The following is a 72,089-nucleotide window of genomic DNA, read 5'->3' as shown; positions in this document are numbered from 1 at the left end:
GTCTAAGAATTAAATTGACATGAGACAGAATAACAGGAGAAAAATCAAACAAAGTTTAATAACACGTATACATGGGAGAAATCCGGGAAAACTGAGTAACTTGTCAGAATGGCCAAAGCTGCCACCTTAAACACCATTTTCAGCTAAACACAAAGGAGGATGTTGAGGGTAGTGGTTTGGGTCTTCAAAGGGGAGGAAAGCAATTTACATGGAGATGGAAATGCAAATGGACCAACTATAGACAATGTGACCTGAAAGACACATTTCACGTTACATGACAGTTATCTTATGGTATTAGCTCCTTCCTGGAACAGGCCTTCTATCTTAAATTCTTTTAGGCAGTTAGGGGGGAAGGCCAAAGTTTCTTTCACAGTCTTTTTGTCCTTAAAAATAATCAAGGCAAAGAGACACATTTTGGGGTGGCCAATTCAGATCCCCCACAAAAGCAAAGTGCCTGACACTTTAGGGATACCTAACACCTTTTTTGAAAATAATAAACAACCAAAAACCCAGATTACTGTGGGGGTGGGTCCCCGTGGTAGGCCAACTTGTTCTCCTCCCAGAATGCTTTGCAGGACAAGATTAGCTTAATGATTTTCCCATGGAACAGCCTCCTGCCCTTAGTCTTGGGGAGGCTGAAGCCTTATTTGTCAGCACACATCGAGTGAGCTGTCTCTCAGATGTAGATTTGTATTAACTCAACTCACAAAACTGATAAATAAAATCAGAGTGACAAATGATTTATTTTAGTGTAAAATCTACTTGATTCAGTTTCTCAACTGTAGCTGGCACAATATCTCCCTAGAGACAAAATATATGAGAAGTCCAATTATAATCAAAAGGTTCCTGAATGAGACTACAACTGAAAAATTGGATATTCATATAAAGCCACCATCTCCTGGTAAGGAGGGTCTAACAAAAGAGGCAGGAAGAGTCAAAATCATTGGCCAAAAGTCTTTTTCCACTCACCAGATTGTGCCACATGGATCTAGTCTCCATTTACCTCCCTAGCTCTCCTTTTTCTTTGTCCTGGAGGCTGTTAATGCTCTCTTTTGACAGATTCATTCATTTTTTTAAAAATCTGTGTGAGTATATTTCATTGGGTTACTATCAAGTCTTGCAGGCCTGGGACCCAGTCTGTCTCTTTGACTGTTTTGTGCATTTCTGAGCTCTGTTGACATTGAATTTTACTCTTAGAGCAAGGAGGGCAATTAGATTTTCCTCATTCCAAAGTTCCTAGGTGAAGCCCCACTGTATCATGATGTCATGACAACAATTCAATAAAAGAACAACTAATAAGGCAAAAGAGTGTTTCCCAGTGGACTTTACTGAGTAGAGTCAAACTCTCACAACATCAAGGGAAGCATAATTGCTGGTCAGCCTTGCCTGAGTCCTGGTGCTCTCCTGGCCTCACAGATGAGGCCAGTTGACCCCACCTGCAGTGTAGATCCAGCCCACCCAGGTCTGTGATCACAGGCAAAAGAGACCTAAGTTCTTGCCCTACATTCTGGGTTTCTGCATCCCTTGTTGTTCAGCTCTCTTTAAATCCTTACTAGAGTATGACCACTGGGCATCTCACATTGCCTAAAGACTGTCCCCATCATGTTTTCCAGTGTTAGACAGTCAGTGAGATGAGGGACACAGGCAGCCTGATGTGACCCTACAGAGAGAGGCCTCACTTTCCTCCTTCCCACTCTCTAACCTCCCTCTAATCTCCTGTCAGCCTCTTGGGGTAAAGAGCAAGGTGGAGAAGGATCCACAGGGCAAACAGGGGATGCCTGAAACAGTAGATAAAAATACGAACAAGCAGCAAGAATTTGATCCACTCCCTTTGCAGACTTCAATTTCCTTGGTTTTAGAATGGGAATAACAATGAGCTAGTTCATGGAAGAGGGTTTAGCAAACCATCTGGTACGTAGTAAGAGCTTTAAATACGCCAGCTATCATTGTTGCTGGTGTTATTACTGCAACCACCACCCCAATCCACTCCTGTGCCCCCATTCACTCCAAATGAATAATCCTGCCAGCTAAGCCCCATCTTCCTGAGGCTGGATTCCTGTTCATGAACCCTGGCTTGTAAGCAGTGCCTTGCTACCTGGTGATCCAGATGATCGATGGTGAATCCTTGCCTTCCTGCCTTCCAGATTCCCGATAATTAGGCTCCGCTGACCATTGTCACATCTTTGGCTTCCCTGATAAGAACTGTTTTACTGAACTACCCACTGATGAACAATGCTACACTTGCTGAATATATCAGCCTCTTACCATAACATTAAGAGTAGGATATGGTGAGTCCCAGGTTTGGGACTTTCTAACCCCTTGTCTTTGTTCTTAACTGGCTACAGTTGATGTAATCATATTCCAAGACATGGCAAGGACAAGAGTTTTATTTTTTAAATCCTTGGTGTTATTCAGAACCACATGCATTACTGCAGTGTTTAAGAGTGACATTTAGAGAATGAAAGGATGCACCATTAGGAATTATGGGTCTGTATACAAAAGAATACAAATGCAAACACAAAATGCCTTGGTCATTCCCTGTTTTCTTCCTGAGCCTATGGTTTATGGGTGAAAGCTTCATTGGCCACAGAAACCATTTTGGAAGGATCATTACCAGTTGCATAAAAGTTTGACAGTCTAAACATATTAGGTGATTGTTGGCCATAACTTACTGAAAATATGAGCATAAATGGAGCAAAGCTGAGACTTGAGGATTGTTCTGAGACTCTGAATACCAACAGCATATTTGAATTCAGTAATTTACTGTTGCCGACTTAGCACGGCTCTACAAAGCACTTTAAACTCTATTGCTGGCTGAAGTAGTCATTTGATGGGTGAGAGGTTTTTGTTTTATTTTCCAACAGGTTTATATGTTTTTCTTTTCTTGGCAGCAAGATCCTACTATTGCTTTTCTACCCTTACAGCCCTACTCTCCTCTGCTCATGTTGGGGTGTTAGGAAGTGATATGAAAAATGATTTTATCTTCACTCTAGGATTGCACCCCAAAATGAGGCAGAAAGGCTGGCTTTGTTTTCTCAAGAACCAGAATCCAATAGAAAGCTGAGATGCCATAGGGATGAGAAAGGGTGAACCTGAAGAGAGTAAGACATCCATCGCTTAAGCTGGCCGCCTATAAAGTGCCGGAATACATGTAATTTGTACTCCAGGATTTCCCATCTTGATTGAATTTTTTAATTTCTTGTGCTCTAAATGGCTGGCTTGGTGTGATATTCCCTATGGAAGGTAAAATTACAAGACTGTAACTGGTAGAACATAAATAGCCACCTCTGTAACAAAGGGTAATCGGAAGATGAGAAAGCCTCAGTCAGTGCTGCTGATTCCTAGCCGAGGCCCTTGCATGTATCTTTGCAAAACTTCAAATGTGGCTTGTGAAATAAACCAGAAACAAAGAATAATTATGAATTGTATTCATGCTGTGGCTAACAGTAAGATCACATCCTTTGAAAAATGTAAAATGGTGTTTAAAATGTCCCTAGTGTTATATAAACTACATGGAGGAAGAGATGAATTTGAGTATTCAAATCCGAAGGAAAATAGCTGTTTCAGACATTGGTCAGTAACTCAAACAAATTCTGTGGCTGTTCTTTGGTCTGTGATTGGAGGTGGTAAGTGGTGGAGTAATCACTTGCATCTCGTAAGATTCCCCCAGATGCATGGGGAGGCGCTGCTCACAGTGTTTTAACTAAACACAGAATCTAGGGGAAAAATGTTTTCCTAGACCATTACACTTGTCCCTCATAATGTGACGTGGCACCTAGACAGTAATTAGCTGTAAGATCTTGGACCATTCACTTAGCCTTATTCTTCAACTGTAAAATAAGAGACTTGGGTAAGATGATCTCATATTCCCTTACAACTATTAAATTATGGGATTCCAGGATACTCGTACCTGACTTCTTCTAGAGTGGCAGGACAGCTAAGGGAGTTGAAGTTTATTCTTAATCTCATGCAAACACAGTTCTAATTTTAACAATTATATGCTATACTTTTGGTGGACAGTTTGGTTGACAATTTCTTTAATACCGAAGTTTCTTCAAGAGATAAAAAAGATCCCTTCCTAGAAAGTTATATTTCTTGTTGTCAGTTTCAAATGAAACTTAAAAAGAGTGACAAGTATGAATTTTATATACTTTTCCCAAGACATTTGCTCCTCCTCCTCCTCTTAGTCATAATTTTTCTTTCATGTCACTCTTCATCAATTTCCTGGAATTGTCTACTCATTAATTCAATGCTCATAAATAAAATAAGTTGCTACTCCATAACCAAAGATGCTTGATTCCACTGCCTATCCAACCATGCTTTGGACCTTGTCACCCCAACACTTTTGTTATATTTGAAGAACCCCTAAACCAAAAGCACTCAACTCTGTAATGAATTAACAGCCTATGATATGTGTCCTAAACTTAAACATCTATTCATTGTAGGTGCTCTATGCAGGACCATGATTCTCTGTCCTGATTAGATCCTTTTTCCCGAGAAAGTTGTATACAAAGAATGGAGAGACTCAGAATATACAATAGCACGGAAGAAAGACACATGGAGAGTTTGCAATAAAGAGGAGCAAGGAACACTTATGAATATATATGCACCTAACCCAGGGACACCAAAGTACAGACAGCAACTATTAACAGACCTAAAGGGAGAAATTAATAGCAACACAATAATAGTAGGGGACTTCAACACCCCACTTACATCAATGGACAGATCATCCAAACAACAAATCAACAAGGAAACGGTAGATTTAAATGAAACACTTGATCAGATGGACTTAAGAGGAGCCATGAGACAGGTGAAACGGTGAGTAAATGGAAGCTGGGAGGTGGCCTGATCCCAGTCAACAGCAGAGACAGAAGTAGAGAAAGAATTACAGAGAGAGTGTGAAACTGAATTGGGGGAATAATTCATTACTAGAATTGTTGTTGCACCTCTAGAGCAGCTTGAATTCTCACTGAGTTCCCTTTTCCATGAAGCCTGATGATGTAACTGCTGAGACTTTGCTCAATGCTTCCTGACACCTCTGTGTGAACCCTGACCCAAAACTCAGATTACATAAAGAAACCTGCATATCTTTTTGGTTTTTGCAACCTGAATTAGACTAACATAGGTAAGTTTCAATAAAATCAACCTGTCGTATGTGGTCCAAAATGGGCTTAGCCTTGAATATGAAAAAGCCTAGAGTATCTCAGCAAGGGAAGGCAGAAGGGAGTGATGGTAAAGTTCACATTAGTCTATATTTCAGGTTTTAGTAGAGGGATAAGAGGTCAAGGAATCTAAACTAAAACTAAAAACTAAAAGGTTATATGAGTATCTATAAAACGCATTTATCCATCCGATCCCTGTTCATCCTTTGCAGGGATACCCGAGATTGAGGTGTAATGAGATTATTTTGTAAATAGAGCTTGGTTAATGTGATTATTGCTTTCATGAATCCCTGGTGTCAGCAATATGGTTTATCATTCCCTACCAGAGAATGTCAGAAGAATCGTATAAATTAGACCACAGAATGCTTCCTGTGTCTGCTAGTCGTTGAAGTATTTATCAGCATGCTAATTAGAGTACTGTTTACGAGGCTGAAAGAGCTCAGGGCCAATTTCTCACGTAGCTCCTGTTGGTGGGCATAGTTTCCAGAAAAGCGTGGTTACATCTGGTGTGTACCTTGTAGCTCGGCATTGATATTTTATTCATTTTATAGCTAGCAGCAGTTTTGCAGGCAATATCTTTCTAAAACAGTGGATTCAGTACAAATAGCAATGTAGCTATGATATGGTTGCTCTGTCCTATCAAGTGGAAAACTTGAAGAGAAAAACCTGTGTGATTTGAATATCCTTGTAAACCGTGTTTAACACACCTTTAAATGCAAGGAGAGGAGTTGATCACCGGAACAAAAGCACTCAATACATCCCTCACCCTGATGTGATGCAAAGCGAAACTCACGGATGTCAGGAGAATGAAAGCCATCCTCGTAGCACCATTTCAGATGCCAAGGAGCCCAGAACAACATTTTGACACATAGAGCAGGCAATGCTTTCTCCACTCCAATTTAGTTTCTCAGTCAATCAGCCAACATCAAACTTATTTGTCTTGCCCAACATTATGGCTAATTTGAGGATGACTATATTTTCTTTTTCCTTCAGTCCATCTATTCATATGTTTAAATTGGGATTCAAAACAAGAGGAATTAAGATCATGCATTCCTACAGTAAAAGATGACTAGTTTTCATTGTCCATAGGTCTGGGCAAGATGCAACTGTACCCACTGACGAATTTCATTCATTTATTTAGAAAGATAGATGCTTCTGGCCAGATTTAAAAATGTGTAAAAGGACAATGCTATTTATCCAGTTAATTACTCCATCAAAGGTAAGGCGTGACCTTATAACAGTATCTTGCCCACAGTCGTCAATACTGTGGTCCTCAAATGACTTTTCCTGTTGGATCTTCCACACAGTTCATAGTAGTGTCTTGTGATTTACATGAGGATGAAAGAAGATTTGAGAAGCCTGAAGCAATTCTTGCAATGTTACCTGATTGATAGATGTGGCAAACATTGATAATCCTGCAACTCGGTGGTGTTGAAGGCCAAGAAAGTATTTTCTAGCTTTGCCTTTCAATCTGCAACATCTCACCCAGAAAGGCAATTTAGAGCTAAAGAGAACCGTAAAATATTGGAGTAGAGATAGGATACAGAAAACGAGGAGAATGGCCATTGACGAAATGCCATTTTGTTCTGTGATGAATTTTCACTTTACTCTGAATACCAAACTGAACAGGTCAGGCTAATACAAGTTGTCACTAAATGGCAAAAAAAAAAAAAAAATTCAGGGAGTTTTGGATGTGCTTTTTTGTTGGTGGTGTATGACAGTGGGGATTTGTCATAGGTCTTAGTAAAATACTTCACAACAAAGACTTGAGTCCACAGTGGCACTTTTGGTTTTGGGGAAACCTTTGTTTCTCCCTCATCTTTTATCCACGACCTTCACCTAATATTTTTATCATTGTGAATTCTGGTTAAAATAAATATCAAAAGAATGTACAGCCTAAGAGGAGTCCATGAAAAAAGAGAACGGAGCATCAAAGGCAACCTCTGTCCTCTCTGGGCTTGGGGATTTTTTTTTCATCCAGTTGCTGCTCTATCTTTTGTTCCTCTATTTCTTTACTATAGCTCAGTGTTAGCAAATATACATGTAGAGAAAAAGACAGTATTTTTTCTTCTGATTTAGCGCCTACCTTGTGAATAATGTTCCACTAGATATTGTGGAGGGTTGAGGGAAAATGGCGACCCAGTCCTTGCCTTCCAGATTTCTCAGATTATGTTGTAAATGACAAACTAAGGTAGAGAGTGAATAAGAATAGAGCCTAGAAAATTGAGAACAGGTGAAGGAGAGGTTGATTCCCATCTGGAAGATCCGAGATGGCTAAATAAAAGAAAGAAAATTTTAAGTAGTGCCTTGGAGGATAGGAATTTGAATAGTGGAAAGAGAAATAAACCATTTGGTACAGAGAGAAGGTATATGAAAATTTTTTCAATCAATAATTATCCAATTAAACAGTTAACTATTTATATAAGGCAAACAGAGCAAATTTAGAGGAGGGCATCTTTCTGAAGTGCCAGAGAGCAAGGTGTAGGTGGGATATGAGAGGAAATATTGGAAGTTAAGGTTATAAAGAGACAATGACCCACTTCAGTAGAGTGTTGTCCACCATGCTGAGGGGTAGGGAAAGTACTGGAGGAAGGGAGTAACCTAAAAAGGCATGCTTTAAAACGTACCTCTGACGGCACTGTTAAGAATGGATTGGCATGTGTAGTGACTAGTGGCAAAGATACCAGTTAGTTAATTACTATACTTCTGGTAAGTTTCAATAAAATGTTAAAAATGTTAACATTATGTTAATGTGTTAAAATGTTAAAAATAACTAATATTCTATAGTATGTTAGAATTTACAAGGTTCTCTCACACACATTTTCTCCTTTGAATATGGCCTGAAATAGGGCAGAAGGGCAGGATTAAGAAGAACGCACTGATGTGAGATATTTTAGATATTGAAGGATCTGATTACTGCTTGAATATGGACAATGAGGAAGCTGTCACAGGACTTCAGTCTGAGTTGAGAGCTACTCATCGTCACCACCAACAACACACTGAGGACACACTAAGTGATAGGCCCTGTGCTGAGAATTTGTATCAGATCATAGTTAATCCTCACCACAACTCTATGTCATCACCCCATTTTACAGATGAGAAAACCACGGCTTAGGGGATATTAAGAAGTTTGCTCAGGATCATATAGCCAGCAAGTGGCAGAGCCAAGACTTGTCTGCATCCGAAGCATCAACCACTTCAGCATGAAGCACCTTCCATAGTACTGGTCAGTCACAGGCATAGGAGCAAACTCCTTGTTTATATCTGCATGTTTCATGAAAGATATACAGATCTTATAACAATTTAATTTGACTTTTTTAAGGTTATTATTTGACTCAAGGGTAAACAGTACTCTCTTTTAAAGTATGAGCCAGGAACCTGTCAGATTTGATTACAATGACAACAGATCCCATTTAAAGAAACTTCGCAATCTCTTGCCACACTAGATTTTGATTAAAATGATGTACAAATAATGAGAAACTCTTCTGCCAAGATGCTGTAGCGTCACGATAGAATCACCTTCACTCTAAGACATCGGTTACATCAAAAATCCTCAAGCCTCAAATGAAGAATATCATTTTCTTTTTACCACCTATTCACATACAACAATATTTGCATTCCCAAAGTTAGCACATGCAGTCACGAAGTCATTTCCAACATGCCTGACTTTTTGCACTTCTGTATAAACTATTGTGAGTTTCTTCTGGAGCCTAACTTAAATCTCTCTGGCCAGTGGGACCACTTAGAAGGTTACTGCTTCAGTGCACTAAGTGGGCCCTTGGTGGCATGAAGCAATTAACGGCTTGTCCGGAAATGCCTGGCAATAGCTTAAATCAAGAATAAGAATGAGGCTTTCTACTGCAGCATCTTCTACAACAAATTTTTATGTACGTGTAAATGTGTACATTTCAGATGGATTCTCTATGATTTTTATCTATGTTGTGCTTGAAATCACAGGCCATCCAGTGAGAATTTCTTTTTCTCTATGTCCTTTAATTAATTACACAATTATATTCTCTAGAGAGATGTTGTATTTGAAATGACCTATACGAAGAAAGATTTAAAGGTGAAGAGTCACACTATTACGAGCATTTAGGGTTCCTTGTTAAAATGACAAAGCCACTCAGTCACAAATGTTAAAGAAGTGATGAGCATCTTTTATCACAAAATAAATATTATCATGTTTCTCATCTTGTTTTTCCCTTGTATGGGTGTGTTACTTATTTTATTCATAAATAAAATAAATTTTTATTCATAAATAAAATATATTGACCCTGGAGTAAGAGAGGAAATAAACAACAGTCTGTGTTAAATGTATTTCTTTGCAAAGAAAGCACTGGAAGGGAGAAAACCTATTTAAAGAGTATTGTCTCTTTGGTTAAGCAGGAAATGAATTGGCTACAAAGGGTTGGAACCCGCTCTGATAGAAGTGAAGGTAATTAAAATCTAATGGTAGAATCTAACCATTTAAATTGCAATTTAAATTGGTCAAATAGGATTGAAATCAGAATACTTGACAACCTTAAAATGGGCCTGTAAGAGATTCACTGTGCGCATGTGAAATATTTGCTTACTCTGGATTGAAATGAATGTTACATGGGTGAAATGAAATAGTTTCTAAATTTATATGACTTTTCATTAGTATAAAAAGATGGTTGTGAGGATTTGCATCTTAGAATATTTAATGACAAAAAACAAAGAACTGGCATAAAATTAAAAGCTTTCAATAACAAACCAAACATAATTAGGTATTTGTTGTTTATAAGACCTTATTATTCCAGCACATGTAGTTGATTATATAAAGTTTGAAGACGGGAATTTTAATTTTCAAATTACATTTATTGCTGGCTTAACCTATGGCTACATGGTTAGGCTTAACGGTAATTCTCTCTCCAAGTATGGAAAAGTTAAAGTTACAATGCATATGTTTCCACATGTAATTATAATATTTTTATTAAAATGTTAATATATTAAAGTAGTTTGACACACGAAGTAGAAGAAACACTGTTTGCAACTGTTACAGGAAATTAATAAAGCACAACAATAAGGAATCTAATGGAAGTTTACAGACCGTATGATTTGCCAAAGTGAGCGTAGATCTCCCAACCTTTTGCTCAACATTCTAACATATCACTAATTTCTACTACTTTGCATGTTACCTACAGCCCTGGGTACAACTTATTCAGTTACCAACCACCAGGCATCCAGTGTTGTTGAGGAAGTGATCTACCACATTTACATCTGCCAGACTCCATCGTGTTCCAGATGACCAGGGAGAGGGCTTTAAGGCCTCATTGGCCTAATAAAATCTAGATCTCTGAACAAGGTTTTGAATTGAAATACACTGAGAGAAGAACAGTTAAAGTACTAACAATAAAAGACAGATGGGATAAAATCAATTTTTACTTTCTATTTCAGTAGCTTTCTTTTAAATTGAAACTGGTTTCTAATTAAGTATTTTTTTGGTTGTAATTCATTTATACATACAACGTACCCACCAACCCCTCCACACATTTGCATATACTTTTAAGAACTTCAGTTTCCTGAGAATTTTGTATCTCAAGGAAATGAGTGCTTCTTTCATAGTAAAAGACTCAACAGCTACGTAACATAACCACATAACCACAAGGGAAATCATCATCTGAGAAAAGAAACAGGGAGGAGAAAATTTCCAACAGACACAAGAAAACCTGGGTCTCCGTCCATTCACTTTATTGAAATTCTACACAGGCAGATGTTCATGAAAGACAACGTATGTACGTATATTCCAATAGAAAATACAATGTTAAAATTGAGGGCTGTGTTCTTGACAAGAGACTTGGCGTAAAAGTCAGGCTGGCTTAGGCCAACGATGTCATAAAAACAAGCATAAAATTCTTCCATATATTTAATAATAAAATTATGCTCAGTGTCCAATAAAATGAGCATAAATATCCTACACACATTGATTATACGAGAGGGCACTCTATGCTATAAAGTATACATGTGCACATAAATAAAATTGTGCTATACTATAAATTAAAACTACTTAAAATTAACATGCTAGCTATAATAAAGATTAAACATTTAATTAGCAATATTTTTGCTTGCCTTCTTAGAAATTTTATGATTTGGATGGCCTGGGTCTCTTAAATTGCTGTCTAGGGAAGTTGGAAATGACACTTTTTCTTTTCGGGAGATTCCCTCTTGACCCACATGATCCAGGCTGAAGGAGATTCTGAGACTGCTTGGCAGACTACAGCGTAAGAGAAGTAGGCTGAGAACAAGCACGGACAAGGATCCTTGTGCACTGATCCTCTGGGGGCGGCCAACCACCTAAAATTCAAAATCAAACTTCGGACAGACTCAGACATGATCTGGGCTGGTGTAAAATTCCAAGGGGGAGAGGTGATAGAAGAGACTCGAAGGAGGAATCTTCCAACACTGGTAAGACTTGTGTCAAGGAGCACTGCAGCTCATGATTCTAGATTCTAACAGGTCAGGACTTGGATGGCAACTGACAGGAATAGAGGCAGAGAAAAGGGCTATGCAGGTTGTCAGAAAAGTGGAGAACAAGTCAGGGATTAGAACTGAAGTCCAATCATGAGACATGACAAACAGGAAAGAGTGCAGCCGATGGACACACAGACGTCCAGAGAATTCCCAGAGGTCGAGTGGCAATGGGTCTTAGAAGCAGCAAGACAAATTAAGGCCCTATCATCACTCCTGATGGAGAAGGGGCCCCTCACTCTGCCAGGTTCATCTTCCTTGGCTCCAAACTGGATCTGTGGTAACCTGAGATCGGCAGCCTGGAGTGGATAGGGACCTGCACATCCCACAACACACAGGCACTCAAATGTCGTTCAGGGACCCTACCCTGATGCGCAAAAATCAAGTTCTTCTTTCTAGAGTTAAATCTTGGTGGTAGATAAGTGTTCTTTCCAACAAATAATCTTGGTCATGTACAACCCATTTAAAGCAGTATCTAGAGCTTTAGTTTAAGCTTTTAAAGAAGAGCAAAACCTTGTGAATTTGGTCCCTCTGCTTATGTATTTCTTACTTGTTAAATTGTTTGCTCTTTTCCATCATCTCATTCTTCTAAGAACACTCAGGCTACCAAAGAAAATACAGGAAGCTGGGGGCCGTGTTGGGGAGGAGGAGCAGGGGCTGTAAGGCCTCTTCCTTGATGCCAGGCCATCTGGGAGGCGTGTGTGGCTGGATTTTGTGTGTCTGGCCTGGAAGCTTTTCATTTCAGTTTTTGGAATCACATTTATTACCTCATCGTGTTTACAACTCTAACATAGATACAGAGGGTATTGTTATTATCTCCACTTTGCAGATTTTATAGATTAGGGAATGACCTTGGAGAAGTAGTGAGTGGTAAATGCAAATCTGTGCCTCAAAACCTAAGTCAGGACTCTGTACTCACGTACAGATCTGCTTTCACAAGCAGATCCTCAAAATTATTTGCTGAATGAATGAATTAAGAGATGATTTTTTTCCCACCAAAGTACCATGTTTTAGGGAACAAGCAGGATAAGGAAGAGAAGTCAGGTCGCAGCAGGGCTGAGGATAAAGATGATAGTAATAACTAACATTCGTCGTGGCCCTGCTGTATGTCAGGTGTTCCATATGCACCTGCTACTCATTTGTCCTGCGGAACTGCTTCGGAGGGTGAGTAGTAGTGGTTTTCACATGGTACACCTGAGGGGACCAGAGGATGTGCTTCAGACACAGGATTCAAACCCAGGTAGGCTGACCCACAGCCATGCGCTTAACCTGCCACCACCCGTCTAGAAGCAAATTCTGAAGTCAGAAGTCACAATAATGGGAACAAGCAGGTGCAACAGTAAGGGGGAAGTCAGGCAAGTGGGAAGGTCTAATGTCCACCAAGCGCCAGGCCCCTCACAGATCATCCCTAGTCCTCAAATCAACCCTGTTGAATTAACGAAAGAAGGAGACCATTAGACTGACGCGGCTCTAATGCCGTGGAGGCCTATGTAAGCAAACCAAAATCTGAGCCTCTAGATGCCGCAAGGTTAGGAAATCAAAACGCTAAGGAGAACCAGTCACAAACAGCCAACTAGGCTTTAAGCTACAGCCAATCCGACAGTTTCCTTTCTTTGCTTCCACACTTTCTCTATGTAAGTCTTTCCTGGCTCCTGTCAGCAGAGCGCTCCCAACCACTTAGTTTGGCACTGCCCAACTGGAATAGACTTTTGCCCAAATAAACTCTTGAAATTTTTAATATACCTCAGTTTATCTTTTAATACCCAAAAAGTTGATATGAGAATCTTCACTCCATAGATAAGGAAGTCAAAGTTCAAAAAAGCCAAATGACTTCCCCAAGGTCATGCAGCTAACAAATGACAGAACCATGATTTAAATCAGGTCTGTCTGATTCCCAAACTTGTTTTTTTCTATTATATGATATTGCCAGAGACCAAATCTCCACAATCTAGACAATAGAAATTTTCCATGTGCAGGAGCAGTCTTTGTCCCTCAGGAATGGGGTACAGAACAGCAGAGGAATTCCGGGATGTGTATGTCATTGATCAAAGAACAAATTAGAAAGTTCATCCCCTTTAACTAAGCATATAAATTCTGCCTCCAGAGAATAAAGAAGGAGCTATGAGGAGAAAATACACACCTGCCCAGCCAGGTCAGCTGAATCGGCCCTGGTGAGCAATACGTAAAAGTGTAATCAATTCGGTTAAAACGTTGTACACACTGGTTTCTAGAATTGCCTTCAATCGTATTCCAGAGTAGTGGTTCTCAAACTTTAGCATCCAGCAGAATCAACTGGAGGGCTTGCTAGATAGAAAGTATGGGGCTCCACCCCCAGAGTTTCTGATTGAGTAGGTCTGGACTGGGTTCTGAGAAATTCCATTTCTAACTAGTTCCCAGGTGAGTCTGATGGTGCTGTTCAGGGGACCGTACTTTAAGGACTATGGTTCCAAAGTTATTGCAAGTTTCCCGCTTATTTCTCTTTACTCCAGACCAATGTAGGCCCTAATGTGATGTCAGCTACCAGGAATGAGCAATCTGCTCTCAAGCAGAGTGTTCAATTCCTTGACTTCAAGGAAGGCCCCCAGGAGGCTCTAAAGACCTGTTTGCAGAGCTTATGCATTTCATAGTGAGTTCCACATTTTTCCTGAGCATAGAAAGCACAGATATAGATGACAACTAAAACAAAAGTTAAACACAGTAATGCCTAAACCTTTGCAATTTATGCATAGGTCCTCAAAACTCTATTTTGTCCTACATGGTTTAGGATCCTTGGGCTAGCCCTGCATAATCATTATAATCCAGAAAGTGTCACCTAATCAATATTGTAGAACTTGTTCATTTTTCTGCAAATAATCAGATAGAAATAAGGTTTTGCTCATGTTTTGCAAATTATTTTTTTTTAAATAATTTTCAGAGCTTCACTGTGAGCCTTGGACTTTCATAGTTGTCAGAGCTCAGCGAGCGAAGATATGACTGACTGTTTCATGTTGACAGTTCCTTTGGAACAATTATTTAATGTGAGCATTATTTAAATGTGAGAGTGGAATGAATATATCTTGCTGTGGTTTTTGAAATTGTCTCAACATCTTATCTTCCATCTACATTTAAAACAGCACATTATTCTTTGCTTCTCGCCTGCCATTTAGAATCAGCCCAGAGTTTAGATATTGTGGGAAGTAATTTAGATGAAGAACAAAAGATACACATTGATGTGCTAACCTTGGCTCTGTTATTCTCTTAATCTCATCTGAAGAAAGAAAAATGTTAACTTTAAGCTGAGGCAAAATGTGATCCCTTTTGAACTGTACGGTTGACAATTTAGGAAAAACCACACAGTATTTGAGGATTATTTCAAACCCTCAGGGTATGTATAAAGTTACTTTCATTGGTTGCCATTTTGAGGAAAGATCCATTTTTGAGGAAATATTTACCTCAAAGAGTTGATGATTTAATGAAGGAAAGCTGGCACAGCCTTATTCCTCAGACCTGCAGGAATTGGGACCTTATAGGTAGATTTACAACGGAGTCCCAGCCACTCATTCTAAGGAATACTTAACAGGGAATGGAGGGAATATGAAAGGTCTACAAAGCAATTACTACTGTTCTGAAGGGAAGATGAGGTAAGGTGGAAACACACACAGAAAATAGTTATTTGTTTACTGCAAACTATGGGTGGTGTTCAACTGAAGGGGGTAATCGGGAGAATCTCTATATGTTTTTCACATACCATTTCTCTCAAGAAATGACAAGCAGTGGCATTATTCTCATTCTGGAAATTGCCTTTATGTACAAATAGCATTCATTACATGCAGCTTTTCTCAGCTCTAAAGGACAAGGGGAAAACAGATTATTTGTAAAATAAAAAAATAAAGCTGCCGTGGATATTTTCTTTCCTCGGGGTGAGAAGGAAAATGCCTGGATGTTGTTTTCAAACATCCCAGCCATCAGCTCCAGAGAACATGGACAAACATCATTTTCATTGTTGACATAATGAAGATGATGATGCTTTTCAACCATTTCCCAGAGTGTAAACTCATTCTCAGCGTGAGCCTGGCTGTGTGACCATAATGAATGCCTGTGTTGGGGGAAAAACAAATGTACTAATGAAACACAGTGAGTCAGACGGCTCGTTCATCGCTGTCAACAGAAGCCAGCGTTCCCCTAGATCTGCTCAGTATCGGCCGTGGTATAATCTGAAGTGCACTGCGGATCATCTCACGTTGAGTAAAATGTTAGAATTAACAGTTGAGTAAAATGTTAGGAATAAATAAAGTAGTTGCATTTTCAAGATCTCTCAGACAGGTTTGGATTTTTGTTTTCTTCATGTGTATGCTTACTAGATTAGGTACAAAGAATTTTTTTCAGTAGATGAAACTAAATAGAGAATTGATGCAATTATCTCAATAGCATTGACAAAGCACTTTCCTCAACTTCTACATTACCAGACAACCAAAATTGCTTTCTGGTTTAAATTATCTGGATAGTTTTTCAAAAAAATAAAACATGCTAGAGAGAAGAATAAGAAGACTAACATTAAAACCAATTATTTTTCCTTATTGACCACAGTTAACATTTCTATCCATTTCCTTACTGTCTTTATTTCTATGTTAGCTCATATTGTATATACAATTCTGTATTCTGCCTTTTTTTATATTATAGCATAAGCATTTGCTCAGTGGGTAAAGATTTTTTATAACTGATTTTCAGTATCTGCATATTATTATATCACAAAAAAATACCATAATACATCTAAGAGTTCTGCATTTGGGAACATTTAAGTGGCATCTAATACTTTTTTTGTTAAAAATAATACAGTGATAAACATCCTTGTACATAAATCAGTGTCTAACATTTTAAAGCTGTAAGTAAATGATGACACCATTTGAGTAACATAGGTTTAAGTCAGATCCTCTGATGATAGCTGGGCACATGGACACCCCAGTACATTTCCCAGACCCCCTTGCTGGCAGTGTGACCACATGACTAAGTTCTGGCCAACAGAATATGAAAGTGTCCTGTATCAGCTTCCAGGAAACTTCCTTAAACTATTGATGGTATATGCCCTTTGCCCCTATTTTTGGACCTTTCTCCATTTTGGGCCATAGGACAAGGAGTACAGACCAACGATGACCAAGTGTGAAATAAGAGAAATTCTTATTACGTATCCATTGAAAAACTGGAAAGGAAGCATTAAAGTTTTGATAAATCTTTTAATGAGAGATAGTGAATCATCTTTGTTCCATATGGTAATTTGAGAGTGAGAGCGATACAAGAAAAATCGTGATTTTTATAGGATTCAAGAGAGATTACTGGGTTCAATTTCTCTCTCAATGGGCACTCTGCATCATCCTCTGCCACTTCACTTCATCAACAACAAAATATATATTAGCAAAACAATAGCTTTTAAAAAACAAATCAGTTCAAATTTTCAAGTGGTAAATAATTTCTAAACAGTATTATATTTCTTATGGAGTAATTTTTCATTTTAGTCAGTCAATTGTTGCACTACTGTAAAAAAACTACATACAAGAGGAGAAATAGCTTCAGGACCGTGTAACTTTGAGTCAGAGTTGTGTGTGATTGTCAAACCACAACTCTCCCAGGATCTTCCAGTGTTAGTTGATTCGCCAAACCAGCAGGATTATTCAGTAACAGATACTGCTCTGGGCAATGCTAATACAGCTATGCTCCTGATGAAAACTAACCTCAAAATTTGGGCCACATTGCCTTTGACTAAACCGCCGTATAATGATGGCACTTCTCTTTTCAACAGAGAAAATGAAAAGGAAAATTGAGGTAATTATGTCAGCAATTTAAGTAAAACAGGAAATCGCCAGATACTTGAGCCAAAAGGGGATTGGAGGTTTGAACTATGCACATAATAATCTGAGCTCTCGATTTGCCACTTTGCCAAGAAGACAAAACATTTGATAAACGGAGTTTACCAAGGAGAGATTTCCAAATATTCTGTCTAGTACCCATGAGTACAAGGCTTCAAAACCCATTCTTTCCCTACCTCCCCAAAAAGTGGCATTAATCAAGGCTATTTTAGTTCTCCTGTGTCACTCAAATTTGCAGAGACTGATGCTGTTTACTAATAAGGTATCAGGCACGATATGCTCACAAACATGAAAATATAACTTTTGTTTATCCAGTTTTCACTTCCTTTGAGCCTCTGGAGGAGACGAGCCACCATCATGAGAAATATGGTAACAGCTACCAAGAATTCTACTTTTGTCTCTTCCGAGGCAACACGTTCCCTCCCATTTAGCAGGTGCCTCTGCTCCTGTGTCCAGCGCCTCCCTGGTTGCATTTGCCACCCTTGTCTCTGCTTTGCTGTTTCATGTTCTTCACTGCTGCTGGCCTGTTGTCACCGCTGATGTCCTCACTCACTCTGCTCCAATGCCAACCCTCAGGAGGTGGGGCCATCAGTACTTCCATGCCAGGCCTCCTCTGTCCTGTTTCTCCTGATGACATGTGATCCTTTGGCATGACTTTGGAACTCACCGTTGCCCACCTATTCATGGCCCTCTCTTTTCTCTATTTGATTCATATCGCTAGCTAATATAAAAGAGGACCCTCTGCTCATAAGCCCCTACCTCCAAACATTAAATATTTCAAAATCATTTCAATTGTAGACTGCCAAATTTGTTAATATACTAATTTATTCATTCCCTACTGTCACTGGATTGGTTTTCAGCAGCATGATAGATATTGATGGTGTATTTACAAACTTACCAGCCGTGATGGTTCATTTTGTGTCAACTTGACTGGGCCGCACGTTGCCCAGACATTTGGTCAAACGTTACTTGGGATGTGTCTGTACGGTGTTTCTGGATGAGACTAACGTTTGGATAAATGAGTAAAGCAGATTGCCCTCCCTAATGTGGGTGGACCCCATTTCATCAGTTAAAGTCTGCATAGAACAAAAAGGCTGACCCTCCCGTGACTAAGAGGGAATTCCTCCCGCCCGACTGCCTTTCACGCTGGGACACTGGTTTATTCCTGCCTTTGGACTCAAACTGAACAACGGCTCTTTTTTGGGTCTTGAGCCTGCTGGCTTTCAGACTGGAATGACACCACCAGCTCTCCTGGGTCCTGCTGACTGCAGATCTTGAGACTTGTCAGCCTTCATAATTGTATAAGCCAATTCCTAAAATAAATGTCTTTATATACATACATCCTATTAGGTTTTTTTCCTCCGGAGAACCCTGACTAATATGCCAGCTAATCCTGCTACTTGTTTTGTTTACTCCCTAAGTATATTTTTTTCTAAATTACAAATTTGGATTGTTTTATATTGTGTCTCCCCACTCATAAATAATTGAGGAACCTCATTCTCAAAAGCAATTTATCTATGATCAGCTTGCTTTTTTCTTATAAATACAGGACGAAAACAAATGTGTTCTGGCCTAATAGCCCCCCCTCTCCATCCTCTTACAATTCTGTCCTGCCAAGTGCTCTGGGAATCCCTCTCACTGTGCCTCATACACGTTCACAAGCAAGTGTCTCCTGTGGACATCTTCTCCTGCTCTTTTCTCACTTCCAGAAGTTTACTGCCTCACGTTTTCCACAGCTGACAACGCCCCTTCCTGAACTATCACATCTGTGAGGCTCCCAGAGCAAGCTGCTGATGCTTGAGGACCCAGAGCAGTACTCCCTTCGTAAGGTGGGATTCTCCTGGGTCAAGAAAAGCGTTTCTCCTCAGCTCTGCATCACATCCGAACACAAGGGATGACAGCCAGACCCTGAGGACCTGTCACAAGAGACAATGCAACTCTGGGCAGAAGCTGAGCTCCTTGTGTTTCCAGTTTTTCCTTTCCCCTCAAAGTCTTAAAATTGTAGGCTCAGGTTTAGCCAGAGCTCAAACTCAAGGTGAAGTGTATTTCGTTACCCTCATGGGCTCATGGATATGTCTCCCAATACAGGGCCCTCACCAGGGAGCTCCATATGGAGAGGGCAAGCTCCATCCAGCCTCAGAGACCTCTACCCTTCCCTGTTGCATTAGGCAGCTTATTTTAAGTTTAATTTCTCTTAATGTTTGTGAAAGTGGGAATAGGATGTTGAGAGCAGGAAGGAGAAATATCTTAAGCAAAAAAAGGTCACCATTTTAAACATATTCATTTACAATTATTTTATTAAACAATCATCTTCTACATGTCATCAGACCTTACCCCTGAAGTGCAAAAAACAGTTTGAGGTATTAAAACTGAAAGAACATTTGCACATATTTCGTAAGGTTTTCACACTAGAGTAACTGGTATATTCAGTATAACTAAGTACTACCTTTCACTGCAGGTTTATAAGAACAAGCTATAGAAAACAAACCTGGTTTGTCTCATTATAGCTCTGATTCTCCCATTTATGATGAAAGGATGGCAAAAATAATATGAGATTTAAGCTGCTTTTCAAAATGATATGTCCATTATTCAGTTTTATAAAATGGGGTATGGAATTTAAAAGGTCAATAGCTGAAACAGTAGCCATCCCCAAAGCACAAAAATCAAACTGACAAGCCACTTTCAATGATATAATGTCCTATTCACAGTATTTAATCCTCAGATCAATGGCAATTCACTTAAAGTATCTGAAATCAATTTATCAGAATATTTCAATACTATCCACATACCTATAGGGTCACATAAGTAGCATGGTCCATATTTTTTTTTCTGTGGGATTTTTTTCCTTTAAATTAGAAGACAAATTTGTTAACACAGAGAGAGTTCAGAATGGTCACTTCAAAGTTATTTTGAAGTAATACAGAAAGAAGAGATCAGCTTTTTAAGATTAGACATTTATATTGAAGAAATTACCCAGAGACTTTCCAGATCCCATTTCACTTTGTGTCTATACCCGAAAGAGAGAGCTGAGGCAATTCTATAGCTAATTATCGTAATATAAACACTTTTCTTCTGAACTATTCAGGCAAATTAGAGAAAAGGTGTTTTTGATTTGATGATTGATTTAATTATTAACTTCAGAGCATAGGCACTGCATTTGAAACAAATCTGAAATTGCATAGTGGTTTGCATGGGGTGTAGTAAATGGAGTCCCGAATAATGGGTCACGAGTGTTGAATAGAAATTAGTCTCTACAACAATTTTTACAGTTAACACAGCACTTGGTAGCTGCACATGCTCAGTGGGTTGGTGTTTGTCATTGAATTGTTTTATTTGTTCAATTATGTGGATAGACTGAACAAAGGGAAGGTCGATTATTTTGTAAGAATATAGGCTCCTTAAAACTTGGCTTTTTAAAATTTTTCACAAAACTGATAAAGGATCAAATGCTTCTCACAGTTTACTATTAGAGGAAAACACTGTTTATTCCATTGTGACCATGACACCTTCAAGAAGACACCTTAAAAAGGAGGCCTCCTCCAGACGATTTGTCTTGCCGGCATCAGAAATTTGTGGGAAAAGGAACATTTTTTCATGGCGACTCCAACAAAGTTCTGTAAAGCACAGTTAACCTGTTTCCTCTTTGTTCTAGAAAAACAAGGAAACTAGGTTGTTATGGGAACACTATGCTTATGTGTGGGGACAATGCCTTCTTCCCACAACGACAGCTTTTGCTTTTGCATGGAGGGGCTCCTGAATTAAAAATACTCTTTGCGGTGGCCTCCCCACTGGCAGCCTGGCTGGGACAGCAGCAGAGCTGTTACTGGGAGGAGAGTCAGCCTGTGCCATGTTCTCACTGCACCAGAAGGAGAACACTAATCACAGCCATTTCTACTGAAATGAATAATGATCCAGGGTCACTTAGCATCCTTCAGAGGTTAACAACTATTTTTACTGTTTGCTCCACAAATGGATGTTTCAGGTGATGATACATTTCCCCAGAGTTTTTTTTAAATGAATGTTGTCAGACAGGGAAAACAGCCAAAAACACAGGAGGTCATAGAATGAGCAATTAAATCTCAGGTGTCCAAATTGGCCAGTCCAATTAAAACATATCCCCAAGCTAGAATAAAACAAAAAGCAACTTTCATTTTAGGACCACATATGCAAATCTAAATGCCATCGCATTGGGTTTTAATGCTTAGGGGGAAAAAATGCAACAAATTCATTTTTTTCTATGCTCACTCTTTATCTCTATAACCAATAATCAAAAACAAATTGAAATAAAATGAAATATAACTGATCTTGTAAGATCTACATCCTGAATATTGTTTGCTTGTTGTCAGTATCCCCACTGGTGCCATACAAATAGGGCTGACCACATACACAAGTGACAAGAGCAATATTTTCAAAATTCTTTCACTATCATCACGCTGACGAGCTACATGGTGAACTCTATCAAACCTACAAATAGCAAATGCTGCCTGGCGTTCAATTCAGACGGGACACTGACTGCTGTCACAGGTGGTATAGTCAGGGAAGCCTTCCCCAGAGAGCAGGGACTTGTCACAGTCAGTCAAAGACTGGGTTTCTTATGCCATTCAACACCAAACTGGTGGGTGCCTTCCTGTGCAGAAGGGCCAGTGAGCACAGGAGAAGGGAAAAGCTCGTGGCTCCCAGAATGACCAGTCCTGATATCAGTGCGCTGGTGATGGCGTTCAGCTGGAAGGGAGGTGCACTTGCAGAACCTGCAGGAAATAGACACACACAGTGGGAAGGCCCAACATCAGATGGACCTCACCTTATCCCAACTCACACCTGCAAAACACCTGTCCTCAGTGTCTCGTAGAGCAACAGCGTGACACTGGATAGTGCTGCTGTCTGTTTGACTATAATTCAATCCAATAACCAGAGGGTTTATGCTCTAGTGGCCTGGAATCCCCTGGGCAGCCCCTCCCCACCCAAGAATCTAGGAAATGCTATAAAAGTTGACCAACAGGTCACATATGAGTTCAGAAATCTTCAGTGAACTGCTGTTTAACATGTAACAAACTTGTAAAACCAGAGCTCATTATATTTAGTTGATTATAGTTTTGCAACTGATCACCAAAAAATACTTAAAATTTTTAAAAATCATACTTTTATTTTCAATATATGTTAATTATCTTACCAAGCTGTGAATTGTTGGTTGGAGTCTCATCTGGGGGAAAAAAGGAGAAAAAAAAGCAATATTCAGTCTCCAAATATTGACCTTTGTTTATTATGATTCTAGAATTACTTTTGACCTACAGGTCCCCTCACCTGCACCCACTGGCTGCATGGGGAAGGCAACAATGAAAATCCTCCTAAACTATTCTGCTTCCCATCTTCTGTTCCCCATGCCTGAGATTTCATCATCTAACCATTCCCCAAGCCCACACCCCACCACCACCCTGGGCACACAAATATGATCGCAAAATACAGTGTGCTGTATTCTTCCCTGCCAACCTCACTTCATCATTATCTCTTTAGTTGGGTTAGTGGGGACAGTAATTGTTAACAGCTATTACATTTTTTATAGCCCTATAACCTGCCATTTGTTATTCTGTTATAGAGAAATATTCATTATTTAGCGCCGTTCTATTTGAAGTGTTGCCAATTTGCCCATCATAATCTGCAAAAACATTATTTTAAGTTCCAAGAAGATAAATTCACACTTAATAACTAAATGAAAGGAAAGCATGACCCCTGAGCTCGAGCCGTGGTGTTATTTGCATCTGTTCAGTAAAAGATCGACGCTGTTGATTTTTCACTTTCCCCCGGCAAACATCATCCCAGATGCCATGAACACATTCACTGGGTTTCCCAATTTTTGTTACCCATTTTGTAATCATGGAGCAATTAACCCCTGAGCTTGTATGATGAGTGGATTTCACATTTGTGTTTAAGTATGTGGGTGTGTATATGTTTGTTATTTGAACCATAAAATGTGTGCAGTTGACTGTTTGATTTTAGAGTATAAATATTATTACAATTAATATATGTGTAATGCTATACAATTTACAAAGTGCTGTTTCATGTGTTATCACATTTAATTCTCATCACAGCCATATGGTTTGATACTATTGCTACTCCCATTTTACAGATGAAGAAACTTCCATCTGCCACAGCCTCCATGATAAAGTAAACACGTTTAAATAAAAGCTCAGTTTCAGAATCCTTTTTATAAAATAATATAAACTAGCCAAGTATGGAAAATATTTTTAGTTATAGAGAAGGTTATCTCAAGCTACAAAACTGCAGGATTAGTATTTGAAACAATTGATGGGAGAACCAGGTGAGACATTTATAAACCGTCTGACACCATTTCTTTTCAGACCTATGAGTCTTGGCAAAGACTCCGCTGTTTGATCCTGAAGTACAATGCCCAAAATTAAGAGAGCACTCATTCACAGGATTCTTTAGAATGGTGCAGTGCATTGCTGTAGGACAAAAAATTAAAGCAGCACACATTTTAGGAAAATGTTAGGAAATTTTAGGAAATGTTAGGAAAACCCTAACCTCCAACCAACACCATCTTATAAAGACACTTCCTTCTCATGGAAATAGAAGGAAAGAATGGACCATGATCAATTCATGCAGAAGATCTGCATGCCCCTTCTCCAAGACAAACTGCCTCACTAGAACATGGGGGAGAATACATAATGTTCTAAAATTCTTTTTTTAAATCACATTTATTTGCTTTAAAAAAACATTTCTATTCAAGAATAGAAAGCTCCTTCCTCCTATGTGTCCCAATTTGGCAAAAGTGCTAAGACTGGATGCTCCCACTATTTTCTGCATCCTGAGGTTAACAAAAGAAGTCAGAATAGCCCCTCCCATCCCACATTATTGCCAACACTTCTGTAAGAACAGTATCCCAGGTGTCACCCTCGAGGACTTGGCTGTGGACAAAACCTCCGTGCGGGGACAAAAAAGGCCACATGAGCCAAATCAGCTCCAGGTTTCAGGACTCGGAAAAGCTGAAAGCATCCTACCTTTGGGAGATGGCTGAAATCAAAGCATGTCATATTTGAATAGTGTTTGGAATTGTATTTGATAGTGGATAAAGGCAGAAAGAAGCACTTTATAGGGTGGTTGTTTCTGGTATCCCACAATTTTAGTATCATTGCAATAAAAAAAAAAAAAAAAATCAGTGCACTGTCTAGCCCAGAAAGGGGAGGCAGGCATTTTCCAGATTTTTTGTCACCACACACTTCTGTTTTTCTCTCACCATCACTTGGTCTTAACATACACATATATGCTAAAAGGAACCTTCTGGAATTAGAACAGATTGGAATACTAAACTTGGTGGGCGTTTCAAAAAACATAGCTAGCTGAGGACTCACAGGAGGAAAGTGATGGCAGCAAGACCACAGCTGTTGGAAAGCCAGAAGTGGCAGATAAACTGTCATTCTCTGCTTTTCTCTCATGTAAGTAGTTGAAATAAATGGAAAAAATGAACATCAGAGCAAAGATATATTCAGAATGAACATTTTCCTTTCTTAGCACAACCACAGTAAAATGGACGACATATTTCAAGTTCAGAACCTCCAAACTTATAACTTTCCACATTGCTATGTTGGTTAATGGTCTCTCTCTACCTTTGAACTAGAAGAACCCTGAGGGCAAAGACTGTGGCTTTCTCCATTGTATTTCCAGCTCCTAGCAGAGTGTCTGCCCCATGCAGTGACTAAATAAATACGTTCAAATGAATTAACTACCTATAAAACCCAATGACACTAGTTGAACAAGAGTTTGGTTTGGACTTCTCCGTTGGAATTTATGTAAAAAAACAATTAGGTACTATTGTTTTCCAGTGATTGTACCTTTGAATTTACAGAACTGTACCCCATGATAAGCATTTCCCTACCAAAAAGTTTTACCATTTCGGTGCTTAAAATAAGAACATTTCAGGAATTTTGAGGATTTTGAATTTTGAGGCTGTGAATATTTTCCTAAATCAACTATCAAGAGAATTAACAATGTTGTGTTAAAATAACCAGAATGTATTTGATTTCATTAAAAAAAACAAACAGAAGTTCTGAGCTTTAACGACTTATTAAACGACGTAAGCCAGATGTCCAGGGGAAAGGAGTGAGTCAATGAGTAAACAGAGCAAAAATTCCAAGGATCAGAGAGCTTTGAAGAAAGCAAATCGAGCCTGAAATTGAACTTGTCTATATAAAATCGGCCACAGGACCTGGAGAGAGAAATTCTAGTTGACCCAAGGCAAAAATAAAGTGAAACTAGGGAAAGAAGGCAGCCCTGGTCATTAAGCTGGGCATTAGTTTATGTAGGATTTGCCTGTGGATGGATATGGCTTGATTTCTGAGTTCTGTGCTTATGTGGAATTTAAAATAAAATTTTTGCATGGATATTACGGTATTATAACATCAACATTGTTATAGATGGTCCTCTACAACGTGAAGCCACTATAATCAACCAAAAATGAGACAAAAATAGCATCTTATGGCTATTTATCAAAATTATTTAGAAAATCTACAGACAATGAGAAAGGAATGAAGGGGATCTGGAAGGGTTGAACATGATCCTTGGGAGCTTTGCTGGTAAAGAGACTGAGGTCACTAAGAGACAACCCTAGTGTGTTGGGGGATAAATGCCATCCTTGAGGTGGAAACAAATCAAACTTGGAAAGGAAGAAAGCCAGGCATAACTTCAGAGGCATTGTTAGCAAAGGCATTAGCTCTCTGAGGTTTTAGCACAGATATCTTGGGCGACTGGATATGGTGTGAGTGAAACCTACAAACCCGGATAGCTGGTTAGCTATGGTAGAAGTAGAAACTTCTACTTGGTAATCTTTACCAGGATTTTGGGGTCTTCCAGGAACAGGAAATACAATAGAGAAAGCCACGGTCTTTGCCCTCAGGGATCTTCAAGTTCAAAGGTAGAGACAGACCATTAACCAAGACAACACAATGGAAAGTAAATTTGGGGGTCTTAGTAATTTTTGTCTGTTTAAAAATTATCTTACACTATCAAGTTATTTAAAATTTGTCATATTTAAATTTGATTTGGTCCGGGTACGAAGGAAGCAAGGAGGTTAATAAGGAGGAAAAGCCATCTACTCAACATGGACAGAGAGATGTCGCTTTCAAGGTGCTTTTCTTACAGCAAACTGACTCCAGATATGACCCATAGAAATAAAAATATTTTTGATTGTGCCTCCCCAAAAGCATTCCTGATTATTAGCAACAAGAGCTGAGTTTCCATGCAGTGTAATTCAAGGAGCTATTTCTGACAGCTAGATAGAGATAAGAACGGGCCTTTCACAAACCACAAACCAGTCGTTTTCAAACCATTCGAAATACAAACCAAGCCTTCAGGGAATATAGACTAAGTTTGAAATTTCATATTTAACAAATTTCAGAATTATTTAAAAGACCTATTAATTTGTTTTTAAATAATTCTATGTCTACGCAAAGGAATGAATAATTAAAGCAATTTTCTGGGTATTTCAGACCAAACCACTTTTTGCTTAATTACTAATTTCGGGCAAAACTTTCTTTTCAGTATGGGAGAGAAGGCGTAGGAGAAAAGGTAAAGATAATCTAACTGAAACATAATAATAGCCTTACGGCTAATATAAAATAAGAGAGAAAATTATTAGAATATAATCCAAACTAGAATTCGGCTTTTGTTAAGAGAAATTTAGAACTATAGAGTTAGAAAGAATCTTAAAGTCTACTTTTTCAAACCCCTCATTTTTAAAATGAAGAATTATTTGTCCAGAGAAGTAAAGTAAAATCCCAAGTCACATAGCTTGTTTGAACAAAAGTTGGAACTAGAACCAGTTTTTCTGACTTAGGTTTGTGTTGTTTACACTGCATGTGTGTTTTATCCACCTCATTCTGGAAGTCTCCGGGATCACGCTGATGTGAAGCAATAGCCCTTTGGAGAATATGTGTATGTACACGCATGCACAAATATGTGTATAAATGAGAATATATGTGGATAAACAGTTGTGTCCATTAGATTCGTGAGCGTGGATGAGTGCACTGGATGGGGTATGATATTCAGGATCCTCAGAGGAAACAAATGGTACTCAAACTGGGCGATTTAAGGAGAGTTTAATAGGACTATTTATAAAGATGTAGGGAATCACAAGAGAAAGCCAAGTTACCTAGGCTATGGGTTAACGGAGGGTTTCCAGAACTCTGAGAGCGTAGTTCTAGCGAGAGAGTTGTCTGGCGGGAGCTGTGTGGACGTCACCCCCATCCTCGGATGACGCCACCTATTGGTCAAGCCCACCCAGAACCCAGAGGGAAAGGCCGCCAGCGGATGCAGTTCCAGGAGCAGGGCAGGGAAACATGTCCAGCACGGTCAACTTTGTGTGCACGTGTGTAAAGAGAAGTGTGGTCCAGACAATACTGCTATTGCCCTTTGTGTGCAAGTTGAGTAAACAGGAAACTACAGTGAAATTAAAACTGCTTAGCAGTTTATCTTGTCTCACAGTTAATTCGTGCTGTTGAGGAAACTCGGAGCTCTCCCTAGAAGACTAGGAAGGAGCTCTTTGGAACCGCCTGTCACTACACACAGAAGGGCGCGCGCGCCTACCGCTCCGCGTGATGATGGGCCCGGCAGAGAGGACGGCGTTTCCGGAAGTGCTCTGGCGGCTCCAAGTGGTCCTCCGCCCAGCATCTCTCCTTTCTCGGTGGCCGCAAGTCTGAGGTGTTAATGAAAACAAGTGAAATTCCACACCGGCGCGAAATTGTTTCTTTATGGCCATTTGGCAAGCAGATTCTTTTGGAAGAGATACCACGTTTAATTTTGCTCACTTCTGTGCGTTTATTTGATTACTTTGCATACAACCGCTACAGTGTTTCTTATCCTGGCTTTGGCCACATGTATTTCCTCCCATTGTCGTTGTGAATTGCCTCATTAATTCACATAGCTCATGGCTCTCCTGAAAAAAGAGCTGTGTTTATCAAATTTTTCTCCTTCTATTTCTCTCAAGCCTTTAATAAATTGTTCTCTGAAATGGTCAGCACAGAGCAAGGTAACGTGGACTCTCTCCATTTAACCCCCTCTGATGGAGCTAGTTGAGACTGAAGTAATCAATGGTGGTGAAGAAATGCATGGATTTGAGCATAAATACAAATCAAAGGTATTTCAAATCAAAAAGCGCGCCTGCATTTTTCTCAGGCTAATATTGATGTGACCCTAGGAGGTATGTCAGAAATAGAATTGTTTTTATTCACTGGTAAATGAGTCTATATTTTAGTGATGGCTGTGTGCAATTCAGATCTGCACCTTTTAAAGTTTTTAATTTTTAATCCAAGGGATTCCAGAGCCGTCAGGCCCCAATTTCTTCTAGTGCCAGCCCTGTTGCCTCCCCAGGTTTTCCCATCATCCTCTACTCTGCCCCATAGGCTTGCTGAAGGACTGAGAGGTCCCTGGTGCGACTGTTTTATGTGTCTTTAACCATTTCTTGGCAAGGCGTGTCTCTCACATTCTTGATTTTTATCCCTTTGGGGTTTATCCGTCTTTAAGGTCACAGCTGGAATTTCATCTCGTCCACCAACCTGCCAGCCTCTCCTGCTCCGTCTCTTGCACAGTGATGAATAATGCCTCTTACCGCAACTCATATATGTCTGCCTTTGCACCACAACATTTTTGTCTTGTTTTCTTCCCTCACTATCTCATGCTCCTAAAGGATAAGCTAACTGAATTCAGAATTCATGCACGCATGTCTATATCCCCAGGATAATGTTTGGCACAAAGTAGGCATTCAATAGGTTTTTACTGGATGAATGAAAAAGTCCTATTTCAAACTGTCTGACCTGACCCATATCCACTTTCTATATAGAAATGAGTTCCTAGCACTTGATAACGTTTCAGCTTAGATCAATTCAACAATTTAGAATAAACTTGCTAAAAACATACTGGCATAAGGAAGGGGCAATCATCAGCTCTGCAGAGCTTGGTAACGCAGTGCAGGAAGACGGTGGACATTTTCTGATTCTTGTGTTTCACGAATCGGAACACTTCAAAGGAAAACCGGCCCTGCTGGCTTCTGCCGTTTTCAATGACGGTGGTCTGAGGATCTTTGTCACAGCTACGTGTTAGGGAATGTGAAAACAGGATATTACTGGAAAGTACAACCCACTGTGACTTGTAAATTAATTTCTGCAGTATTAAGAGTACCCTTGTTACATTAAGAGCTATCAAAATTATGCCATGTTACAGATATTTAATAAGAGAATAAGCTAACTCAACAAATATGACAAGAGTGACCTAGATCACAAAATTTAAACATGTCAGTTTCTGATTATAATATTACTGTCAGATTTTAGAGGGATTATACTGTCATATGGTTCAAAAGCCCAAACAGTATAAAACACGTGTAGTGAAAAGTCTCTGTCCCCTCTTTGCCCTTGTCCATACCATCCATGTCCACGTACACACCTGCCGGAGGTGAGCTCACATTACTGCATCCTTGCAGGGCATAGGCAAATAGAAGCAGAAGCAATAGATTCTTCTTGTTCCCCCATTCCCTTTTTTTTCTTTCTTTTTTTTTTTTTTGCTGAGGAAGATTCCCCCTAAGCTAACATCTGTGGTCAATCTTCCTCTTTTTGCTTGAGGAAGATTCGCCCTGAGCTAACATCTGGGCCAGTCTTCCTCTATTTTGTATGTGGGTCACCAACACAGCATGGCTACTGATGAGTGGTGTAGGTCTATGCCTGGAAACCAAACCTGGGCCAACAAAGAGGAGCATGCTGAACTTAACCACTAAGCCATGGGGCCAGCGCCTGTTCCCCACTTCTTAAACAAACAATAGCACACTGTCTGTATTGTTTTGTACCTTGCCTTTTTTAAATTTAGCAAGGTATCTTAGAGATCTTTCCATATTAATATTTAGAGAGCCTCCTTATTCTTTTTCCATAGTTGTATAGGATTCCATTGTGCACACATGCCAGAGTTTATTTAACCAGTTCATTATTTATGTACCCTTGCACTGTTTTGAATGTTTTGCTTTTTGCAAAGTAATAATGAATAGCCTTATAATACATCATGTTGAACATGTGCAGTGTTTATACAGTATAGCTGTAGAATCACTTGGTAGAGTTTGCCACATTGCCCTCTCTAAATGTTGCTGCTGTCTGTACTTCCCCAGTGATGTATGGAAAAAATCCTTATTTTCCCCAGAACTACCTCAACAAAGTGTACCGATAAAATTTTGGATTGTTCTCTATTTGATAGGAAAAATAAATTATCACCATATAATTTTAATTTGCCTTTTTCTTAGTGTGAATGAATATGTGCATCTCTTCATATATATTAGAACCATTTGTGTCTCTTTATCTGAAAATTGTTTATGCCCTTTGCCCAAATTTTTATTATGTTATTGGCCTTTTTCTTCTGATTCCAACAAATTCTTGATATGTTAGGAAGAGTGCTCCTTACTTGTTAAGTAAGTTGCAAATTGTTTGACTTTGTTGTTTGGCTCTGGACATTCCTCACGTTGTGTGTGTGGACTGTGCCCACACAGAAGTTTTATTTTTATGCAGTTTAATTTTCAATATTTTATTTTGTGGCTCCACTATTTGGGCTGAAGACAGATTTTTATTGCCCCAAAGTTCTGAACGTATTTTGCATGTTTTCTTCCACCACTTTTAAAGCTGTAGTTCTTATATTTAAATTAATGATCCATGTAAAGTTTATCACGGTGTATTGAGTGAAGTACAGATCCAGTGCTATTTTTTTTTATTGTGATCCATTGTCCAGCACTATTTTAAAAAATCTCTGTCAATCCCAGTGATTTGTGTGCTATCACACTCTATCATATAGTAAATTCCCATGTGTTTTGGGTCTATTTTTCGACTTAGTATTCTAAATTTTTGTCTATGTGTCCAGCCTGGCATAATATCATATCCCTTTAATAATTTTAGAATTTTTATTAGCTATAATATCTGGTAGGGCCATACCCTCCTCATTTCCATGTGGATGCTCTCTTTTTCTTTTTTGCATTTTATGGATTTTTGATTTATCCCTTTTTGATTAAACTAATTTTTGTGTGTGTGTGTGAGGAGATCAGCCCTGTGCTAACATCTGCCAATCCTCCTCTTTTTTTACTGAGGAAGACTGGCCCTGGGCTGACATCTGTGCCCATCTTCCTCCACTTTATATGGGACGCCGCCACAGCATGGCTTCCCTAGCAGTGTGTCAGTGCCCGCCGGGGATCCGAACTGGCGAGCCCCGGGCCACTGCAGCAGAATGTTTGCACTTAACCGCTTGAGCCACCGGGCTGGCCCCAATTTGTGATTCTCTATTTTATTTGTTTTTTTTGAAGAGCTTACTTTTATTTGTTGCAAAATGTTGGTTCATATTTCCATTTCTGATCCAACTTGTTATTTAAGAGTTTTAAACTTCCAAGTGATGGTGATTTTCTATTTTCTGATATTGTTAGAATTGCCAGCTCTCAATATACAGCCTATTGATTATGTCATTTATATCTTCTCTGTCCTTCCACTAGAACTGTTTCCTGAGAGGGGAATTCAAGTCTCACTTATTAGATTTCTGTCTATGTTTTTTTATGGTTTCTCTAGTTTTCACTTGATGAAAGCTCTGATTTTATCCAGGGCATCCTTTCACTGTGTTGATGTAAATCTTCTTTTAATTTAGGAAATTATTTCTGGATTATATTTTTAAATATTTTTTCTATTCTATCATTTTGGTTTCTTTTAGGGGGATTCCAACCATGCATATTATACATGTATCAGATTCCCTTTACCTGCCTTTTATGTCTATCTTTGCTACTCTAATCCTTTTTATCTTTTCCTTTATATTTGTTTTTTTGTTTGCAGTTCTGATTTTTGTCTTCCCTGTCCCATTCTGCACTTTCCACTGTCTCTTCTCCCCTGAACACCTTCTAATTATGTCTTCCTTTCTGTAGTACACTTCTTTTTCCATTCCATCTTCAATTCTCCCAGTTCCCTCTTCACGTTCCTGTAGGCTTACCTATTACTGTCCTACCCTTTCTTACCTGAGTTTTATAATTCTATCTTCATAACTACGATTACTTTTTAATTTTTTTTAATTAATGTTGGGATGTTTACTTACAAATCTTATCAGTTCCGTGGCAACATTTTCCCAGTGAGTTTAATTCATCTTTAAATTTTTTTCTGCCACTTTCCACATCTTTTTTGTAGTATATTGGAACACTGCAAGAAATGCCTTCATTTGCTCACCGTTCACATTTGAAAGAGTTTGATTTCCCTAGACCCGCTACCTTCAGGGGACTGCAGGGCGGCGTGGAATGGTAATGACCTTCTGGCATAACCGTGTAGCTGAGTTTTCTCTGCCTCTCTGAACGTGAGGTTGTTCTCAAGGGTTCTGCCATCAGCCCTGTCTGCGTTCCTCAGGTTCACTTAGGAGCCTATTCCAGCACAGGTAGGCCTTGTCTTCCCAGGTGAATCCTTCACCGTTAGAAGGTGTACTTTTGCTGGCACTTTATGAGATCTGCCACTTCTGAGGCTCTGGACAATCTCTATCCCTTCATTCCTCATGTCCCCCAGCACTGGTGGCTTGCTGGAGCTCAGCCCTACCAACTCCCACTCAGAGTGGTGCCCTCTCCTGATAGGTACATATTTCTCCAGACTGTTTCTAGGATCTGGTGCCCTGGGACCCTCATCATTGGCTTTCCTTCCCTGCTCCTCTTCTCCCCACACTGCTTCCTGTAAGCTTCTCCCTGAACAATTTTCTCTTGATCTTAACTGCTTTTATCAACACTAACACATATTTTGGAATTTCTAGGTTTTCTTTTCCTGTTGGTTTCACTGAAAATGGCATTTGGGGGACTTTTTTTAGCTACTCCTTTTACTCTCTATAGTTTCCAATGAGAAACTGAAAAGATTCAGAACTAAGCTACCACCATAGTCATATTTGAGGTCTGATGATGGGATTACAGATTATCAGTGTGAGCATTACAGAAATTTTGGAAAAGGAGAAAAATGTCCAAACAAAATGATCCACAATCCTATCATGCATAAATAACTACTGTGAACCTCTTGATGTATTTCTTCAGTCTTTTCTATATGTATTATATAAATGAGGTCCATTGTACACACAATTGTGTATGCTGATCCTTTCACTTCATATTTTAATACATTTAAATTTTAAAGAACCATATATTTCCAAGGATAGAAATATCAAGAGGAGGGAAAGGGAGGAGATAAAATAGAACCAACCGTTTCATAAATGACATTACATGATTGTAGTGCCTGTGCAAGCCCTCAATGTACTCATTCTCCATAATTCACCTAACTGTTTCCTTATTGCTGAACATCCAGTTTGTTCCATGTATTACTATTTTAAATAACACTGATAGACCAGAAAGTCATAAATATTTTAGAATATGCTTCCCAATTTGTAATCAAAGAATATGAAATCTTTTCAGGTTTTGCATGCATACTGACATTTTTTCCCAAAAATGTTGCCTGAATTAACACTTCCAGCAATAGGACATAAGAGTGTCAGTTTGACCATGCCCTCTGAACATCGTCTTAACCTTGATTAGCCAATATAGCATATTCCTTTGGTTTCCCATCATATTATTCCCATCATGTGTCAATGAGCAGCAGGATCTGAGCCAATTGCATTTTATAAGCATGATGAGAAGCCATTGTTTGACTCTCAAGTCTGTCTGCTGTCAGGTAAAAATGCTGAAAGGGAGCTGGGATGATTGAATGTTTTTTTGATCAATGTCCCTTTTCCCCAAATGTAGATTACATTCTCTCTATCACTGTCTATTGGGGAATGAAGTTGAAGTTATTGGCTCTGATAAAAAAGGAATGGCAGGCTATATTATACTTTCATATTAAATACTTATAAATGAAGAAAAGCATTTTGGGGTCTAAATTATCTAGACCATTACTTTAATTTTACTCTCCTTTTGACATATGATGAAAGAGCCAAGCTGCAGATAAATAGTACCCTCCCACCGCCTTTCTCTTATTGACGATAATATCCTAGCCATGCTTTTCCTAAGACAGTGAAATATTCCTAAATGTCCTAAACATGAATAAAACATCTTTGACGGACCTAACTTACTAGCAACTCTCATTCAACAAGAGCCTCATCAGCATTTCATGTTGAAAACTCTTCTCGACTTTTATACTTCCAGCTTTATAAGGATTAAAAGTTCAAAATGTAAAATTTTAAATTTAAAACCAATAAAAGTGCCCTCTAATTTGTTTATCTGACTTAGATGTTCCATTTCAATTATCTACAGTTGGATCTTTGCTATCAGTACAAGACGTAGACACCTACCTAAGGAAGAGATCATATCGAATATCATCATTTGGGTTCCCTGATGGTGTCGTGTAGCAATAATCCATTAAGACATTCCATCTGCAGAAAGATGTAAGAATAATCTGGAGTTAGAATCTTCTTTTGGGTATTAGTTACTAATCCAAAGGAAATAAATATTGACAAACATCTTACCCCATGGAATATAATTTTTATTAGTTATTTGCAGAGGCTTCTTGTTTATTAAAATGTTCTCCTAAACTCAGGGTGTTTGAAAATTTGCAAAAACTTGCCGTTCCACATCAAGTGGGGTAAAGTTAATAATACACACATAAATTGTGTACAAAGCAACTGACTAGTCAAAGTCTAAAGAAACAAAACCCCAAAAGTGAGCAACACAGATGCTTCTGTGTTCACTGTGAACAACAGCCTTTTGTTTCTAGAACTTACTGTCTCCAACACATGACAGAAGATATTATAATGTCACCTACAGCAAAGGAGTTTGGTGTATAAATTATACACTGTAAATTATGCCAGAATCAGTGTGGTGGGAATGGGAGTCCACGATAGACACTGTGTTAGGTAGAAGAAATCCATGAGGCAAAAACACAGCCTTCCCCGACAGAGCCAGATTGTGGCTAGATTTATACATTACTTTATCCCGCCTCGGGTGTTATTAAAATTACTAGTCCATGGGAAGTGATTGCCAATAAAAATTTTAAAAATCCTGCATTTAGTAAGACAATTTTAAAGAATCACGTTTATCCAAGAATAGAAATATCATGAAGACAGAAGGAGAGAAGGTAAAGTTGAACCAAATTTCTAGAGTATACTAATCTCTTCAAGATGTAAAGTTTAAATAACAGTACACAAGAAACCCAAAATAAACCATTTACATGTTACGATCTTTTTATAGGGCAAGATTGCATCTTCAGCTTTTGAATTCCCTTTCAATTTTGATCATTCTGATTTTCTAAGTATCACATGAAATTTGATTGATTTTGGTTTTTTGCAGAGATGTCTCTGGGGATTGTTTTTATATAATTTTTGTCCAGATCATTATAAGAAAAGTTCTTCTGTTTTTTAAGAAATTTTTATTGACTAGTAACATACACATAGAAAAGTACACAAATCACAAGTGTTCAAAGAATGACTGCATCTGATTAATCATCTTTCAGAGGAAAAATCAGAACATCCCAGAAGATCGCCTCATACCCTCTTCCAGTCACTCCCCCTCCTTCTTTATGGGAAGACTTGTTATTTTCCAATCAATGACATAAAATGAGTGTCACCCCTTAATCTTTGAAATTTGTTATTTCTATTTATTAGCATTCCTAAATGATGTGGCAACAACAGTATTTTTTAAATTAAAAACGAATGAGCTAACTTTGTGATTCATGAGGCTTTAGGCAGCCGAAAAGTTTTAACCAACAAAAGATAAGAGTTTGAAAATACCTGCCATCCAGATTAGTGGCCTGTACAGCTGCAAATACTTTGGTTTTCAAAGGTAATCCTATACTCGGGATAATTAACTGCTGACTGTAGGTCGAGTCCTAATGATGAAAAAATAAACAATGACTCCATCATTGCCTTCCCAACAACAGCACATTTCCTACTTAATAATGTCATATATATAAAAAAAAAAAAAAAGAAGGGGCAAAGCAATACAAATCTACAGAACTAACTCCAAAAAGGACCCAGGTAATCATCTAGTTTCTTGGCAGAACTGTTCCTAAACCAAACCCAAGTAACAAATTCATTTCCGTGTGTGAATCTTTTTGTTTCCATAGTTTACCATATATGGTGGTTAATGTTCAGTGTATTTAAATTATATTCAATGGTTAATAGTCAGTGGTTAATATTTAGTTTGTTTAGTAGTCAATTGTCAATATTCATTTCATTTAACTTAATATTCCATTTATTTAAATTATATCAATGGCTAATACTTCACTTATTTAAATTATATCTGCTTAAGTTTAAGCCCTTGGCCAATGGAGTTATAGGTCTTTATTCTCTTGATAGTCTCTCATTTACCCAAAATCACATATCTGCCAATTTGAAATTACCAAAATTTAATAGAAAACCATAAAAGAGACCAACATGTTCTCTGAGTTGGCCAAAATGCATGCCATAGCGTTTCTGCACCAAATTCCTTGGTGGTTACTTACAGAAAGGTGTCTCAGGACTTCATTTCTACCTTTTTACCCTTATTTTAGACCAATTCTGGAGGGCTTATTTATATTACTCCCCAATCTACAGTAAATTAAAGAAGCAGATTAGAAATTGAGAAGTGACAGCTTTAATTTGACAATAAAGAAAAACAGAAAAAAATTGTAAAATGCAAAAAACTTCCTAAAAATGAAGTTGTCAAATCATTAAGCATGGAGGAAAATTGTTTCCCCCAAATTTAGTAATTCTGAAGATATTGCTATTTTGCAGCAAAGGGAATTTTTTTTTTTTTTTTTTTGGTGAGTAAGTTTGTCCCTGTGCTAACATCTGTTGCCAATCCTCCTCTATTTTCGCTTGAAGAAGATTCACCCTGAGCTAGCATCCATGCCAGTCTTCCTCTATTTTGTATGTGGGTCGCCCCCACAGCATGATTTAATGAGCGGTATATAGGTCTGCACCCGAGATCTGAACCCTTGTTTCTCGGGCTGCTGAAGGAGAGCGCACGAACTTAACGACTACGCCACCAGGCCGGCCCAAGAAAAGGGAAATTTTTAATGTTCATCATGAAATCTCAAAGTCATTAAGCAAAGGCAAAATACAGTGCATACTCTGTTTAAAAAAGCTGGGAAGAAAGCAACGAAATTTTGAATTTTTTAAATTAAAACGGTAATAGTTTGAATGCTTCACTTTTGAAAAAGTTGCATTTATGTGGAACATTTCATTCCCAAATAAAGCCAGATAAATAAGAGATTATATGCTGTACTTATTTTCTATATTTTTGTGATAAAGGATAATAGCTCCTGTAAATATTTTGGATAGGTAGTATCTTTATTGAATTATGTTTCTGGCTCCCTTTCCCAATTTCTCCACATAATCCACCCTTCACTAACTATACAGCTCTTTCATCCTATACTTGCATCAATATTGTCCAGAAGAATGCTTACTCTTGCTCACAAGTATTATATTGCTAAGTCATTTGCAAATGATATGACTCAGCCATGGTTGAATCATGACTCATCAAATTTTTCCTCCTAAAATTGCTTCTAAAAGGTAATTTTATGATTTCCTTTTGTGTAGTTGCCTTTATTCTTGTTAGTACAATATTGTCCCTAAAATCAGTTATATTTATTTTAAATTTGTATTCAACTTTTAAAAAATATTCTAATTGTCATAACCCTAATTCAGATTTACTGTTTCTGTATCTGCTTAGAACCCACTAATTAGGTGATATTCAAATTCACAGAGGCGTCTTCACTTTCCATTTCCACAAAGGAGAAAACTGGTATCTTTGTATTACACAAAAGAAGGCCACAGTTCAACTTGAAATAACTTGCATATATAGAAACTGCATAGTCAATAAAAGTCATTTTTTTGCATAAATAAAATTTTCCTGAGTACATTTACTGAATCCCAGAACACATAGAAATAAAACAATTGCACTGAATCCAAGTTGGGTACAACTTTCCTCTCCAAATAACTAAACTGAGAGTAAGAGTAGTAGGTGTGTAATATAACTTTCCATCATTCCTAAGGGTGCGAACTCAAAAACTCTGCATGCGACATAGGAAGACATGGTTGTAAAATAATAGTTAATATGAAAAGCTACAATAAAATTACATTTGGGTTGCTAAACGTTAGTGTCCCTAAAAAATAACAAATATGATTTTGAATCAATTAGTAAAAGCATACCAAATTTTCTTTCTAGTGTAAATTACTAGTTTTTTAATGCCCTGTCACATGGCAAAATACTGCAATGGAGCCATGTTAAAAAACTAGTGTGGGGCAGTGAAACTCTTCTGTGGGATACAGGAACGATGGACGCATGTCACACACATTTGTCAAAACCCATAGAGGCTACAACATGAAGAGTGAACCTAAATGCAAACTACGGACTTTAGTTAATAATATATCAATAGTGGTCCATCAATTGTAACAGATATACCCTGTAATATGAGGCAGAAATAATAGAGGAAACTGTGTGCAGGCACAGGAGGTCTGTGGAAACGCTCTGTACTTGCAGGTCAATTTTTCTATAAACCTAAAACGGCTCTAAAATAATAAAGTCTGTTAATTAATAAAAAACTGTGACGAAATGGTTGAAATGTACTAAATAAATGATTAGTAAATAACTTTTAGAATTCCATTTAATTTTTTAATTCAACTATTAATAGTACTTTTACCGCAAACTGGTTAAAAATGAGAAGTATTTTGGCACTGCCTGTTTCATTTATAGTCTGATATCAAACAATTTGTTACCTTTTTACCATAGAATTAAAATTTTAAGGTTATCATCAAATTATAGGCTTTTACTTAGCATTCAGGTTCTAGAAACTCCTTGAAGGATTGTGTCTAATTAGCAACAAGATTACAATACTATTTCTAGTGACAAAGGAAAGACCTTAACAGCAAAGCTCTCCTCAAATCCACACTTCTAAATTTTGGTTTTCTGCTTTTCCACTGGCAGAATAGTTTAATTTCACAGAAAATAATGGTATCATTAAATGCCATGTGGGTATATTTTTCACTTTTTTAAGATCAGGAATTCTCATCTTTGTTTCACTTAATTATGACAAATAATACTGAATCCAAACCAGTCACCTCCATTCTACCTCTGGGAGCCTACACATATAAATCAACAGATAGAAACTTTCCAATTTAAAAATACTGCTCACAACAATAATAAATATCTGGCCGTACTGGGAATGAATATTGGCACATATTTGCTGAATATTGTAGAACCAAGTCAGCTTGGCAGCTTCTGCTTGCAGAAGAAAGTTTAGAAATGACAGAAAGGCAATCTTCATTCCAACATATTTTAATTTGTTGTTTAGAACTCTGTGGTGTCAGACTACAAACTTATAAACATGATTTTTTTAAATGCCTTCGGAAAATGTCCTACTACAATATTTATAGCTCATTATATTCAAAGTATAAAGCACTGACTTTTAAATCAGTTGCATGAATTATAACTCAGTGCCATGATGACATGAATAATAATGTAAAAATCAGATTCATAATTTACAAAAATGTTGGTTGATAGATTGAAAAATTGATATTTAAATCACGCATTTAAAATGTATGAATAAAAATTTTTAATCAACATGAAAATATCATTTGGGGGATTAATGTTAGAATTACAAATAGAAATCCATGTATTTTTCATATTTTGCTGCCACTGTCAATATTAACATGACAAAAGTTTAAACAATACTATGTAGTCACCCCAAATTATTTCAGATGTGACAGAATTGTCATCAGCCAAAACCCAGATTGAAAATATTAACACATTCATCACCATGCATACCTTCAAGAGAAGTATCATTTGGACTTTTCCTATCTCTTTATCACAAAAATATTATTCCCAAAATCTTGCTCCTGACTATGACTACACACACACATACACATATAAATAAATATATACATATAAATGTAGGAGACACTTGAAGTAACTATGCAGAATCACATTTATAAAATAAATTTATATCATTTATCAACTTTTAGAAAATAATGGAGTTTTTAGTATACGTTTATCACTAGGATATATGAAAATGGCAGTAAAGACAGATAAATGTTACCAAAGTATCACAGAGTTAATGTGGCTTTCAGTAGATTTTTATATAAAAGTCTTTCGCATAAATGGCTCCTCGGAACAGTGAGAGAGAAAATAACATCCTTCACCCATCAACTTACGTTATAAAGGAGCAGGTTCAAAGTGCTGACAAATGTACCATTGTTCTCTCTCACAGAAATAGCAGCTGAGGATCTAAAACAGATTTAGAAAAAGGAAAGCATTGATGAGATTTTAAATTAAAAGTTTCAGTTAGATTTAAGTCACTAAAACTCTTGAGTAAGGCTGACATACTTTTAACTAGGCCTGGCATACTGTTTAAATCACTGAACAGATAAATAATCAAAAAGCAAGAGGAACCAAGTAAAGGCAAACTGTTCTTTATGATCTTTTTATTCATAAAGCCATCTTTTTTCCATTTTGCATTGCATAAACAAGACTTTTTGCAGAAAAATTTCATTCCAAAAGAATATATATCTGATGCAAATACATTCTCATCAATTCCATTAGAATGAAAGTTTCTTGAGACCAGGGGCTTTGTTTTACTTTGTTCACTGCTGGAACATTGCATGGTGCATAGTAGGTGCATAATAAATATTTATTGAATAAAGGAATGAATTTCCATGCACATTGAAGCTCAGGAATGTGTTTAATGAGGGGAGCAGAGTGAGAGACTGTGACACCCTGAGGACCTGCTTCCCTCTACATCTGCATCCTTTTGACCCAAGGCTTTTCTTTTCTTATTTTCCACATCAAAATCTTGCTTTTGATCAAGGTGTTGATCACCTTTGTGCCATAAAACTATCCATGAATTTTTGTCTGTGTGTTTATGAGGAAGACTGGCTCTGCGCTAACATCCATTGCCAATACTCCTCTTTTTGCTGAGGAAGATTAGCCCTGAGCTAACATCTGTGCCCATCTTCCTCTATTTTGTATGTGGGATGCTGCCACAGCATGGCTTGTTGTGTGGTGTGTCGGTCTGTGTCCGGGATCTGAACCTGTGAACCCTGGGCCGCCAAAGTGGAGCATGGGAACTCAACCACTAAGCCACCAGGGCCGGCCTCCTGAATATTTTTTAACTGAAGCAAAATGTGGCCTCCACATTCCCTCGTGACTAAGATTAAACAATAACTACACCTGTGTGATCGCAAACCCTGGAATTAGAGAGAGAAAGTTTTCACTCAATCACCCCATTTTGTCAAAAATAGTTGACAAATCCAGATGATTCTGCTGTAATGTGGCAGTAGCCCTGTCTCAGAGTGCATGCTTTGGGAATAATGAGTGAATCCATGACTATAAACAAAAGCCTGTGACCTCAGTCCATCACTGGAGCTCTCTGGCTTTGGGTGGTGCCACCTTCCTTTGGGAATCACCAGCACCTCTGTAGGTGACACCTCAGCAGGAGGCATGGAGACCCAGATTCTGGGGCAGCAAGTCCAGCAGTGAGAGCATGAGGCAGAGACTGAAGCCAAACAAGACCCAACGGTGTAGTGACCGAGTGTTCTACACACTGGATACATGACAGGCCCTCCTGGACTGCATAAACACCCAGAGTTCTTGGGTTCTTGGACAATTCTGAAGGGAGCGAGGAGAACCCAAAGAACATACCTAATTAGTTTGAGTCAGTTTTAACTTGGGTGGGGGGATATATATATATATATATATATATATACACACACATATCCTGAACTGTTGATATGGGTCATAACAATTGTAGGCGATAGATAGAGATGTTAGACTTATATGGTTTCCATTACATTGAGTTTGGCTATTCTCAACAAATCCTGCCATCTTTATAAGACCCTCAAGGATAAGAAATGAGTCAAACATAAAGACAATATGAGACAGCAAGAATAAAATGCAAACTTACGAAGCAAGCTGGGTATTATTAACCAGGTACTCCAATGGATAACTACAGCTAAATTTGTAAAGAAGCCCAGGTAGATAGCTGATGATTGTGGGTGGGTCTGGAGTATCAATATACCCTGAAATATTTCCTATTTGTACTGAAGTTGCATTTCCGTAAGCACTGACTCCAGGAACTGTGGACACCTGGTAGAATGGTAAATCAAGTTCATGATTAAATAGATGTATACAAATCTAGGCATTTCATACTCAAAATAAAACATTAGATGAGGTCATTTCTAGGGTCTGTTTCAGCTATAACATGTCATGGTTTTGAGATTCTACACACAATGCTATTTATAAGTGATTATACATTTCTAAATGATACTTTCTATTTACCAAAGACACCTCATTCATAGTTCATAAATAAGAAAGGAGAGAGATTATATGTTCAGAATGCTACAAGTCATTTGAAAATGTTCATGGGTAAAGTGTAAATTCTGTGGCATGACTTAAAAGACCCCTGTTAATCTGATCTTGTTTCCCACTTTAGCTTCATATCTCCAGGCTCCCACTCCGGGTTAATAAGGCTCCAGCCCCAAGGCCCTTGCTGCTGCGGTCTTCATGCGTGCTGCTTCTGCTCCCTCTTTCCCCCACTTCACCACGACATAGCCTGCTCCTCCCCAGATCTCATCTTCCCTGCAAAACTTCTGACTCCTCCACACGCAGTGCTTCTCCCCATCATGGTAGTAGTGACAGTCATCAAGAGCAGCCTCCTGACTCGGCAGTCCCCTCAGCCACAATCAGAGCTCTTTGTGGGTAAGGAACCCTCTTGGTCTTGTTCGTCTTCGCATCTTCAGCATAGCCCAGTGAGATCAGCACTCCGAGATAAATTTTGAAGAAATGAATTATGACGTTGCCAGTTGCCAATGAGGCAATTATCCAGCTAATTCATGAACAGAGCCAGAATCATCATGAATGAAAACATTTTGATTCTAATCCAGTGACTTAGTAGTCTAATTCTTAAGTCTAATTCTTAAGTCTAATTCTAGTAGTCTAATTCTAATTCTTTCATAATTCTTCCCATGAAAGACTGTCCTTGGAGCAGACTCCACAGCTGGTGATATCTCAGGCAAAAATGAAAAATAAGCAAGACTGCCCTCCTCTCACCACCTGCCTGACTGGCTAGCTAAACCAATTCTCTGGGAAAAAAAACCCACATGTGTATAGCAATTTTTATACAAGAGTTACTCAGCTCTAAAAAAAAGTAAAAGGCACATCTACACACAGAGATGCTTTTCCCGGCTTTTCTCCTGAGTTGTTTTCTTGGCAGCAGGTCCAGATGACTGAAATCCAGAGAAGACAACAACGTGAAGGAAAAACTTGGGGCTATGGCGGGAGGAGGGGAAAGGCGGCTGCTCTCCACATGGCTCCCTCCCTCCACAAGGAGACTCAGACATGTAATGCTCACCCTGCTCAATCTCCCTCAGGCCCACTTCATAACCTCTCTGCACACAACTCGAGAGATGAATAAACGTTTTAATAAAAAGAGTCAACAACACTCAAGCTACAGGCTTGGAAAGGGTCATGGGCACAATATTGTAACTGCCGTCTGGGAACAGATAAAGAAGGAGATGCAGAGGAATCTCTTCCTCCTGTCTCCCATCTCCCACCAAGTCTTAGAAACCCTGCCCTTAGCATAACCAAGCCTTCCCGTTAATCCCAAAGAATAATTTATGAAGAGGAAAAGCCAATTTCTCCTTCTTCACTGGGCTAAATGGTCATTTCCTTTTCCATGGTATCTCCTTTTTGTCTTTGCTAGGATTTACCAATATGATTATATTTAAACAAGCAAAATGAAAAAATAGTACTAAGTGAATTTCAGTGTAACACCCCCGAATCACAATATTTTTACTTCAATTAATTTTAATTCCCAGGAGAGTCAATTCCTTATTCAATTCTCTTTTTGATGTTCAATGCATGGATAAACAAATAAATAGCATAGACCAGTGGTTCTGTTTCAGGGTGGAAATATTCGAAGCAACGTTTTGATTTTCACAGTGACTGGAGAATGTGCTACTGGGATTTTATGGTTAAGACTGGGTATGATAAACATTTTGAAATTCCAAGGACATTCCCACACAGTGGAGAATTTCACACCAGAAATACTGACAGCCCTCTTTTACAAAATACTGGTGTGGATCAGTCAGTGCTAAACATGAGACCTAGAAGATTCTAAGGCTCCCATTCTATATTTCATCTTTCTTCTGAATGAGGTCACTAAGAAGCAATAGGCCAAGTGATTCATTGCCCAAGTTGCTGGAACAAACAATTTTAGTATGACCAGATATTTCCATAAAAAGCATGAGGAACATAGCTATGATAAACTGTAGAGAAATATTCATCAGTGTCACTCACACAAAATAATGCTGCTTAGAGTAGCACAGCTGATCTCAGGCCCCTCAATTGCCCAGATACAATAAACAGAACCATTGTTGGAAGAAAAAATTGTATGTTTGGGCATGGAAGCCTCAGACAAAGGGAAGTGATTGGTTCAGTATTATTGGAATTTTTTCTTGAAATATAGATTGAGCTTCTGATCATTTCATGAAATGGGGAGATTTTTAGTTATGATCCCAAATCTAGTACACAATTGCACTCTGATCTTACCACTAGGTTGTTTCCACAGCCCTCCAAGGTGCTGAGGTTGATGATGAAAATGACCACGGCAGGAAAGGTGTTGTTATTGATGAAGCCCCTGCAGTGGGAATCCCCGTGTCTTCCATTCAGTGCCAGATCTGTTTCAGAATAACCAGAGAAGAGTACTGTGCAAAAATTAATCTTCATTGTAATGGCCTGCACCCCACAGTAGACATTGATGTCTCTTTCAGCTGCAATAAAAATATATAAAAAACAAAGGTAAGTCACAAAAGCACAATAGAAGGTACAAAAATAACTTTAACTTCCCCTGATGTATTTACTCATCCCCTCATTCTAAGTCATTTCTATATTTGAAAACACCATAATCCAATGTGCAAGTTATCAAGAATGGTAGCCAGGAAAAAAGTTTGTGATTCAGTTATTTAGGAAGAGATCTTTGAGTGTAGAGATTATAGCTCATCTTTGTTTCCTTCTGTCCAGTGTACAGTGGATGTGCATTAAATGTTGGTCGAGTATTGTTGAATGATTGGAGAATTGAGTGGAAAAAAATCGGGTTACTGAGGAGATTCAGAACTAGAGTAACTGAATTATTCAGATCACCTGTCTAGAGTAGTGAAACTCACTACAAATGATGCACTTTCCCAGGTGTAAGGAAGAAGCAGTTAAAATCCATCCTAAGCCAAATTGTCGAGCACTTTGGTATTTTGTAACCCACCTTATCCAAGATGTAGAAACAAAAGCCATCCATCAGAATTTCATTTTATTTTGCCTATATTAAATCACGCTAGAGAGAAGGATGATGAAAAATAGTGTGCTGATATTACAAACAAAAATGCATAGCCTACTCTAAGAAAATTTTGCCAACGACTGTGCCTCAATAAAAAGGAATGAGCTAGGTATGGAATTGTAAGACACAATTTGTGTAGTTTTCCATGACTCCATGAGTTATCAGTGATGGGATCCATTCTAGGTCTGTAGAGGTGAGCACGTGTGCGCACGCACACACACACACAAGCTTTTCATATGTCTATTTAGTTATTTTTCTACAAGTAATGAAGAAAATATATGTAGAAAATGGAGAGGTTGGCTGCTAGGTAATTCCCCTGTGGCAGAAGTTTTACTTTTATTGGTTTTGGTAACTGTTATAAGTTGAATTGTGTCCTTCCACTCCAGAAAAAAGATGCACTGAAGTACTAACCCCCAGTATCTCAAAATGTGACCTTATTTGGAAATAGAGTCATTGCAGAGGTAATTAGTTTAGAGGAGGTCATAGTGAAGTAGGGTGGGTCTCTAATCCAGTATGACTGGTGTCCTTGTAGTGGGAATGCCATGTAAAGACAGAGACACAGGGAGGATGCCACGTGAAGGCTGAGAATTGAAGTGATGCCTCTACAAGCCAAGGAACACCAAAGCTTGCCAGCAAGCCACCAGTTGCTGGGAAGAGGCCACCAGATGCTGGGAAGAGGCCACCAGATGCTGGGAAGAGGCAAGGACGGGTTCTACCCAGAGCCTCAGAGGGAGCACGGTCCTGCTGACACCTTGGTTTTGGACTTCTGGCCTCCAGAACTGTGAGACAACACATTTGTGTTGTTTCAATCACCCCGTCTGTGGCACTTTGTTATGGCAACCCTAGGAAATTAATACAGTAACCTCGCCACGTTTTAACACTCTGCTTTACCACTTAGATAAAGAATCTGAAACATGCATCAGGTTTTCAAAGTGTGGAAACAAACAAAAACTGATTATGCTATTTGGAGAAATAGCATTTGAACCGTGATTGTTCAAAAAAGGAAAAGCAAGCAAAATAAAAGGTTTTCTGGTAAATGACAGGATTTTCACCCGCCTAATATATAAATGTGTCTTCAAGATTTTTTGGCAGAGACCGAACTTCCCAAATCTCTCAGCTCTGATATGAGGGTAGAAGTGTTCAATAACATATTTCTTTGGACTGTGCATTCTCTATACTGGTTTTTTACTGGCAAAATGAGTCATATTTTGAAGATGTGAATAAGTCAATATGGAAATTTTTGTTTAGTTATGATTTTAAACTCATTACAGAAATGAAATAAAATCTTCCTCATGGCCAAAGATGGAAAGAAAGATGGAAAATCTTTTTCATGGCCAAAAGGCAATAATAGGCTAGTTAGTACAGAAAACGCCAAGCAATATTTCCTTTGCAAGTAGAAAAATAAAATGAATTCATTATGAAGTTTACCTTGCCAACATAGAAAATAATAAATAACACTTATAATTGAGAGAATATCTGTATTAGCCTTCAGCAACATTAACTATTTAAATGCGACCATGACTTTTAAATGATGATTTCATGTTAACAAATGTATAGTGAGTGCTTAACCAACTTCAAAATGCACCTTATATCTATTAATTTTTCTCCATCTGGATGCTATTCGTTGACCCATTACCTCCCCTGGAATATTACATTAACTTCCTAACTGGTTCCTTATTTCTACTCTTAACCCCCTCTAATTAGTACAGCTGTTAATACATGAATCCAGCCATGTCACCTCTTTGCTCAAATCTTCAATAGCTGCTCATTTCACTCAGGCCAGAAGCCAAAATCTTGACCCAGGTCCCCCAGAGTCTCCGTGATCTGCCACGTGCCTGCCCCTACATTCTCGTCTCTCTCCTCTACCCACCTTGTTCCCTCATTTGTTTCACTGAACTTACTTCAGTTCTTTAAAAGTATCACACGGAGTGATAGAAGCCAGAATAGTGGTTACCTCCTGGGGTGGAACTGTCTAGAATAGAGGAAATAAGGAAAATTTGGGGGGTGATAAAAACGGGCTCTATCTTGATCTGGGTGGTGGTCACATGAGGGTACACGTGTTAAAACTTCAAGCTGCACCCTTAAAATTGGTGCATCTTATTGTATGTAAATTACTCCTCAATGAACTACCATTAGCATTTTAAAAAGCCGAGCACAGGTTTACACACAGGCGTCCAATCAGCGCTTTCCTCTGCTTGGGAGGATCCCCCCACCCCCAGTCTCTGTGGAAGTAACTCCTACTCTGCCTTCATGTCTCAAATCTCATTGTCCTTTTCCCAAAGACTTCCCTGATCCTCAGTCTAGAGTATGCCACTCTGTTTTATGCTGTCATATTTCCTTAGAATTGTATACGTATTTGTATATCTGTTTTTTCACTAAACTGAAAGTTCCGGAGAGCAGGAAGCTAGTAAATCCATCAATGTGCTCCAGTGAGTGTTTAATTCATTCGTTTATTCATCACGTGAAGTACTGGCGGCATAGACTGCACTAAGGATTCACAAAGTAGAGGTCCCTGTTCTCAAGTAGATCACAGTCCCTAAGGGGAGACAGATGTGGCCCACACTGACAGAAAGACTGGGCAGAGAGCTATAGGGTGGCGTGGACAGCCAGCCTCACCCAGGTCAGCTGGTTAGGAACGGCTTCCTGGAGAAGACGGCACTGAGCTAAGTTTTGAGGTATCAGTAGGAGTTAGCTACCTAAAGGAGTGGAAATTTTATAACGCAGAGGGGACAGCGTGAATAATGACACTAGTGTGAAGCATGCTCAGGCTGGTTGGGAGCTAGACAGTTCCACTTTCATCAGAATTTAAAAAGTAAAGGAGGAAAAGGCAGGGAATGAGGCTATAGGTAAGACCCCAGAAAACCTTCACATACAAAATGGTCTCTTTAAGGTAACAAAACGTCCACCTGAATGTCAAATCAAATTCTCAGCTGCTAGAGAGTTTACTAAGAACTCTCTTTATGCCCAGTGAGTGGAGAACGAGCACCATTGCTCTACTTGGCATATCCTAAATGTATCAGAGTGAATACCTATGAAATATGTTACAAAGGAGAAGTACCATTCTCCTTAATTTATACCAGCTAAAGACTTTAGCTTCTTTACCCTTGTTTAGAGAAATTAATTGATGCTTGCAATAGCTTATCAAACTGCAATTATTACTTTGTCCAGAGGTAGAGCTCTCTTTTCTGTTTTCTGCTTTATAACTGAAGACTTGAATCCCTGCAATGGAACTGCATTTGCTACAAGCTGATTCCACTTGGAGATACAATAACAAAAGAAAGGCTTTCTGCAGTGTAAGAAAAGAGACCTGTTCAAATCCATCCTAACCCAGTTTTCTAAAGACTTTTCACTGTCCATTCCGAGGAACGCATGTTTTCCTGGTTGTAGGTCCTAAAGACATCCATTCAGCACAACTTTTCCATTTGTGAGGTTTTGAGGGAAAAAAATGATACGTCAAGTTGCCAAAGGGCAATTTCTGCCAAAAGTAGAGAAATATTTTTCAGAATTACTGAATAACAGTTGCTCACAACAGCTAAATTTTTTTAGCCTTTTTATTATCCCCGGCCTGAATTGCCACATCCCTTTGGACAATACTTGAGTATTAAGCAATCCTATGAGCACAAGCTAACGACAAAAAAATCAAGGAATAAATACCTTTAGATGTTTGATATTTAGTGTTTTGTGCTTAAAGATCTAAGTATGTTTAAAATGGCAGGCCTGCTAACAGCATTTATGTGCAGTTATGTTACCAAAATGACAATTTTTCCTCTGATATTTTAACCAAGCTAAGCTTTTCATAGAAATTTAAAAAAATACTGTATTCAACTGAATTCAGGTAAAAATATTGTTCTGCACTCCTTTTACCTGTCAATCAGGTAATGAATTTGTCTCAGATTTTCTAAAATTATGCAAATTTTAAATATCCTGTCACATTGTCAACCATCCATCTTACCATGTATAAAAATGTGTCCTGATTTTGGGTTCATAGAATGTGTTTTCCATATAAATGGGAGAAAAGAAAGGATGGGTCCAATTCTAAATATGTGAATAAAATTTCACTCTAGTTTATCTTCAATAAAGTTCCATTCCTAGAACACCTAATTACAGTTTTCCCTTTAGACACAAGTACTGACAATGTATTTGCAGCATTTCACTCACATATCTAACAAGTATATCTAACTTTATTCTTTTTTTCAACAATTCCATACTCAACTGGGTTAAATCCAATGGCATCCAGGTGACACTAAAGATTCCTAGCTTTTGACAGACTGTATGATTTTCATCTCATTTCCATACTGTTAAGTTTGAGATCTACATTTCCTTTCACCAGCATTAAAATATTTATTTTAACATTTTCTAATTATTACCTGGAATAACAAGCACACAGATCAATGGAATTATTCAAATAATTTTCACACACATATTCTGCAATGCAAATAAACGTGGCAACACCCCAAAATTGGGCTGTCAGCTAGTACTCAGCACTGCAGTGCAGTGGCTCAAAATATTCCTTTGCCATTGATCTGAAAAAGTAAAAATCTGTATGGGAAGCAATTCCGGGGCTGGGAGGTCAGTGTATAACATTAAAAAAAAAGGTGAGGTGTGGTGCATAAGAATTGAACACACAAAATTAGTGCCATCTGTCTTATATAAGCTAGAGGCTATTGGTCATATTTATTTTCAAGATCTAAACTACATGCCACTTCCTATCTACAAAGTATTCCAAAAAAGCATTTATTGTATACATATTATGTGTCAGTCTCTGTGCTAGACTCTGAAGATAAAGACATTGACAAGATTCCTTTACTTCAAGGAGCTCATGGTTGAGTAGAGGAGACAGAGACGTTACAACGCAGCCTGATAATGATTTGATGGAGGTTTATATACAATGTTGTATACAACTATGTCTTGGTAGGGCAGAGGTGTTTGGAAGGACTGTTGGGAAGGAACGAAATAGTTCCAACTGGTTGCATTTTATAAGCAATTGATGAGATAATGCCATGAAGAGAAGGGGGTGTCAAACTGATGCTCAGGTTTCTATCTTTAGTGACAGAGTAGATTATTCCCTGAGATAAGAAATACAGGAAAGAAAAAGACCATGAGCTCAATTTTTGAGAAGCTGAGGTTCATATGGGACCTTCAAGCAGAAATGTACGGCAGGTAGCTGGAAATATGAGTCTAATATTTGGAGGATAGAAAAGAGTAAGAAATATAAATTTGGGAATCACTAAATACTCAATATATCACTTATAAATAATAATAGATGAAATATCCATGAGAGTATTCAGGTAAGGAAAGAAATAGGCTGAGAACAGAAAAATAATACCTAAGTTGTCCTGTAATAAGACTTTCCCTCATTTCTCCAATGGAATGTAATTATTCCCTTGTGCTCTATCCCACATCACCTTAACTGTGAGTCTACTGTATGGTTTACACTGTATCTGGGAGTGGATATTTGCTTTCCCACTAGATTAGGAACTCACTGAAAGCTCTGGGTTTTTCCAAAGTGCCTAACAAATACTTAGCAAATGTTTATTAAAATATACCTAATTCAGTTCTTTCACAAACAGCATGCATGGTTTCTAACTTTTTAATATCAAGTTCCGAGATTCAGACAAAAAAAATATGTGTGCAATTGATGTGGGCTCATCTTGACTGTTCATCCAGAACTCATATTTCCCATCTGTACTCTGCCAACTCTGAGACGATTCCTGTTCTCAGAATGTTAAACATCAAAATCCTTAATGTCAGATATTTTCTGACTTCCAATTGAGAAAATTCAGCCCATTAAATAATATGAAATTAAGGAATTTTTGTAATTTTTTTAGGTATTTGATCTTTTTAAGTGCATCAGTCTTAAATACTAATTATCTTGCCTCATTATTAATAAGAAATTTAAAAAAAATCATTTCCCCTTAATAGTGATAGATTTGCTTACACCTATTTAATGTCAAGCAAGTGCATGACAGTCAGCTGGGGTTGGCATAAACACTGTGGTTAAGTAACAACACAAAGCCAGCAAGATGTCGTGAGTACCTGCTCTCACCAGCACTTCTTACACTTGCCAGTGCACAAATATTCCCAGAGAATCTTATTAAAATGCAGATTCTGATCAGTAGACTGGAATGGGGCCTGATTTGTGCATTTCTCACAAGCTCACAGGTGATGCCAGTGTTGCAATCTCTTAACCAACTGAGTTGCTTGGTCACAACTATACATTTTGCCTGGGCAGAAGGTAACCCTGAGGTGGATTCTGCCCGGTAGGATTAAGCACTCCCATCAAGTATCTATTTGTATGATTTACCTGCTTACAAGAGGGAGAAGTTTGGACGAAAAAGTGACAGGAGAGAGAGAACCATGAAGGGGGTGGGCATGTGTCTGACTCCCTACCTTGTCTGAGGAACTAACATGTTTTGAATCTCAAGGAAAGAGCACTCATGAAAAGCTTTATGAGACTGAGCCCCAATAAGCTACTTTAGTGCTCAGGTGGCAACGTGTGAAACAAACTTGGCAATAGGATCAGTCTTCTCCTAGCCCCACCTCCACCTCATTCCACGAGCCATAGCGGTTTAGTGACTGGAGCAGTATAGTACACCTCAGATGGCAACTACGCCCTGGGCACTCTCTGAACCACTGGGGGAGACATGGGTGGGGGTGGGTGAGGCTGTTGTGAGCAAATGGAGGCTCTGTGCAGTTCCCTTGCAGGATTCCTGTGAATATGATTGAACTTGTACCCAGCGACTGGTTTATACACACTTAAAAGTGGCATTGGTTTAAAACTTGTAGTATAAACCAAAACTTATTTCAATATACCAGGAGGATCCTCTTCTGTACGCTGAAAAGGGCACTGCTGCATAGTGCCATCAAAATCTCACCTGCAAATAATTTACCTCCTGGACTCCAACAGATATTCCAAAACTGATTACAACATCTTAGCAGATTATAAGAGTAATTTATATATTATTTCCAATTCTGTCTCTGTAAAATGAGGGTAGTAATATTTGGCACTGCATAACCTTAAAATTGCTTAGAGAACAGATGCTATATATGTTGCTTTAACTCATTTTTTAAAGTTACTTTTCCTCCTAACAAGTTTTTATACAATATTGAGTTTTTGGTGCTAAAAGAGCAAGAAGTCCTAAAGGGATATCGATGTTTCATCTACACAAAAATACCAGCAGCTGATGAAGAATTTAAAGTGGATTAGGAATTCAAGTCTCCTCTCTGTATTGAACAGGTTTCTTGCCACCTCAGTTTTTCACATCCGTTTCTCATTAGCAAATGCAAGCTGTTGCTTCAGTGCTGTAAGAAATTCATATGCAGTCTGAGGCGAACTTTGCAGACTTACGTTCACACTTGCTTCTCCATATTCCTCAGAACCAGGAGAGTTTGGTCATCTTTTTCAGGCAGAAAAATGCACATGGGTTCTACTTATATAAGCAGAGGAAGTGAAAAATTCATGCAATAAAGAACTTTGTTATTAAAATAAAGAAGGGCATGGACTGAATTATTCAGTCACTGAACTTGCTAATTGCTCTTCTCTGCACTGCACCTTATCACCGTAGATTAGTCAGGATGGGATCAGCAGTCGCTGACTGGATCAGGTCTTCTGCCTCAGCTTGTCTAGTAATTGCAGCCACAGGTGCAAAGCAGAAAGCAGGCATCCTCCTGACAACTTGGAAACCAAAACACACTTCTACACAGGAAGGCAGGAGAATTGGCCCTTCTTATCTACACAGAGGGCCAGAACACACTCCCTGGGGTAATCATTCCACTATCCACTCTTACTTTGTCTTTGGCACAGAACAATGCAACAGTTAAGCAAAACCTAACACAGGTTAGACGGTTCATTTTGCCTGATCGACCCATGAGTTCTATCAATTAAATCAGTGATTTTCTATTTTATTTTCTGTGCTACACTGGTGTTCGTTGAAATATTAACAAATATTACCGGAAAAAAGATTTCCCTAGTCAAGCAGCTCTTGGAAAGTCTAAACAAATTTCTCTACATAAGGTTTTTTGGGTTCTTTAATGTGGTAATTTACATTGTGATTCTCCACCTATACATCATTTTTTTCTTTCAGTTTTATTGAGATATAGTTGACATACAGCACTGTATAAGTTTAAGGTGTACAGCATAATGACTTGACATACATATATTACAAAATGATTACCACAATAAGTTTAGATAATATCCATCATCTCATACAGATACAAAGAAAAAAGAAAAAAATGTTTTTTTCCTTGTGATGAGAACTTTTAGGATTTACTCTCTTAGTAACTTTCAAATATACAATACAGTATTGTTAACTATAGTCACCATGCTGTACGTTACATCCCTATGACTTATTTGTCTTATAACTGGAAGTTTGTACCTTTTGACTCCCTTCATCTAATTCCCCCATCCCCACTCCCTGCCTCTGGTAACCACAAATCTGATATTTTTCTCTATGAGTTTTTTTATTTGTTCTTTTTAGATTCCACATATAAGTGAAATCATACGGTATTTGTCTTTTTCTGTTTGACATTTCACTTAGCATAATGTCCTCAAAGTCCATCCATGTTGTTGCAGATGGCAGGATTTCCTTCTTTTTATAATATCCCATTGTATATATATATATATATATATATAACATTTTCTTTATCCATTCATCTGTTGATGGGCACTTAGGTGTTTTCATGTCTTGGCTATTGTAAACAATGCTACAGTGAACACGAGGGTGCAGATAGCTCTTCAATATAGTGGTTTTGTTTCCTTCAGATAAATACCAGAAGTGGAATTGATGGATCATAGAGTAATTCTATTTTTATTTTTTTGAGGACCCTCTATACTATTTTCTATAATGGCTACACCAATTTAAATCCCACCAACAGTGCACAAGTGTTCCTGTTTCTCCACATCCTCATTAGCATTTGTTATCTCTTACCTTTTTGATAATAGCCATCCTAACAGGTGTGAGGGGATATCTCGTGGTTTTGATTTGCGTTTCCTTGATGATTAGTGATATTAAGCACCTATTCATGTACCTGTTGGCCATTTTAATATCTTCTTTGGAAATATGCTCAGTTTTGCCCATTTTTAATTGGATTATTTGTTTTTTTATATACATCATTTTTTAAACATAGTATTCAAAGTTCACTTTAAGACATTATGGTTTGATGGAAAGATTCCTAGTTTTATAACTCTGTCAGTTGCTAGCTTTGCAACATTGAATTACAATCCTCAATTTCACCATTGTAAAATGAGGATTGAAAAAGATTTGTAGGTTTGTTGTAAGGAATAAAAGAGAGAATTACATAATGTGCCTAGCATTCAATACATGGGACCTATTGTTTTCTTTCTTATTAGTGTTATTTAAATAGAATACAAAATGACAAGTTATGTAACACTGACACATTCAGTTTCCCATGACTGTTTAGTTCACCATAAGACAGTGTCAAGCTACAACTATTCTGCTGCCATGAGCCTAATCTGGCCTTGGCTGTGCCTTTATCATTAAAGACTTCTTCAGAGGCCTGAAAGTTTAGGCTAACCCTTATATATTACTATCTTCCAAAAAGGGAGGCTAGTTCCAGAAGGTATCCATCAGTCACAGAGGCCAAATGCATTTATCTGGATATTGTACTCTGTCCAAATAATTCCTCGGTTCTCTAAAAATCAGCTGTGGGTTGAGTTTTATTCTGGGAAGAGCACAACTATAATTTCAGTGGGGCAATGAGTCTGTTCCTTGCTAGTAGCTTGGATAGCCAAGAGTTAACTATCTTTAAAATTAAACAGTATCCCCTTAAATTTAAAATGAATTAGACCATAGCAGTTCACTTGGCCCAAGGATAAATGCCATGGAAACTAAAGAAAATAGTTCTAGTGTCATGAAACAGCAAAGGTCAGATAGAGTGAGATGATTACTCTCATCATTATTAACATTACTTTGCATTTAGATAGGCCCGCTCCCTGCCAGGCTCGTTCGCATTCTGTCCCGTTGCTTGTCTCTGAGCAGCTTGTGAGCTCCTGATGGCATCAGGGGTGATCCTGACGTGGAGGAGAAGCCGCAAGGCGAGAGGGGAGTGAGCAATCGACATTTAGGCTTTGTTTGCTCACTCTGGTCTTCTTTTGCAAACAACCTGCAAAAACGTGCTTACTTGAAAATAATACCCACATAAAGTTAGAGCCTCTCCTGGGCCTTCTGATCTATCTGGATTTAAGTTTTTTGTTTATTGTTTTAACATAAACTTAAAATCACAAAGATGTGTGTGTGTGTGTGTATATTTGGAAAGTTTGGATACTTGTTGTCTAAGCTGGGCAGTACGGGAAGTGCTGACGTGTGAGGACTAACGCAAATTAAACATAAGAAACTTAATTTTCTATGTTGAAAATAAGGGAAAAGACTTCTCCTTCCTCCCTTTTCTTAGAGCATTTACATCAGAAAACTTGTAACTGTAAGTACTGTCTCCTCTCCTTTCTGAAGTGTATTAAGTCCTTTTGAAAATTAGATAGGACTTTTGTCAGCTTTGTGACCCAGGAATGTCTTTCTCAAGGACCTGGGAGCCATCTCTTTGAAATGTAAATACCAAGGTAGAGAGCCTCCCATCTCACAGCTTCTACGGGAAGGTAGGAGCCTAACTTTGGTGGGAGCCTGGCTCCAAATTACAAAAGTACGTCCTTCCATAGAAATGTGAGTTTATTTTTCCTCTGGATAGGCCAATACGCTAACACAGACGGTCACCCCAACTACGAGGTAAATTTACACTGAACTATATGTGACAAACAGTGCTGTCAAGTCCCCTTAATTGAGGACTAGTTATTGTTTATTTTGAAAACATAGATGTAATTGGTTGCATCTGCTCAGCTGTATAAAACAGTGCGATTTCTTTCTGTCTCTGCAATCTCTTAGTGGATTGCCTGTGATGAGCATCATAGTGTGTTTTAACGATCATTCAATGATAAAAGCGTTTTCATCTCTACTATCTGTGTGGAAAAGACTTCTGGATTGGGAGAAGATTTTGTTTTTAATTATATTTCCCCAACATGACTGTGCTTTTAATTGGAATAATGGACTCAAGACAACAATAGAATACCTACGTTACTTGTTTTAACCATAAATGTATATTAGCCTCGTCTGCAGGGTTTAAAATACAGATCCCCAGCCCCACATTCAGAGATTCTGACATACATATTTGGGGTGAAGCAGCGGAGTCCACACTTTTAACCATCCCCAGTGATTCTGATGCAGGTGCTCAGTGGGCGCCATTGTAAATGGATGTCTTAACAGAAATTCTTTAATTTACTGTATGAGAAGTATTTCCTTTTGCTGTCCTCGTCACCTCCTGCCTCATTTACGTGTTTTCTCTACCTTTACAAGTGTACGGCTACAACATCAGCTGCATCTTCTCTACAGATCTATCTTGACATTTTGGCCTCTTTTCCACACATAGCAGGGTAAGGCTTGACTGTCCTTCCCGGGCTCTGGCCCCTCAGTCCCCTGAGGGCCACTGCCTCCCACTTCACTGAGAAGATGAACACAATTAGCATCTCTCAGCTGCTCTGCCTGCATCTTCTACCTCTCCTCCTCTCCTAAATCAAAGAAACAGCTTCCACTTGTCCAGGGTCACCTCCCCCACCTGTGCCTTTGATCTCTTCCATATTTTCTTTCCCCACTACATCAATTATTTCTGTATTAGTATTTCCAGTCTCTGAATACTTTCCCTTTACTCATGTATGCTGAGGTCTCTCTAGTCCTCTAATCTAAAAATCCTCTTTTCTCATTAAATTACTGGCTCAGGTTACTCCTCTCTTTCCTTCATCACCAAAGTTTCCGAAATAATAGTCCATTTTCATACCTTTCATTTTTCTCCCCCCATTTACTGCTCACTCCCTGCCCAGGGAGTCAACTCTCACATTGCTGTCTTCAGTTTCAACCTCTCTCCTGAGACCCAGGTCCAGATTTCCTACTACTGGATAGAGGCTGCCACTAGAATTTCTAAAAGCTCCTCAAACTCATTATTTCCAAATTCAAACTTCCTTTCTAAAACATGCAAGTGTCTCATATCTTTAGTGTCACCTAACAGAATCAACATCCAGTTATCCAAGCTCAAAGCATCCTCCAGTCTTCTCTCTCTCTCATCTCCCGAATGGAATCAGTCCTCTAGTTCTGCCTAGTTCACCACAGAGTGTCTCCTGCTAGCTGTCTCCCCCACTGCTCCCACTGCCACTGCCTCCAGGATATTTTTCTCAGCCTCCAGTCTCTTCTAACATGTTTCCATCTTTCATACTTTTCCCAGTATCTGCCTTCTAAAACAAATTGTAACCACATCGAACCTTAAAAAGATATGTTTAAAAAGACTCAGTGGCCCCTCATTGTCTACAAAATAAAGACAAAAAATTTTCATTACACAAATAACACACAAAGTATTCCTGCCAAAACAACTGAACTTGAGTTTACTTGAACCTGTAGCTCTAATTAGTTTACAGGATATACAGGAAAGAGGAGCATGTTAAATGACACGTCAGAGTTGCAGCCAACCAGATCCAGAGTGTCAGAATTCTACAAAACAAATGACCAAATTACTTAAAGAGATAAATAGCACTTTAGAAAAGCAAGAAACAGAGAGGAGCTGTTATAAATTAAAACAGACTTAAGACACATGTCAAGTCAACAAACACACCATGTGGATGTGTTAGAGCAACTTGGCTGAGTGTTAGATGATATTAAGGAATTACTGTTGTTTATTAGATGTATACGTGAAGTGCAATGATTTATTTAAGTTCTTTTCCATTAGATATACACACAGAAACATGAATAATGAATTCATTTTAAAATATTCCAGAAGTGGGGGTGGTAAGAAGGAGAGAGGGATAAAACAAAATTTGTAAATGTTGGTAACTGACAAAGCTAGATGAGCAAATGTGAGTGCTCTTTTTCCTAATCTCTACCTTTATGTAAGTTTGAAGTTTTCCATAATAACAAATGTTAACAAAAACCCACAAACCATCATTTGTGGTATTCAAAACCATGAACAATCCTGCCCTCGCATACCTTCCTAGACTTCCCTGCAGACATTTCCCATCCTGACTTCCATGTTGTACTTAACCCGCCATGCACTTGCACTAGGTCTGGGCTCAGGAGGACATTCCCATACATTCTGGTCTTAATTCTGGAACAAGCCAGATTACCTCTCTTCAGATAATTTAGACATCTCACATCAACTCTGTAACTACCTGCTGATTGCTCTACACAGGTGGACTGTTGCCCTGGAATGTTCTGAACATAGGAGTACTGGCAGGTTTGGAGAATGTAAGACATGGTGGAAGGTATTTCAGCGTGCGTGGCAGACTTGAAAAAGAAGATTCAGATTGTCTAACCTTTGTTTTGTAAATGGTGAACTGTGGTTCTATAACTTTATCTGATATAAAATTCCAAATATTTAAATGAAATGTTGAATTACTTCTCATGGAGTGCAGATTTGGGGAACCTGTGGGACTGTCCATCAGTATGGTCAAAAGCTGATTTCCATCACCGTATTGATGGGTTGCTGTGAAATGCATTCTGAAGCCGGTCTGTGTACTTTAGTGGTGACCAACATTTCATTGAGATAGTATTTTTTGAGTATTGCATGATATTTCACTTTCACTATTTCATTTTCTTAGGTGTTATTCCTAAACAAATCTATTGGCACCTAAGGGCAGTTTTGAAAGTCTGAATTAACGTATGAGGAAAAAAAAATGGCATCAATTAGGTGAATTTTGAATGAAATTAGCCTCTCCCAATTTTATTACCCACTAGCCAATATTTTTCGCATCTATGAGCAGCCATTATAATAATATTAACTATGATGAACACTTTGTATGTTAATGTGGATATAAATTACAACTCCAGAAAAATGTCTTTTGTCATTTGCCATTTGTTAATATCCACTTAATATAGAGGGATATCCCCCCCCCATTTTCCATATGTATTTAAATGATTTACTATTCAAACATAATCACTCTTTCCAGATACAATTAGAGGAAAGATTAGGTTCAGACTTACCAGGAAATCTACTGTGGAGGTTGGCATCACAGTTGTAGCCATTGAACTGAGCAGATCCCGGAAGCACTCTCATTGTTAGAAGCAACAGCAACCATATTTGTTCCATTGCAAAACCTAGAAAAGACTGACTTATCATGTGACTATCACCAGCCTTCACTCTTCCTGCTGGGAAGACTGAGGCTGACCTCACTCACTGCAGCACAGGCGGGCAGTCCACATCCGTGCCGTCAAGGTCATTAAAGGCCTAAGGATTATCAGAAATAATGGTCAGCAATGAGGCAGAGATTTTGGTCACAATATTTCAAAATTACTTTCACTCTTTGGCTTCAGTTTGCTAAGGGTGACAAAGCCAGGCTTTTGTAGTAGAAGAGCTAAGGTATAAATCATAAAATTTGCAAAAGAAAAATTCTTTATTATAAACAGGAAGAACTCCAACCAAGTACTTGGCAGATTAGAACAGCATGGTGAGGCAGACTGACCAATTTGGAGACAACTCTATACTTGAAAATACCCATATACCCAATATTCGATACGTGATTCTCAGAGAATGCTCAATGCTCTTAAGGATCAAATAACATCAGAAAAGATTTCCCCTCAACAAAGGAATTCCAGACCAATGCTACTTCTCCAAATCAATGGATTGTGTATCATTTTCTCAGGAAACAGAGATGAAACAAAAGGGACAACAGAAACAGACTATGCGTGGAACAACATCCTGGGTCCCCCAACGACTGCTCTTTGGTAGGTAACAAGGGCTGAACCCGACGTACGAAAACTTTGAATTCTTAGTGGAAAGTAATGGAAAGTGACTTTTTAAGTTGTCAATGTGGGTTGAATAAATAAATGTAAATTGACTTTGATACTTAAACACCAGTCAGTCTAGTGTACAATTTTTTTTCTGGATGCCCTTTTTATTTGCCTGATAAAATTAAAACATCTTCCAGAAGTGTTCAACTTATTCTCAGAGCATAGTTTGTGCATTGAAAAAAAGTCTTTTGGGCTGGTGGTTTTGGTCTATGCACAAAAAGCAAAAATAAAATAAAACTGTAAGTGGTTTGCTAAAATAATTTAGTGCATTTTAAAAGCTTGGGGTTTGGGGGGAAAATGATGTTTCAGCTGTCCTAAGAGATCTACTCTTAGATGATTAATCAAGTCTTTAGCAAAAGGAAGGAAATACATCTTGCTTCTGAATCATCATTTTAGTATAACAACTTTATGGTGAACAAAGTCACTTTGGTGAGGATGTGGGAAAGGAAGGCATGAGTTTACTCTCAAAAATAGACTGAAAAAAATATTAATTCAACAGGAGCTTCCTTCCTTCAGCATTATAACATACTCCTCAGGCACAAATCTAATGACTTTTGGAAAAACAGCCACGCGTCTGGTGGGTTCTGATCCCCTCGGACAGCTGTAAACAAAAGGCTTACAAACGGCTGACTCAGACTCTGTCCTTTCTTGGCCACACCTATGCCTTCCTTCTCTGGCTCCTCAGGACACTTCAAATAGACTACGATAGCCCTGCTCTTCCAGAGTCTTTGGAAGATTACTAGGAAAAGGAGTGGCTTGTTTCTGAATGGTACATCTTACCACAACACACACCTGTTCTATGCCCTGACACTCCCTTCTCATAATGGGTCCCATTAATTCCCAGAAGGCTTTGGAGACTCTAGACCCATACTGTTATCTTCCAATCTAGGGATGTCTCCCACCCCTAGGGATTCACAGAGTTAGGAATTTTCACGGGTGAGTTAATTTTATTATTCTGAAATGCTTTCTAGCTTTTACATTCTCTCACAGGAGACAAATAACACTTACTGAGTGCACACTGTGCACAAAGAAGGTGCTGTATGCCAGATCATTTACCTATAGTCTCCCCTTCATATTCATTATAATAATTAGATGATATTAGAATTACTACTCCATGTACAGAGAGAGAACAATAAGGCTCAGGAAGTTTAAGTGACGTGGAAAATAAGTGGAGGAACTAGAATTCAACGCCAATTCTTTCTTATAACAAAGTTTGCTATACAAACTACTCAAATATCTGTTACTAAATAAATTCACTGTGTTTTGGTTGCCATTTATCATCAGCTGTCTTCTTTAGCTTTTTAAATTATGTACTCTTTAGTAGGTCTCATCTGAAAACAGATAAACATATTCTTACATAGTGAATGCAATTTGCTTAATAGATGTATTTTATAACATGGGCATTATGAAGGAGAAAATTATTTTTAAAAAGGGAGAAGAGGTCCCTTGTTGTGAAAACAGTGAGAACTACTGTTAGACTAAACTGGACACGTTTATATTTACCAAAGATGGATAAGAGACTCAACCTATTTGTAACAGCTTTTTTTTTTTTTTTATAATTTTATTTATTTATTTTTTCCCCCAAAGCCCCAGTAGATAGTTGTATGTCATAGTTGCATATCCTTCTAGTTGCTGTATGTGGGACGCGGCCTCAGCATGGCCGGAGAAGCGGTGCCTCGGTGCGCGCCCGGGATCCGAACCCGGGCTGCCAGCAGCAGAGCGCGCGCACTTAACCATTAAGCCACGGGGCTGGCCCTGTAACAGCTTTTTGATAGAGGTAGCCAAATCTTAGCTTTTCGATGTCAGATCCGGTCTGAGGCTGTGCAAAAGAGGCACAGTTCTCTCCTTCACACTTTGAACAGGACCTACAGCACTGTCATGAAGGTTAAAACCCTTAGTAAATATTTTTTGATGAAAAGAAGGTAGAAGTAAAAGACAGCTTGCTTAGCAGAAAATACATTGATTTTGATATCAGCAGATATGGATTCAAATCCCCCTCAGCCACTCTCTAAATCTGCCATTTGAAAATTAAGATGATGATCATAGGACTTTGTAAACTACAAGTGTGTAGAGAACACAGCACAGTCCAGACAGACAGAGGCGTTGAAACACTAGTTTCAGGACCACCACATGTTGACGCGCAAGCCGTGCCCTGCACAACGGCATGCAGCGGAGGGGGACAGCGACAGGGTCTGTGCTCCTTTAGCTAAGCCATGTGCTCTGGAGCTGGACTGCTGGACACAAAGGTGTCCCACAGGCTAGTGACGGCCCTGACTAGTTGAATCACATTATTATATTGATAATATACTTGTAGTGGTCTGTGTTTTAATATTAAGGTGCGTTAAGCAGGGAATTTTAAAGCGGCACCCACATATCTTGTATAGGCGGTGTCCACACTTTGATCCCTATAATGTTGGCAGTGCTTATGGCATCTTCAGGGGTTTGGGAAGCTCTTTATATTCCATGTGCAAGTTAAAACAAAATGACGAACTAGTAACTTGCACATTTCCCATCCTCAGTCCTATCTCCATCATTTCTTCTGCACATGGAAAACCTGAGTATCAACTAGCAGTAGCAAACTTGGAGATGCTTACTTGCCACCGCCCTAAAGTTCTTTTTTGCAATGGGATTGCTTGGTATTTGGAGGCTATTTGACACTCTTTACATTCATCAATGTGTAATGCCCTGTTTGCTTCGGCTCCCTAGCTCCTGGGCAGGTGCAATTCTAGACATGTGTACTCTGGTCCTGACCTGGCTAAAGGAGCTTAGTGGAGCTTCACGTCACAAGGAGAACCCAATGCCTGTTGTCCACTCTGGGGTGACCTGAGGTGCTTGCAGTGCTGTTGCAGCTCCAGCAAAGTCTGCTTAGAAAACCTGAGCAGAAGCGTTTCCCATCTTTTCAACCATAACTAAGTGCAGCAACCAATGCCCCTACTTTGGTGCTAACAGTGGTGTACAAGACTGTCAAACACAGCCAGCATTACAAAACATTAGCAACAGATTCTTAGATAATAATGACCTTGAAGATATGTGTGCACGAGGTTTTCATACGTGTTTCTTAACTTACTACCTTCATAAATTTAAACTGATTGGAATTAGTGGATGAAGAGGTGGATTGTATGTATCACATTGAATTTTAAGGAATTCAGATGTGTTGTTTTAAAATATAGACACTTGCATCTCTTAAATTGGTACTAATGGGCTCTGTGTTTTATACTTAGCAACGCAAAGGAAGTCTATACTAAGTGATTTTCTGTCAAATATGTCAATACTTCTCATATTAAATTTTCTTTTAAAAGAGATAACTTCTTCCAAAATATGAATTTCTAATTTATTTGCTTAAGATTGACCTTAAGTCAGAAAAATATCATTTCACTTTCAATTCTCACTCAAGTTTACATAAATTGATATAGTTCTGTCACGAACATCATTCTCTAGATTTTGTATATTTGACAATCTTTTTTTGACCTTCCTTTTATTGAAATTTGTCATGTGCCAGGCACTGTACTGTGTTTAATATTCAGCTGCTAACAGAGATTTAATTTTTACTCACGTTACAAATGTAGAAACTGATGCCTAAAGTTCTTAATTGACTTCCCATGGTCACAGACCTAGTGAATGGCAGAGTGGAATGCAAAGCCAAGCTAGACCTTTGGGATTATTACACTACTCTCTTTGACTTAATTGGAGTTTGTCAAATAAATAAAATTAATGTGCTGCTAATTTTCAGAAAGTAAATTATATTAATAATGTATGCTTAAAATATGCTTTGCATTAAATGATTCAGAGGATTGTGGCAAACTATCTTTAATATCTACATAATTTTCATGACTCTATTTCACTTAGGCAATGAGGGCGCAAAGAATGTTATTGTTTTCACAAACTGATGTAATGACAGTACTAGTGAGTTTTAAGGGCTGCCTGTGTGCCAGAATGTTTTTTTAAGCATTGCATACATATTTTCTAACCATGAGATAGGTAATTTATTCTCCTTACTCTGGGGATGAGAAAACTAAGGCACAGAAATGTTAAGTAATTTGCCCAAGGTTAAACAGACAGCCAGGGTTAGAATCGAGATTCAATGCATGATGACTCTAGAAACCACACTCAACTGTTATGTGACCCCACCTTCCAGAAAATGACCCTTATAACACTCAACCAAATGGAAATGTGGCAATTATGTGGTAAGTTTGATCAATATACATAGATTTATTCCTGCATTCAGTTATCAAACATTATTGAATGCTTACATGTGCCTGGCACTGTCCAGAGGGGCAGAGCTACTGCAATTAGAAAAATTTTTATCTGCATAGAACTGACATTCTAGTGAGGGAAGTCAGAAGAAAACAAAATCTGTATGTGAAATACAGAATATATTTGTGATAAGTTCTACAGAGAAAAATAAAGCCAAATGAATGTTGGGAAGTTCTGGGGTAGAGGGCAGGGAGTACGAAAGTTTTAAATGGGGTGGCCAGGGATATATAATCAATCCACATAAATGAATCTCTGGGGCAAAACACTGTTTCAGTTATGAACTACCAGATCTACCTGTTTTTAATTTGTACTTCACTTTCACCTTTTTTTTTTAATAAAACAGACTTTTAGTGCATAAATTATTCTCTAGGAATAACTTGGACACTTTGAACAGCTGCATTAACCTTTTCAAATGAATAAAGGTGGCTCTTAGTGCCCGAGAAAAGTAATTTATTATATAGCACTCCTGTGACCTGAGAAAAAGTGAGCATGTTCAAAAGTGCCTCTATCTACTCTCGAGAAATAACTTTTGCAAAAACAAATTGGCTCAATAATTTATCAAAGTTTCATACTTCCTTCATTTTATTGACTTCATATAGGCCGGTCTGTATGATACTGTTCTAGTTGGGAAGAAAAATAGAGAATTCAAACCAAGCATCATTTCTGCAAATATTCAATCATCAGTCTAAGATTTATGTGTTTTTTTTCACTAAACTAAAGCTGATTTTTCAATCACACAGATTCTCAAAAATATGAAATAGGCTCTTTGGTGCCAGCGATCACCCAGTCCTCCCATTCTCAGCCTCCTCTGCATTTACTGACCAGCAACTCTGCACTGGCTGGCCGGCCCCTCCGCGAAGCATAACCTCCTTCCCCGTGCTCCTGCATTACCCACCCAGGCCTGCTCCTCAGAAAAGATCAGAAACACTTCATTAAGCTTTAAAGGACTAGAAATAGTTTAAAGAGTTCCCAGGAAAGGACAAGAGAAGAAATGTGTGTATTTTAACAAAGATCAAAATTTAAGTTAAAGGAATAAAGCCCTTTGAAGCAACCAAGAGGATCCAGGTAAGACCAGGGGCAAAGAGGCATTGAAGTCATACAGGGAGGCAACTATCTTGCTCCTTTAAGTCTCGCGGTGTTCACAATCTTGCCTCTAGAAAAGGACATATTAGCTCACCCCCTAAAATCACCAAAGTGCTGGAGACAGTGACTATTCAGCAAAGAAACGTTTTTTGATGGGGCGTCTAGGCTGAAGCTCTACATTCTTTATTTCTAGGCTGCACTGGACATTAGAGGAATTGTGCATATTAAAAGGAAAATGAAAATATAAAACTTTCATCAGAAATATCCATTATTGTGTACATATACATTCTTTAACGTAGAGTGTCTTTCTCTCACTAAACAAAGGATAAAACACACCATGTACTTTCAGAATAATGCCTCAAACAAAGAACGAAACATGTTTAGCCATCAAGAAGACATTCAGAAATTTTATGACTCTAAGGATGTTGATGTACACATAAGGAAATATGAATGCTACATGACGTTCCTAAGAGAAAAACCCACTCTTATTTTCTCTGACACAAAGTGAGTGTTCATTTATTTCCCTTTGCCTGCCTTTCTCATTTGTCTTTCTGTTAAGGGTTTTCTCAAGTAATCTATAACATTTAAATGATCTACAGTGTTTAGTTTAGAACATTTATCCTAGCACCTCAGTTTTGGGGTCCTGACAGATTGAACTAAGTCACTCTAAAAGCTTTTTCCTAATAATTCACCAGGTTCATTTTCAAGATAATGCATACATTTTATTCTCCTGAAGCAGCTTTGAAAATATGTTAGTATATTGACTTCCTTCCTCCTTTCATGAAGTATAGTGACAACAAACTAATGATAAAGTGATAATTTAAGTATTTAACTTAAATGCCTATTTCTTTCTAATTAATCAAACAGTTGGCTATTAGAATGATTATTTCAGAATGAAAATATTTCTTTCTCAAGAGAGATGATATACAAAATACTTATGAGCATGCACAGCACAGGAATCAGCCAATCAGAAGGGACACCATGCCAATAAACTCTGGCTAAATACCAATCCACTTCCAAAAAATCAAAGGTATTTGCATGGGCACCAATAATGAAAATGCAAAGATAACTTCATACCTTGGTCAAATCTTGCCTAGGAATAAAAGACCCCCATTCTCTTAGTACACCACTATTTGAAATTCCTCTGTTAATTAATTCATTTACTTATTCATTCCGCAAACTTTTCTTTTCTTTTTTTTTTTATGAGGAATATTAGCCCTGAGCTAACGTCTGTTGCCAATCCTTCTTTTTTTTGCTGAGGAAGATTGGCCCTGGGCTAACATCCATGCCCATCTTCCTCTACTTTATATAGAACGCCGCCACAGCATGGCTTGACAAGTGGTACATCTGTCTGCGCCTGACATGCAAACCTGTGAACCCCTGGGAGCCGCAACGGAGCGCACGCACTTAACCAATTTGCCACTGGGCAGCCCCCATTCCACAAACTTTTATTGAGCAGTTTCTAAGTGTCAGACTCAGGGCACTGGGATCCAGTGGTGAGCAAAACAAACGTGGTCCTTACCCTCACAGAGTTTACAGACTGGAGTGGGAAACAGTCATTAACTAATAGTCGCATACATAAAAATATACTCACAAAATATATTTGGTAAGTGCTGTGAAACAAAGTAAAGAGTGTTTCAAGAAAGTAGAACCATAGGACCTTTAATTTAGATGGGAGGTGTCAAGAAAAGACTTTCTGAGATGTGCTATATTGACAAAAATTGAAGGACTAATTTGAGTTAGTCAGATGAAGTCTAGGTAAGAGCCCTCCAGGTAGAGCTCACTCCATAACCACAGGTCCAAAAATGTAAACATAGTTAATTTTTTATGAAATTTGAAAGAAGGTCCATGCTGCCAAACAAGGAGGAAAGGGTCAGCAGATAAGTCAGAAAGTACAGGCAAAGAGACCATGGTGCACCATTTTTCCTAAATAGAATGGGAAGCCTTAGAGGGCCTTTGAGCTGAGGACTAGGCTTGTAATACCAGGAGTGGAGTGAAGTAAACAAATTTAGAATATTATTTTAACAGAAAATAACAGGACTGCATGTTGAATTCTAGGTGCTGAGTGAGTGAGAGAAACCAGGGACAGTTCTCAAGTTTCTGTCACGGTCAACCAAGTAAACGGTACTACCATATATTGAGATGGAAAATAATGTGGAGAGAGTACTTGCTGGAATGGGAGCAAGGATGGAGAAGAGACCAAGATATCAGCAGATTAGGGCCAAATGCACTGCAACCTCACTTTTCTGTATTTAGGTATCATAAAACATGAAACACATAGTAAGAAGCAGCATATCACTCTTGTTTTAAGTTGCAAGAGCAAGCCTCTGTTGGTTATCACAGAGGGTCTTGCATAAATACTGTAGTACTAACAGGAGAATGTTTCTAACACATTCAGAGGCATAGCAGCTGGTCGAGCAGTTGGAAACTGCAGCTACCTCACGTAATCAAAATGACCCCCTGAAACTCCTTCAAGTGCCCATCTCTACGTGGGATTCATGAGTAACAGAGTGATGTTTTTAATGAATTTCCTCCTGATCATTTCTGTTGCCCCATCCTTTGAGAAAGATGAGAATAGAACCCATATGAAAGGGAAAATATTGCCTAATTCTGACTTCCAAATATCCTTATTTTAAACTCAAAACAGAGAAAATAGCCATAAAAATCCATGGGTTTTGACTGCTAGAGACAAAAGAGATTTTGGCTCTCCGACAACTGGGCTTTAAGAGTCAGGCTTGGAGGACTGAGCACAGAGTTTGTACTAAAACCCACAGAGAAGATGTGAGATGATGTATGTCATAAATGCAATGCTTTGCCCCACATGAAGGAGCTTGGAGAGGAGTAGGAAAAGCAAGGGTGTTTAGATTCTGATGTGGAGTTTTCTTTCTGCTCCTCACTTTAGATAAAAATATCCAGGCAGATACATGGAATGTAGAAGCAAAAGGGACATACGCCTGGCTTTTTCCCTAAAATCTGGTAGGAAGTGTCTGCCAGAGTGCCCATGCCAACTTGGGGAAGTCAGAATTGAGTGGCAATGGTGATGGAACAGATCTAGACAAAAAGAAGGCTTGAGATTGCTTCCCATGGTCTTCCAACTGGCGTGGACATATGTTAAAAAGCTTCCATAACCCCTCAAGAGAGATAGAGAAGAAAACGAAAATTGACATATGTTGTACTTTACTGGGAAGCTAATACATAGCAGATAGCTGCAAGATGGATGGCCCAAAGCCGGGGCACAGCTGAGGAACGTGTTAGGAGCTCGGAGTTCCAGTAGCACCAGTAAGAGATTATATGTGTAAGTGAGGAGGTACAGTCACTGGTAGGAAATAGGATAAACCACTGTGCCTTCAACATTTTGGGAAAAGAGATCATAAGTTATGCCAGCCATAGTGGACACGGCAAGGGCAGTGACGATAACTAAAGACCAAATAGATGAGATGTCTCCATTAAGGCCAATTAACAGACTAAATACCCTCACCAATGCCAAGACAATAAGAATTCTTCTCAAAGTAGCTAATGTATACAATAATGACTATTATTTATTTTGTTTACATAAATTTTAATAATTTATTTATATAATTATTGTTGATAAATATTATTTAATATTTACTAATCATTTATCAATATTCTCTTTTAATTCTCACTGCAACCTTAAGAGATAGGTACTATAATTGTCCCTATTTTACAGGTGAGGAAACTGAAGCACAGAGAGGTTAAGTAGCTTCCTTTAAATCACTCACCTAGGCAGTGGTAGAGATGGCATTGGAACCCAGGTAATCTGGCCCCCGAGTCTGTGCTCTTAAACCTGCACCATACTGTCTCCCCCCACTCCCTTTCCATATGTGAAACATGAGGAGGTCAGGAGAAGAGGGGTGAGGAAAATTTTGACTATGACTGAATAGTTAACCCCAAAGAAACTAAATTTTAAACCCGAGTTCTCTTGAAATGGCAAGATCAGATGTTTCCTGCTATGGGCAAAAAGCATTCCCTTGTGTAATCTGAGTCCACTTCTTTTTTTTTTTTTTTTTTTTTTTGTTTATTGCAGTAACATTGGTTTATAACATTGTATCTGAGTCCACTTTTAAAGAAAAATAACAAAAGCTTCATTTGGATGTATCCAAGATGCAAACTAATTTTAGGTACAATACCCTGTACAGAGATACACATTATCCATGAGCTCTTCACTGCTCGTTTTTCTTCTCACAATTGAAGAGATTACTATCTTTGGAGATGAAGTCTACATTATCAGGGTTACGTTCTCAGAAGCCGAGGCCACCACAGACTCTAACAGCCTTAGATGTGGAGATTCCAATTGGATACTACTATTCTCATATTTTTGTTTTACTTTCTTTATCCATCCATCCATCTATCCGTTGTGGTGGTGATGGTGATTGTTGAATCATTCGATATTAAGTTTTAGATGTTTAGATCCTTAATATTTCAGCACACATCTCCTAAGAAAAAATGACTTTCTCCATGTACACAAAACCATTACCAAACTCAAGAACCATTACCAAACTCAAGAAAATTACAATTAATTTATAATAGCATCTAATATCAATTCCATATTCAAATTTCCCCAATTCACCAAAAATACATTTTTACCTGTTTTTCCCCCAATCCAGGATCCAAAAAAAGAGACCAAAGAGATAATACAACTAAATGCAAAGGTTTATGCATTGCATTTAAGTTGTTATATACCATTAGTCTCTTGTAATGTAGAAAATCCCACTGCTCTGGTATCATTTTACATCCACAAAAATTCTACTGTCCTACCAGACCAAAAGAATGTGAGAAAATGCAAGATTCTGTCAAAATCAGACATATTTAAAGCTGGATGAAATTCTTCAAATATCTTATGAGTTAATACATGCAAAATTTAATCAAATATTGAAAGTTGCGTGGTTGGGGTTGTAGAGAGAAGAATTGGGTAATGAGTAACATGAATCTAAAGAACATTAAAAGTGTGGGTTATATGGGCTGGATGAGTTACGTGGGCTATACCAACAACAAGACCAACCTCTTCTCTAATTTATCAAGGCCTTGTATAGGCTGTAAATAAGGTTGTGTTGCATGATGGTTACAAATAAGAATCTACTCATTATACCAGTCAAAACCTCTGGCTAATAAACAATTGCATTAATTTAGAAGATAATTGCTTTCCAAGTGGGTTAGTATCTCTTAACCCCAGGAACAAATAGGCATAGAAGTGTTTAAGATAATAAAAAATGAAAGAATTATTTTTTCATGTTAAAGAATCTATGCATGTTGGTGTTTTTAGTAATTCAAATGTTAGAGAATTTGACCTATTTAACTAACAGGTTAGTCCTTTTATTCTCATGTAAGATATGTAACTGAGTAAGCAATTTAGATTTTTTATTTAAAATTGACATGCTACCAAGATTATATATTATTGAGATATTTAAGAAAATGTAAGATTGAACAAATTTTTTAAATCTATTTTTTATTTTTTAAGCATTAAATATTTGAGATGGTTTGTTATAGCAGATAATTAAACTCCTTCAAACATATTAAATTGCCTTTGATAAAAATTTAGTATATTTGATTTCCTTTTTAGTATATCAATTAACTACTTTTGCATATAAAATCAAATATAACTCAAAGACCCATTAAAAATAATTGTTACAGACAAAAAGTCAGAATTTGAACTTAAAATCTTCAAGAACAGCTAGGTTTGATCATTTATAGCTTTAATTGGATATTAATCCTTAAAAACTTTAGAATATATTATTCAATATAGAGCATCAGAAAACATCACACCAAACACAGAATAAGGGATTGTTTTGCTTTGGAAACCATGTTAGACATAGAATTCACATCTTTAAACACTAAAATCATACACCACGTGTTGAGATGTTTACACTCAGAGAGTTACAGGGAAACTAAGATCAACTGAAGAATATCAGTTTGATGTTGTCTGTCTCACATTTCCATGGAGTAATAAAGACATTCATTGACTGGAATAACAGGAAGACTACACATAACTATTTAAATTAATAGCATTTCTCTTTTTTTCCCCAAGATTATACAGTTGAATTTGTTGATGGTAAATGCCAGTTCAACGTAACTTCATTAAACACACAGAAT

At 38.2% G+C, this 72,089-nt stretch overlaps 1 protein-coding gene across 2 annotated transcripts; it reads right to left on the bottom strand.

The window, feature by feature from the left end:
• Window positions 1-22,063: 22,063 nt before the first annotated feature.
• ZPLD1 (zona pellucida like domain containing 1) lies at window positions 22,064-63,203 on the bottom strand. 2 transcript variants are annotated; one of them, XM_087439419.1, is made up of 11 exons: window positions 63,173-63,203; window positions 59,838-59,954; window positions 45,033-45,253; window positions 42,388-42,569; window positions 40,640-40,712; window positions 36,236-36,333; window positions 34,802-34,882; window positions 29,417-29,588; window positions 28,088-28,196; window positions 22,662-22,691; window positions 22,064-22,239 (listed from the first exon to the last, which is right to left on the bottom strand). In XM_087439419.1, exons 1-11 carry the CDS (start codon window positions 63,189-63,191, stop codon window positions 22,064-22,066), a joined length of 1,278 nt encoding a protein of 425 aa, XP_087295545.1. In that variant the 5' UTR covers window positions 63,192-63,203. The 2 variants fall into 2 exon arrangements, with proteins under 2 accessions (XP_087295545.1, XP_004440025.1); XM_004439968.2 differs by lacking the exon at window positions 63,173-63,203 and having other exon boundaries at window positions 59,838-59,943.
• Between the last annotated feature and the right edge of the window lie 8,886 nt (window positions 63,204-72,089).

Source organism: Ceratotherium simum, chromosome 15, assembly GCF_057802395.1.
Source record: "Ceratotherium simum simum isolate JZ-2026a chromosome 15, ASM5780239v1, whole genome shotgun sequence".
In the NCBI taxonomy this organism is placed as follows: domain Eukaryota; kingdom Metazoa; phylum Chordata; class Mammalia; order Perissodactyla; family Rhinocerotidae; genus Ceratotherium; species Ceratotherium simum.
This window is presented reverse-complemented; position numbering and strand designations above follow the sequence as displayed.

Excerpts from the sequence above, each read along its gene's own strand:
- ZPLD1 (XM_087439419.1), bottom strand. Across the intron at positions 36,334-40,639 it reads TGAACCTGCTCCTTTATAAC|GACTCGACCTACAGTCAGCA; the intron begins GTAAGTTGATGG and ends TTTCATCATTAG. Across the intron at positions 34,883-36,235 it reads GCCACTAATCTGGATGGCAG|ATGGAATGTCTTAATGGATT; the intron begins GTATTTTCAAAC and ends ATCTTTCTGCAG.